The 72089-nt window shown below is 44.8% G+C and overlaps 1 protein-coding gene across 1 annotated transcript; it reads left to right on the forward strand.

Moving 5' to 3' along the window:
* The first annotated feature begins 47176 nt into the window (after positions 1-47176).
* LOC127585656 (uncharacterized) lies at positions 47177-60023 on the forward strand. The gene is made up of 3 exons (XM_052043290.1): positions 47177-47307; positions 55305-55499; positions 59325-60023. The coding sequence occupies exons 1-3, from the start codon at positions 47226-47228 to the stop codon at positions 59648-59650; spliced, it is 603 nt and encodes a 200-aa protein (XP_051899250.1). The 5' UTR covers positions 47177-47225; the 3' UTR covers positions 59651-60023.
* The last annotated feature ends 12066 nt before the right edge of the window (positions 60024-72089 follow it).

Here is a 72089-nt window from a genome sequence, read left to right on the forward strand (position 1 = left end):
AAGGGAAGATAGATTATGAAAGTAAACTAGCACAAAATATAAAAACAGATAGCAACAGTTTTTATAATTACATAAAGCGGAAAAGGGTGGCTCAGGTGAATGTAGGTCACTTGGAAGGTGAGAAGGGGGAATTAATATTGAGTAATATGGAAATGGCCGAGGCTTTGAAAGACTATTTTGTGTTGGTCTTCACGGTGGAGGACGCGTCTAACATGCCAAAGAGAGATTTTATGGATGTGATGGGAGGTGAGGACCTCGATACAATCGCTGTCAGTAAAGAGGTAGTGATGAGCAAACTAGTGGGGCTAAAGGTAGACAAGTCCCCTGGTCCTGATGGGATGCATCCCAGGGAACTGAAAGAAATGGCAGAAGTTATAGTTGAGGCGTTTGTGATAATTTACCAAAATTCTCTGGACTTTGGGCAGGTCCCGGTGGATTGGAAGACAGTGAATGTCACGCCACTGTTTAAAAAAGGATGTAGGCAAAAGGCAGGTAACTATAGGCCAGATAGCTTAACATCTGCATTCGGGAAAATGCTTGAAGCTAGCATTAAGGAAGAAATAGCGAGTCATCTGGATAGAAGTGGTTCCATCAGGCAGACACAGCGTGGATCCAGGAAGGGCAGGTCTTGTTTGACAAACTTGCTGCAGTTCTTTGAGGATATAATGAGCTCAGTGCATAGAGGGGAACAGGTGGATGTTGTATTCTTGGATTTCCAGAAGGCGTTCAATAAGGTGCCACATAAAAGACTTATCCATAAGATAAGGATGCATGGAGTTGAGGGTAATGTATTAGCATGGATAGAGGATTAGTTAACCAATAGAAGGCAGAGAGTTGGGATAAATGGGTGTTTCTTTGGTTGGCAATCAGTGGTGAGCGGGGTGACGCAGGGGTCAGTGCTGGGCCCACAACTGTTCATGATGTACATCATTGATTTGGAAGAGAGGACCGAGTGTAGCATATCTAAGTTTGCTGATGACACTAAATTGAGTAGAAAAGCAAATTGTGCAGAGGATGCGGAGAGTCTGCAGAGAGATATAGATAGGTTAAGTGAGTGGGCAAGGGTCTGGCAGATGGAGTACAATGTTGATAAATACGGGGTCATCCACTTTGGGAGGAAAAATAGAAGATCAGATTATTATTTAAATGGTGAAAGCTTGCAGCATGCTGTTGTGCAGAGGGACTTGGGAGTGCTTGTGCATGAATCACAAAAGATTGGTTTGCGGGTGCAACAGGTTATCAAGAAGATAAATGGAATGTTGGCCTTCATTGCTGGAGGGATTGAATTTAAGAGCAGGGAGGTTATGATGCAACTGTACAGGGTATTGGTGAGGCCGCACCTGGAGTACCGTGTGCAGTTCTGGTCTCCTTACTTGAGTAAAGATATACTGGCTTTGGAGGCTGTGCAGAGATGGTTCACCAGGTTGATTCCGGAGATGAGGGGTTTGGTCTATGAGGAGAGATTGAGTCGCCTGAGACTATACTCACTGGAATGCAGAAGAATGAGGGGATCCTACAGAAACATATAAAATTATGAAAGGGATAGGTAAAATAGAGGCAGAAAAGTTGTATCCACTGGTAGGTGAGATGAAAACTAGGGGACATAGCCTCAAGATTCAGGGGAATAGATTTAGGATGGAGATGAGGAGAAACTGCTTTTCCCGGAGAGTAGTGAATCTGTGCAATTCTCTGCCCAGGGAAGCAGTAGAGGCTACCTCATTAAATATATTTAAGACACAGTTAGATAGATTTTTCCATAGTAGGAGAATTAAAGGTTATGGGAAAAAGGCAGGTAAGTTGAGCTGAGTCCATGGCCAGATCAGCCATGATCTTATTGAATGGCGGAGCAGGTTCGGCCGGCCAGATGGCCTCCTCCTGCTCCTGTTTCTTCTACATAATGTCAGGAAGTCTGGTACAGACAGTTGGAAGGAGATGGCCCACTACATCACACAGGATTTTTGGGCTTCCTCATGCAATATTCTGGTGCCACAGTGCCTCACATTAAGCCTGCCACACTGCCAGGCAGATTAATTTGTGCATTGGTATTGACTCCATCGTGCAGTGACATCTTTACAGAATGCTGTTTTAAAACTGCTAATAAAGAAGGATGGTTTGAACAGTTCTGTACAGATTGGGCTTTGACATTTGAATGATGTCACTGGTGAAAGCCAGCACCCACGCAATAGGAGCAGATCATTTAGCCCTCTTGAGCCTCAAGTACACTGCTCCTTTTTTTACCGCCTTGGTTTTGTAACCCTTGCCTAACAGAAATGTTGCAATCTCCATTTTAAGCTTCATTTAACATCCATTCTCGGCAGGTTTTGGAGAAGAAAGTTCCAGAGATCCACTATCCTTGCGCATGGAGAAATACTTACTGACACCTTCTTCCAACACTCTGATTCCAATTTTAAAGTTGTGCCCCTTCTTCTGGACACCCCTACCAGAGGAAATAAATTCCCTCTAGCTACTGTATCAAGGTCATTTTAACAACTTAAACACCTCAGTTGAAGCAATCCTGAATCTTCTAAACTCCAGGAAATATAAGCATTGTCCATGCAACCTGCTTTCATAATGTAACTCTTTTAGCCTCATCATTCTGGTTAAACTGAGCTACACCAGCTTTAAGGCCAGCATAGACCTTTGGAACAGTGTAATTCCCAAATTGGACGTAAGATTGGGCCGTGATCAGAATTCATTATAATCATACCACCCAATGAAATGGAAGCCCGATGGTTGGATGATGGTTAGACTGTGCTGGAAAACAGACTGCAGATGAACAGACCCACTTCAAGAACAGAAATACTGACGTCCCATGGTAGAGTTTTCGAGTCATGCAGCATGGAAACAAGTCATTCGGACCATTACATCCACGTTAACCAGTGAGCACCCATCCATATTAATCCCACCTTCCAGCACTTGGCCCATAGCCTTCTATCCCTTCTGTGTCTAGACAATTAAAGTGTTCATCTAGACACTTAACTGGTGTCAACAACTCTGCTTCCACCACTCTTTCAGGTAGTGTATTCCAGATACCCACCACTCTCTGGGTAAAAACGGTCCTCCTCAGATCCCCTCTAAATCTCTTACCTTCTAGCCTAAATCTATGTCCTCTGGTTTTACCTGCCTCTGATATGAGGAAAAGTTTCCTGCAGTCTACCCTTTCTATACCCCTTATAATTTTATATACCTCAATCATGTCCACTCTTTACCTCTTCTGCTCCAGGGTAAATGGACCCAGTCTCTTGTCATAACTCAAACGCTCCATCTCTGGCAACATCCCAGGTTATTTGCAAACAAGTTTGAAGATTAACCTACAATCTTTTGTATTGGCCCATTGGGCTTTCTCTTCCTGGATATTGCATCCTTCACACATTCGTATTTCTCTCATTGTCTACCTCTGTGCCTCCACCTACCCACTGAATTCTTCTCTCACACATGATCCTTTATGTCCCCAGCCTGGCCTCGTCTCGTTCAACAACCTGTCAGTATTTCCTCATGGTCTAAAATATTTCTTTTCATTCTCAATTCAATCATGGATTTACCCACTCCTATAAAAGCAACCTGCACCACCACACACCCAGGGACCACTGACACAGTCTGCTGAGGTCCTAAACTCTGAAAGTCACCTCCCTAAGCCTTTCAGTACCTTTCTTCATTAAGCTGCTTCTTAAACCCTATTTCTGTGAACATAGAACATTACAGCACAGTACAGGCCCTTCAGCCCATGATGTTGTGCCGACATTTTATTATCTCTATTATCTATCTAACCCTTCCCTCCCACATAGCCCTCCATTTTTCTATCATTCATGTGTCTATCTCAGAGTCTCTTAAACATCCCTAATGTATCTGCCCCCACAACCTCTGCCAGCAGTGCATTCCACACACCCACCAATCTGTATAAAAAACTTACCCCCGACATCCCCCTTGTACCTTCCTCCAATCACCTTAAAATTATGCCCCCTCGTGTTAGCCATTGTCGCCCTGAGAAAAAGTCTATGTCCACTCAATCTATGCCTCTTATCATCTTGTACACCTCTATCAAGTCACCCCTCTTCCTCCTTGCTCACTCAACCTATCCCCATAAGACATGCTCTCCAATCCAGGCAGCATCCTGGTAAATCTCCTCCGCACTCTCTCTCAAGCTTCCAAATCCTTCCTATGATGAGGCAATCAAAACTGAACACGATACTCCAAGTGTGGTCTAACCAGAGTTTATAGAGCTGCAACATTACCTCACGGCTCTTGAACTCAATCGACTTGCGTGGCAACTTTGAGGGATCTATGGACGTGGACCCCAAGATCCCTCTGTTCGTCCACACCGCCAAGAGTCCTGCCATTAACCTTGTATTCTGCCTTCAAATTCGATCTCCCGAAGTGTATCACTTCACACTTGTCCGGGTTGAACTCCATCTGCCACTTCTCAGCCCAGTTCTGCATCCTATCAAAGTCCTGCTGTAATCTACAGCAACCTTCTACACTATCCACAACACCACCAACTTTTGTATCATCAGCAAACTTACTAACCCACCCTTCCACATCCTCATCCAAGTCATTTATAAAAATCACAAAGAGCAGGGGTCCCAGAACAGATCCCTGTGGAACACCACTGGTCACCGACCTCCAGGCAGAATACGCTCCATCTACCACCACCCTCTCTCTTCTATGGGCGAGCCAAATCTGAATCCACACAGCCAAGTTTGCCTGGATCCCTTGCCTCCTAACTTTCTGAATAAGCCTTCCATGAGGAACCTTATCAAACGCCTTACTAAAATCCATGTACACCACATCCACTGCTCTACCTTCATCAATGTGCTTTGTCACATCCTCAAAAAATTCAATCAGGCTCATGAGGCATGACCTGCCCCTCACAGAGCCATGCTGACTGTCCCTAATCAGCCTATGCTTCTCTAAATGCCCATAAATCCTGTCTCTAAGAATCTTCTCCAGTAATTTGCCCACCACTGAAGTAAAACTTACTGGTCTGTAATTCCCAGGGTCAACCCTACTTCCTTTCTTGAACAAAGGATCAACACTTGCCACTCTCCAATCATCTGGCACTACTCCTGTGGCCAGTGAGGACGCAAAGATCATTGCCAAAGGCGCAGCGATCTCTTCCCTCACTTCCCATAATAACCTTGGATATATCCCGTCCGGCCTCGGTGGCTTATCTGTCCTAATGTTTTTGAAAAATTCCAGCACATCCTCTTTCCTCACGTCGACATGCCCCAGCGTATCAGCCTGTCGTATGCCATCCTCACAAACGTCAAGGTCTCTCACTCTGGTGAATACTGAAGCAAAGTATTCATTAAGGACCTCCCCTACCTCTTCCAACTCCAGGCACGTGTTTCCTCTTTTATCCCTGATCGGTCCTATCCTCACTCTAGTCATCTTCCTATTCTTCAGATATGTGTAGAACGCCTTGGGGTTTTCCTTGATCCTACTCGCCAAGGACTTCTCATGCCCCCTTCTGGTTCTCCAAAGTCCATTCTTAAGCTCCTTCCTGGCTACCTTGTAACTCTCCAGAGCCCTGTCCGAACCATGCTTTCTAAACCTTAGGTAAGTTTCTTTCTTCCTCTTGACATATTCTACGTCTCTTGTCAACCTTCCAGAGAAAGCTTCCAGTCTTAATATCTCCTTGTGTGCCTAAGTGGCAAGTTTCGATCAATAATTCTCCTGTGAACTCTCCTGGGATATCTTACTACATTACTACTGCTGTGTCAGTGCTGCTGTGTCAATGCAAGGTACTGAAGTTGTTTTGACCACATGTCCTATCCATGACAAAGCAAATACAGGCAAAGGGGTAGTCGCGTGCAGAGTGAGGGGACTGCCTCGCTGTGTTGAACCGTGGGAGTCAACTTCACACAGGGCAGTTCGAAACAGGTAGTGAGGGGAGAGTCTCAGTTAGAATGCAGTAACTCTGTGCCAAGTGAAGGTATAGAGTAATAGCCTCTGACATTGGTCGTCACCATCCTAGTCCATGGAACGGAGCCTGTGTTTGTGGCCCCCTCCACACAAACAAACACACACACAGTGCCATTATTTCTGGTTCTTAGATTATTCATAGTGCTTCATGGAGAAAATTTAGATTCAGCACTTGACAGAAATCCTTGTATCTCTCCCATTTACATATCCATAGACTTCGCAGTGTGAGATTGAGCTGAAAATGAGCTCTCATCAGTTGTTGAGAGATGCTGTTTTCACACCAAGTAATGCAATAATCCTGGGCTCTGGTGGCTGTCAGCTCATTTAGAACTGTGGATCTCTACGGTTTAAGTGTTGTTTCTGTTCCAACGTTTCAATAATGAGCTGCCTCTCGTTATTGAAACACATCACTGGATTTACTGGCTCAAGACAAGCAAAAAACAGAGTGTCACAAAGAAACAGAGAGCCCAAAAGAAAAATGTGGTGAGGAGAATCTTGGGACTGTGAGAGAGAGCAACTGATGCAAGAGGGAGAGGCAATAAAAGAAGCACACAGAAGCAGAAGGAAAGTTAGGGGAAACAATAGGGGTTTTGTATAGACAGAATTATTGTACACAGTTAATGCTGAACCACAGATACAGCATCCTTGGAACTCACAATACTGGTGATACTGCACAGTGCAATGGGATTGTTACATTTCCTGTTAATTAATTTTATTACCTCGTTAAGCAGGGAATAAAATCACAAAGCCGAGAGAAGTACGTTTGATTGACCAATGGCAAAGAAGTCCAGTAACACCAAGTGACTTTTTATTCCTGTTCTTGAATGTGTACTGCATGGTCTAACTCCATGCATTTTCGATTCTGCATTCCTTCAATAGGACGTTGGTGGTTATGCCAGGAGCTGACAATTTTCCTCACAAACATCAGTGAGAATATGACAGCAGCAGGAGGACACTTAGAAATTAATAATAGGATTAGACGGAGTCAACATGGATTTTTGAAAGGAAAATCATGTTTGACAAATCTGCTTGATTTTTTTTGAGTTTGTAACTAGTGGAATATGTAAGAGTGAACCATTTGATGTGGTGTATCAGTGCTTCCAGGAGACCTTCAATAAGGTGCCAAACATGAGATTGTTAAACAAAATAAGAGTGCATGATATTGGGGGTAATTGGCATCGATTGAGGATTGGTTAATGGGTAACAGCAGAGACAAGGCTTGTGCTGCAAGCATCAGTGCTGAGGACCCAGCTGTTTACAGTCCGTATTAGTAATTTGAATGAGGATCAAGTTTGATGGATCCATGTTTGCTGATGATACAAAGCTGGGTGCAGTCTGGGCTTTGAGAAGAATGCAGAGAGGCTTTCATGGGGATATGGGCAGATTAAGTGAACGGGCAAGGACATAGCAGGTGGATTATACTGTGAAAAAAACTGAGCTCATCCACGGTAAAAAAATAGACAGGTAGAGTATATTTTAAATGATGAGCAATTGAAAGATGTTCAGGAGGACCCTGGTGTGCATGAATCGCTGACAGTTATTGTGCAGGTAAGTAATCAAGAAGGTAAATGGTATGTTGGCTTTTATTGCAAGGGGATTGAAGTATGAGAGTAAAGACATTTTGCTCCAATTATAGTGTCCCAGTGAAACAGCATCAGGAATATTGCATACAGGTCTCATCTGCCTACCGAAGGATGAACATTCCTGCAGCAGAAGGATGCAGGGAAGGTTCACCAGGTTGATTCCAGTGATGGTGGGTTTGTTGTACGAGGAGAGATAAAGCAGATGAGGCCTATGCCCTTCTGAGTTTAGAAGAATAAGATGTGACCTGAGTAAAATGTACAACGTGGATAGGGTGGATGAGGGGATGATACTTTCCCTGGGCTGGTGTTTCTAGAACCAGGGTCACAGTTTCAAAATAAGGAGTCGGTCATTTGGAACAGACTTGAGGAGAAATTGCTTCATCCAGAGGGTAATGAATCTTTGGAATTTGTGACCCAGGAGGGCTGTGGTGGCTCAGTTGCTGAGTATACTCAGGACAGATATTGATATGATTTTAGAGCCGTCGAGTTGTACAGCACAGAAACAGGCCCTGCAGCCCACCGTGTCCATGTCACCCATTGTACCGACCTACTCTCATCCCATTTACCCTTGTTAGGTGTCGTGTTCTATGCCTTGGCAACTTAAGCACTTGTCTCGACATTTCTTTAATGTTGTAAGAGTATCTGCCTCCACAGCCTCGGGTAATGCATTCCCAACTCACAACCACCCACTGTGTGAACAAATTCATTCTCAGATATTCTCTATAACTCCTACCTCCCACCTTAAACTTATGCCCTCTTGCTTTTGACACCCTTACCATGGGAAAAGGATTTTACTATCTACCCTACTTATCCTGCTCATAATGTATTAGATCAGCCCTCAGCCTCCTTTGTTGCGGGGATAACAAACCTAGCCTATCCAGTCTGTCCCTATAACTGTCATGCTCCAATCCAGGCAACATGCCAGTGAATCTTCTCTGCACTTTCTCTAGTTAAAATACGCCCTTTACAACAGGTGTAGCCTGGCCAATCTTCTATAAAGCTATAACATGACATCTCAGTTCTAATATTAGAGTCATACAGCATGGAAGTGGATCAGTTGACTCACCATGTCCATGATTAATCCCACTTGCTTGGTCCGTAACTTTCTATGCCTGGGCAATTCAAGTGCTTGTCTGTACACTTATTAAATGCTGTCAGCGACTCTGCTCCCGCCACTCTCTCAGGAGTGTATTCCAGGTACTCGCTGCTCTCTGGTTGAAAAAGGTCCCCTCAGATCCACTCTAAGTTGCATACCCCTTATCCTAAATCTATGTCCTCTAGTTTTATTCACCTCTGATAAGGGGAAAAGTTTCCTGCAATCTACTCAAACTATACCCCTCATAATCTTATATCCCTCCTCAGCAATGTCCCTTCTTAACCTCCTCCACTCCAGGGAAAACAGACCTAGCCTCTCCCGTCTCTCCTCATAACAGAAACATTCTGTCCCAAGCAACATCTGCACCCTCTCCAGCACTATCACATCCTCCCCAAAGTACGGTGACCAGAACCGCATGCAGTTCTCCAGCTGAGGTCTGACCTCCTCCCTGCTCTTGTACTCTTGTAGGCTAACGTAGGCAAGTATCCCATATGCCTTCTTAACCATGTTGTCTACCTGCACCGCCACCTTCAAGGATCTCCGGACTTGTACACCAAGGTGTCCTCTTTTCCTCAATACTCACTGGGATCTGACCATTCATGGTGCATGTCTCAGCCTCAATAATACTCCTAAAGTGCATCACCTCACACTTACCAGGAGTAAACTTCTGCTGTTTCTCAGCCCATTTCACCGACACATTGATATCACCTTGTAACCTTGGACGACCATCTACTCCATCAACTGTCTCTTAAACATAGTGATTATATCTTAGTCCATCACCTCCTTGAGCAGCAAGTTCAACCACTCCCTGTGTAAAGAAAACTTCCCCCTCAAATCTACTTTAATACTTCTTCCTCACATTTAAACCGAAGCCCTCTTGTTTTTCATACCACCGTCATAGGAAAAAGGTTCTGACTATCTTCCCTATCAATGCCTCTTATGATTTTATTTATCTCTATCAGGTTATTTCTCAGCCTTCTTCACTCCAGGGAAAACAAACTCAGCCTATCCAATCTCTCCCCATTACTGAAGTCCTCCAATCCAGAGCAATCACATCCATCCTTATAGTGTGGCAACCAGAACTGCAAAATTCTACACATAGTCGAACCAATGTTTGGTAAAGTTACAATATAACAACCCAACTTTTATATTCTGTGTCCCAGTCTGTGAAAGCAAGCATGCCGTATGCCTTCTTCACCGCCCTATCAACCTGGATTGCCACTTTTGGGGAACTGTGGGCATGAACCACAAGGCCCCTACGTTCATTAACATCCCTTAGCCCTCTGCCGTTTACTGTATATGACTGACTCCTGTTTGACTTCCCAGAGTGCATCACCTCGCATGTTGGGGTTAAATTCCATCTGCCAACACTGCAACTAACTTTCCACCTGATCTAAATCCTGCTGTGGACTGAGACGACCTTCCCTGCTATCCACAACACCACCAACTTTTGAGTCATCTGTAAACTTTCTAATCATACCTCTAATCATATCTCTAAACTTACTAATCACCCTAAATGAATACCCCTTATCCCTAAGGGGATCCATTTTTTCTCTGGCTACCCTCTTGCTCCTGGTATACTTTAGAATGTCTCGAGATTCTCCTTAATTGTATTTGTCAAGGATATGTCACGGCCCCTTCTCGCCCTTCTAATTTCTTTCTTAAGTTCTCTCTCACACAGTCTGGTTTCTTCAAGAGACTCCGTCAATCCCAGTTGCCAATACCTATCATATGTTTTATTTTCCCTGATCATCTTTGCCTTTCACTCTCACTGGAACATCTTTGCCTTTCCCCCTTACCTGAACTCTTACTGACTCTCTTTTAAAAGACTCCCACTTGCTAGCTATCATCTTACCTGCAAGCATCTGGTCTCAGTCTACGTTGTGAGGTCCCCTCTGAAGCTATTGAAATGAGCCTTCCTGCAATTCAACACCTTAACTTGAGGACCAACCTTGTCCCTTTCCATAACTACCTTGAAACTTACAGAATTGTGGTCACCGTCCCAAAGTGTTCGCTCATCGATACTTCCACCATTTGCCCAGTTTCATTTCCTAAGATAAGGTGGATCTGGGGGTTCATATTCACAGTTCATTGAAAGTTGCCTCACAGGTGGAAAGAGCAGTTAAGTAGGCCAATGGGGTGTTGGCTTTCATAAATCGCGGGACTGAGTTTAAGAGCCGCGAGGTTATGATGCAGCTTTACAAAACTCTAGTTAGGCCACATTTAGAGTACTGTGTTCAGTTCTGGTCGCCTCATTATAGGAAGGATGTGGAGGCATTGGAGAGGGTGCAGAGGAGATTTACCGGGATGCTGCCTGGATTGGAGGGTATTGAATATGAGGAGAGGCTTAAGGTGCTAGGGCTTTATTCACTGGAAAGGAGGAGGATGAGAGGAGACATGATAGAGGTATATAAGATATTGAGAGGAATAGACAGAGTAGACAGTCAGCACCTCCTTCCCAGGGCACCAATGCTCAAGACGAGAGGTCATGGCTTTAAGGTTATGGGTGGGAGGTTCAGGGGAGATGTCAGAGGGAGGTTTCTCACCCAAAGAGTGGTTGGTGCATGGAATGCACTGCCTGGGGTGGTGGTGGAGGCAGATACATTGAACAGGTTCAAGAGCTTGTTGGATAGGCATATGGAGGAACGTGAGATAGAGGGATATGCAGGAGGAAGGGGTTAGGTAGTGTGAGGGTGGTCTGATGGACGGCACAACATGGTGGGCTGAAGGGCCTGTTTTGTGCTGTATGGTTCTATGGTTCTATGGTTCTATGGTACTGCCCCGTCTCTCGTAGGACTCTCTACATATTGTCTCAAAATACTTTCTTGGACACATGTAACAAATTCTACCCCATCTAACCCCCTTGCACTATTAACACCCTTGAAGCTGAAAACACCTCAAAAATTTTAGTTGTACTTGGCTCCTTACAAAGGAATGAAAGGGCAACACCCGAATACAACCTTAAAAAACTTTTCTCCTCAGAATATAGTACAGTCATCTTCCTTCATCTGAACATTCATCACATCTTTATCCCTTCTCGTTACCTCAAGAGCACGAAGAGCAAAAGACAAATACAGAACAACCAAAATCTTTTTCTAATACTGGTATCAGAACAGAGAAGTTATATTGAACAAGCTGGGGTAGTGGCCCAGATAGAGGACTTTGTAAATGGATTTGTTGGAATAGAGAGATCATTTCTTCTCCATTCAGGAAGACCAAGATTAGAGGCTATCATCGGAAGACAGTCAGTAATAAATCCAGCAGGGAATTCAAGAGAATTGTCTTCACTCAGAGAGTGGAACTCACTACCACATGGAATGGTTGAATCAAATATTACAGACGGATGTGAAGGGAAGATGCATTTCATTCTTTGAGTTTAAGGCTGACTCAGGATATCACTGTTGGTTTACTTTCTCTGAGAATGGGAGTGGCTGATCAGGCTGATTTGCACATTGAACTTCACGGCATCCTGTGCAGGAGCAGGTGCTTTAGGCTGTGTACTTCACAATGGACATACGGCTGGTGCATGAATTATTGTTCTGCCTCAACAGTGTTCTATCACCCGGAGACAGTACACCAGAGTGGATAAGCTTTCTGCATTTAGCAAGTTCCTTCCTAAACTCCTGTCGATGCTGGAATGTTTCAAGAATGATTTGAAGAAGTCCTTGAACCGTTCTCTCCTGACTTTCCAAGAACACATTCCCTCCTTCAACAAGCTGAAGAAGATCTTTGTATGACATCATGGAGTGTGGTCTGCCACTATCCTATCAGCAGAATGAGAGTGCTAGATAAGTACACGACAAAGGAACAGAAGGATAATCCGATAGGACAGGATTAAAAGCAATGGCAGAAAGCTCATGTACGGCTCATTTTCTAGCTCTGACTCATTTTGTTACCCTCAGCTTCTATTGGGACATCATACAACCCTGTTTTGAATAGTTCTATACAGAATTTCACCATTTTTCCTCTGATCACCACGACAGTGTGACAATAGAATAAAAAAACTGAACCCTGTAACCTTTCAGGTTTTTGTAATTGTTTTATTACTGTGTTTTTTTGCTGTTTTAAATTCTCAGTGACATGTTCAATTCTTCCAATGGTTTTACTGCCTTGGTTATATTTCCCTGCTAAATACTTCCTATCATTTTATCACTTCCCTAATCGTGTGGCCGATCCTCTACCTCAAGTCAAACTTCCTGTTTGATTCCTATATCCCTTGATTGCATCGGCATCCAAAAATCTCACTAATCTCATCTCTGAATATGCTCAATAATCGAATATCCAGAGACTGAATGAAAAAAAAATTCTCCAGAGAAATTAAATCCTTTGTTAGGGAAGGAGAACAAAGCTGCAGACAGGAATCCAGCAGTGGTTCTATCCAGGTCTTATATAATTGCAGCAATCCTTTCTTACTCTTACACTCTCAACCACCTTGCAATATAGGCAAGTTGCCACCCAAAATGGTTGTACCATCAAGTCTGATTTATTTTCCAAGACATTCTAACCCATCATCAAACCAAAGGGATGAGTTGATCTTTTGCCTACATTATGGGGGTGGAAGGCTGGGTCGAGGGGATGGAAGGCTGGGTTAGCAAGTTTGCAGATGACACAAAGATCGGTGGTGTTGTGGATAGTGTGGAGGGCTGTCGAAGCTTGCAGAGGGATATTGATAGGATGCAGAGCTGGGCTGACAATTGGCAGATGGAGTTCAATCCAGAGAAGTGTGAGGTGGTACACTTTGGAAGGACAAACTCCAAGACAGAGTACAAGGTAAATGGCAGGATTCTGGGCAGTGTAGAGGAGCAGAGGGATCTGGGGCTTCATATCCACAGATCACTGAAAGTCGCCTCACAGGTGGTTAGGGTATTTAAGAAAGCTTATGGGATGTTAGCTTTCATAAGTCGGGGGATCGAGTTTAAGAGCCGCGAAGTGATGATGCAGCTTTACAAAACTCTGGTTAGGCCACACTTAGAGTACTGTGTCCATTTCTGGTCGCCTCATGATAGGAAGGACGTGGAGGTGTTGGAGAGGGTGCGGAGGAGATTTACCAGGATGCTGCCTGGATTAGAGAGTATGGACTATGAGGAGAGACTAAAGGAGCTAGGGCTGTTCTCATTGGAGAGAAGGAGGATGAGGGGAGACATGATAGAGGTATACAAGATATTGAGAGGAATAGATAGAGTAGACAGCCAGCGCTTCTTTCCTAGGGCACCAATGCTCAAAACAAGAGGACATGGCTTTAAGGTAATGGGTGGGAAGTTCAAGGGTGATGTCAGAGGGAGGGTTTTCACCCAGAGAGTGGTTGGTGTATGGAATGTGCTGCCTGGGGTGGTGGTGGAGGCTGATACGTTGGACAAGTTCAAGAGATTGTTAGATAAGCATATGGAGGAATTTAAGATAGAGGGATATGTAGGAGGAAGGGGTTAGATAGTCTTAGGTGTGGTTTGAAGGCCAGCACAACATGGTGGGCCGAAGGGCCTGTATTTTGCCGTATTGTTCTATGGTTCTATGGTTATACTCTGCCACATGAAGGGAGAAAATTCACAGGAGTGGGACTAATTGGAGAGTGTTTTCAGAGTTGACATTAACATGATGGGTTAAATGGCCTTGTTATCTGCTGTAAGGCTCTATACCATAACAGGTAAATGCTCCGGTGAATTAAGACTGAACCTCTGTAATTAAGATCGAATATTTTCACTGCATACTCAATACCGTGAACCACTTTGTGTACAGGATTAGAAAAGCCATCGGGAAGCTGACACCACTCTTTGATCTCATAATTGACTGCAGTAACAAAAAATGCTCCAAGTCCAAAAAGATTAAAGGATGTATTGCCATCTCCATGGCAACTGTTGGAGAGGCGTTTTGTGATTGGGCTGTACTAACTACTGAAGAGTTAACAAAATACTGGTTTTGGAAAGAAATGCTAAGTTATTTAACTGAACTCAGAGTTTAATAATCTGATTACACCAACAGTACATGTTTTAGAACTCCATTCATTTGTGGAGTAATCCATAAATGTATCTGTCAGGACATTCCTTCTTAAACAGGTCCCCAGGTGTGACACTGAATTCCCATTGGGACTCCGCATTATTCTGGCCCTCCACAACCTCACTGTCATCTCTCAGCCTAAGACTGATGGCCTAATGAATCGCTGGGGCTCAGCCCAGGGTAGAGTGGTTAATGATGGATGGGAGTTGCGGGAGGTATCAGCATCCCAGATCTCAAGAAGGATAAACCTCATCACAATACAGTGAAGAGAGTGGATGAGGAGCAGACCTAGATATAGAGTCTATTCTCAGTGGAATAGCTTGCTGAATCTCGACCCTTGCATCCCCCATTGCCTATTGACAAGAATAGGGTTAAAACTCGAATAACAATTTGTCATGTTCCTATTTTGCAAATCGAGCCATAAGCAAGACTCCTGCTAAAGATCTATTCAATGTTCGAAATCCATGTCCACTGATGCATTGAAATAATATCAGTTTCACATTAGACAATGGTCCAGCAGCAAATCCCCAGCTGGACTGGCTGGAAGAGGCCTGAGTAACATTCACAAAGTACAAAGGCTTCCAATTTGATGTTTCATTGAAACTCTACTCTTAAAAAACTTTGATCATGTGGAGAGACAAGAGAATCTGCTGTTGTTACCCTACAGCTGGGAAGGTTAAAGTGAGATTTAAAAGAGGCTTTGATAAAAATATTTCCATTGTCAAGAGACTGGAGGACACTAAGCCAAGATAGGTGAGGCCTGACATCAAGACTATATGTTGACCAAGTATGTCTTGGTAAAACTGAAGTCAATGGACATAAGGGAGGAAATACTGAAACAGCTGGAGCCATATCTCACATAAAGGAAAATGGTTGTAGTGGTTTGAGGTCAATTATCCCAGCTCCAGGATATCACTGCAGGCATTCTCAGGTCTAACCATTTTCCATTTACCAGTGCCCAGGTCTAACCATTTTCATTGCTTCATCGGTGACCTTCTTTCCATGGAATATCAATGTTATTTATTGTCAGATGCACAAGTACACGTATGCACAGATGCATTGAAAAACTTACTTGCAGCAGCATCACAGGCACAAAGCATTAGAGACACAACGTTCACAAGGAAAACATAAATTATACAAGAAAGAAAACAATTAGATCAAAAGAAAAACAAAGTCAAAGTCCATTGTAATGGTGAAGACACAAGAGACTCAGATGCTGGAATGTGGACCAACAACCAATCTGCTGGAGGAACTCAGGGGGTTGAGCAGCGTCTGTGGGAGGAAAGGAATTGTTCACATTTCAGGTTGAAACCCTGTTTCAGGACTGTCACAGGGTCCTGATGTTGGGTTTTGACCTGAAACGTCGGCAATTCCTTTCCTCCCACTGACGCTGCTCAACCCCCTGAGTTCCTCCAGCAGATTGGTTGTTGCTCCTTTGTGATGATGGTGGTGTATGATTGCACAATAATCAATTCTATTTGCTATGCCTCAGCAAATGAAGCAATCTACACCTCCATGTAGCAAGACCTAGCAACATTCAGACATAGGCTGATAAATAGCAAATAACATTCACACCACAAGAGTCCGAGACAGTTGTCCTCTCCAACAAGAGAGATTCTAACCTCCTACCTTTAACATTCGACAGCATTACCATCACTAAGCCGCTAACCATTGGCAACACGGGGTCACGATTGATGAAAGAACTAGAGGAACCACTAAATACCGTGGCTGCAAGAGCAGGTCAGAGTTTGGGTGCTCACCTCTTAACACTCCAAAAACCATTTCACTATTTTCAAAGTACAAGTCAGGAACATGAACTTTCCATCCACCTGGATCAATACATGTCCAACAGCACTCAGAGAACTTTACACCATCATGGAAAAAGCAGCGAATTTGATTCATACCCTACTCACAATCCTAAACATTCATTGCTCCACCACCAGCACACAGTGGGTGTGGTGTGTGCCTCGCCTCAAAAACTTTGATTGCACCTCCCCATATTCATGATTTCTGCCACCAAAAAACAAAGGGCTTCAAGTGTATGAAGACATCTCCGGCTAAAAGTCTAATCAATATTCAAAATCCATGCCCAATGATCCTGCTCTTATATCACTGGAGCATTAAGATAATAATTTCTCTTTAAATAGAACCAACAGCAAAGCGCCAGCTGGAAGACACCTGAGTAAGATTCACGAAAGACAAAGGCTTCAGCCTTATGCTTCATTGGAGATATCTGCTTATAAGAAACTTTGATCATGTGGAGAGATGTCTGTTGTTACCTCTACAGCTGGGGAGGTTAAACGTTAGATTTAATGGAGGTTTTGGTGAAGGGATTTGATGGAAATGTCATTATCTGGACTCAGTGTCCTCCTAATAATGGAAACATTTCCCCCCTATTTGTTTTTACCACATCTCTGTATCCTTGCTGGCTCAGACATAAAGCAGGACCCTGAAGCTGGGGGAACTGAGGACATTGTCAGAAGCCAGACCTTAACAAGTGCCTCGGGGAGATACATGGTATCCCATTGGGAAACCACATCCAACTGTTTTTCTGTTCTCCATTGATCACCCCTCCCCCACATTCTCAATGCAAGGCCCATTTACTTCCCTCCACCTACAATCTCCCATCGAATACCCACTCTCCCATCTGTTCCCTGTAATCTCCCCGTGGGAACTCACTCTTTCTATATTCCGCTGCATTCTCCCTATCTGAGATACCTGCCCCACCTTCTTCCCATCCTCTCCTATTTTAAGAAACCCCAGCCAACCTGTCCTAACATCATGGTTCATTGTCAGATTTGTTTTGATTACACACTGTGAATCACTGTGGGTCATTTTATTACATTAGGGGATTAGCATTTAAACCAAGGTTATTGTAATATGAGTTGAAATGTTTTCCTGAAGCCGGGAGTTCAAACTTTCTAATGACTCTTTCAGCAGAACAGACAATTCCAAAGGCTGTACCAAGTGACTTATTATTTTAGGATTTCAGAAAGACATTTTGAGGATAACAACAATACAGGGATCACAAATATGCAAATGACTTCACATCCTGGTGCAGACTGTGTCTGTAGTCACACATTATATGCTTTCTAATTCCGCTGGCACATCTTCCTGCCTGCTACATATTTCCTATTAATTGTATTAGTAGATTCACAATGGACAATAATGAACCCTCAGAGATTATGTCAACTTTGGCTATTTACAACATATTTGCAATTTATAGAACATAGAACAGTACAGCACAGAACAGCCCCTTCGGCCCACAATGTTGTGCCAACGTAACTAATCCCTCCTACCTACAGAATGCCCATTTCCCTCCATTTTCCATCCAAGCTCCTCTTAAAAGCCCCCAATGAATTTGCCTCCACCACCCTATCAGGCAACGCATTCCAGGGATCCGCCGCTCTCTGAGTAAAAAACGTCTGTTCTGAACCTACACCCTCTCACCTTAAATGCACACCCTCTGGGATTGTCTTCAATAAGTTGCCCTCCAGTATTCATCTTCCCCTCCTTCCCACCGCTCTGCCATCATTTGTCCCTTTCTCTCCCACATTCGTCACTTCCACCCTCCCTCCCTTTCTGCTGAGAGTTCAGCTGGTATCTGCCTGCACATCAGCCTGGAACAATCCAGATATCATGACTCTCTGTGATACTCTCTTACCATCTTATATTCTGTCAGTATTGACCACTGTCCTTGTCTGGTTAGAAGCAGTTCTTGTTTGTCTTGACCTCTTGTATTTATGGTAAAGGAAGGCTGATCTCTGTAACACTTCAATCTCCTATACTCCCAGCTAGGCAGCTGATGGGTTTTGACAGGGGTTGGATAAAGTAGCCAGGCATCTCTCAGTATCAAGCAGGCACTTGCCATGTTGATATCATAATACACTTTGAAGAAGCCCTGATATAACCTTGTCCCCAAGCAGGCTAAGCACAATGACTTTCACTGGGACTCTAGTACGTGACTCGAGTGTAGCCAATGTAGAAAGAGCTTCTCTCTGACTGGCACTTTTTATCACACCCATCCTTAAAGATAATACAAGGCACAGTGGCACAGCCAGTGGAGCTGCTACCTCACAGCTCCAGCAGTCCAGGTTCAATCCTGACCTCCGGCGCTGTCTGTGTGGAGCTTGCATGTTCTCCCTGTGACCGCGCAGGTTTCCTACGAGTGCTCCGGTTTCCTCCCGCATTCCAAGTCTGTGCAGGTTGATTGGCCGCTGTGTGTAGATGAGTGGTAGAAGCTGAGGGGAGCTGACGGTATTGTGGGAGGAATAAAATGGAATGGGTGTAAATGTGTGCTTGATGGTTGGCATGGACTCGGACCAATGTGAGGTGTTGTGCTTTGGTAAGTTCGAGAACCAGCTCACCCTGCTCACTACCTTTTTAAACTACTCCCCTCTGGTAGGCGATACAGGGCAATACATGCACACACTACAAGACTGAAACGCAGCTTTTTTCCCAAAGCTGTTAAAGTGTTGAATGTGGACTGACACCTCCTATACATACATACACACACATACTATGTCTCCCCCCCTTTACCGGCTGGACTCATCATGGTGATATTTAATATATTGATATGCTGCTGATTATCATTATTCTCATGGTTCATTTGCACACTGCCTTTTATATTTTCTTTATATTTTATATTTGTGTAAGTACGTTTGTTTTATTTTCTAGTTATAATTGCTCTTATCAATTTACTGTTTTGGTTTTTATTAGGCAAGGGAGTGCCATCGTAATCTCGTTGTGTTGTTGTTGCAACAGTACAATGACAAATAAAGAGATAATGAAATAATGAATAATGAAGTTAAACCAGGACAGGACTTGCAGAGTAAATGGTAGGGCCCTGGAAAGTGTTGTAGAACAGAGGGTCCTCAGGGTCCAAGTACATAGTTCCCTGAAAGTGGAGACATGGGTAGACAGGGTGCTGAAGAAGGAATTAGGAACGCCTGCCTTTGTCGGTCAGGGTAATGAGCACAAGGGTTGGTGAGACTGCACTTAGCTTACTGTGTGCAGTTCTGGTCGCCTGGGGTACAGGAAGGATTCAATATGCTGAAAAGTGTGCAGAAAGGATTCACAAGGATGTTACCGGGACTGGAGGGTTTGAGTTATAAGGAGAGGCTGGATAGACTGGGACTGTTTTCCCTGGAGTGTAGGAGGCTGAGGGGTGACCTTATTAAGTTATATAAAATCATGAGGGGCATAGATAAGGTGGATGGTCACAGCCTTTATCCCAGGGTAGGGGAGTCTAAAACTAGAGGGCATCAGTTTAAGGTGAGGGAGGAAATATTTAAAAGGGACCTGAGGGGCAAGTTTTTCCATACAGAGAGAGTGGTGGGTGCATGGAACAAGCTGCTAAAGGAAGAGCTAGAGGTGAGTACAGTTACAATGTTTACGTGACATTTGGACAGGTATGTGGATAGGAAAGGTTTGGAGGGATATGGGCCAAACACAGGGAAATAGGACTGGCTCAGGTAGGCACCTTGGTCAGCATGGACGAGTTTCTGTGCTGTATGTCTCTATGACAGTGGGCTGAAGGGTCTGTTTCCATGCTGTATGACTCTAAAAAAGCAATGCAAATATTGTATTGCTATTCAAATGGGTGACTATGGGAAATGGTAGTGTGGCAGTTAAGTTACTGAACTATCTTCTAGAGTTCTGGAGCATCGATCCAGAAACATGAGTTCAAATACCACCATGGCAGATGAGGAATTTAAATCCAACTGATTATATGAATCTGGATTTTTTTAAAACAAAGGTAGTCCCAGTGTCCGCGTATGAAAGTGATGGATCGTCAAAACCCATCTGGTTTACTTACGTCCTTCAGGGAAGGAAATAAGCTGTCCTGACCCTGTTTGACCCATATATGACTCCAGAACACCCCACCCCTCCACACACACACACACACACACACACACACACACACACACACACACACACACACGCAGACAGAGCACATATTTAACTGTTAAAACCATCTATTTTGAGGAGTGTTGCTTGGTTGGTTTGAATGACGTTCACCTGGAGCATGGTGATACCTTTCTTCAATAATGGCTTGAGACCTTTTGAGTACATCTGACAGTCAGGAAATGCTTGAGTTTAACCCCTTATCTAAAGAACAATACCTCTGACAGGGCAGCACTCGCTCAGCACTGCACCGCACTAGAATACCAGCTCAGATTTTCTGTCCAGTGTACGAGAGGGACTTGAACCTAGAATTTTCTGACTCACAAGTGAGGGTGGCATCCACTATTTCACGGTCAGGGTTTGCAGGAGCAGCAGAGTATTGCAGTTCTCCCCTCAGTAGTTTTCTGTCTGGTCCATCTCTAACTGGTAATTGCAAATAGAAAGAAGGTCCCTCCAGAACTTGTCTCACATCACCTTCAGTTTTGAGATGTGGTATAATTTTTTTTTCCACAACTATTATCTGTGTCCATCTTCTTTGAACATTTGTTATGTTCTAATTATTTCCACAATTAGAGCACATAGTGTTGCAGGGTAATATATAACCATAACAGAGGCTTGGATCCCAACAGAAAATAGAGTCAGGATGATTAGAATCATAGAGACATACAGCACGGAAACAGGCCCTTTGCCCCAACCCGTCCACGCTGACCAAGTCGCCTACCTGAGCTAGTCCCATTTCCCTGCATTTGCCCCATATCCCACTAAACCCTTATCCATGTACCAGTCCAAATGTCATCTTCACGTTGGCAAGTTCCAACAGAGGAATGCCACAGGGATCAGTGCTGGAGCCTGAACTGTTTCTAATCTCCATTAACACTTAGATGAAGAAACTCAAGTATACTGTTGCCAAGTTTGCTGATGCTACAAAATACAGAGTCCAAAAAGGTTTTAGATAGGTTAAGTTAGCAGATGGGGATTAATGTGGGGAATTGTGAGGTTGTGCACTTTGGTAGGAAGACGAGAGGAGCAGAACATTGTTTAAATAGAGACAACAAAATGTTGCTGTGCAGAGAGATCTGGGGATCCTCAAGCATTAAAAACACAGAAATGTAGCATGTAATGCAGCATGTAGTAAAGGAAAGAAATGGAATGTTGGCATTTGTTACCAGGGGGGATGGAGTAAAGTGGAAACCACACTTCAGGTGCAGTTTTGGTCTCCTTGTTTAAGGAGGGATAAACTTACTTTGCGAGGTGGCTCAAAAAAGTTCACTAGGCTGATTTCAAGGGTGAAGGGATTATCTTATGATGAAAGGTTAAGCAAGCTGGGCTCGTGGAGATTAGAAAAATTATACATATATATACTCATAAGAGTTTAGAAAAATGAAATGTGATCTGTGCAGGGAACTCTATCTCATTAAAACATGATTCTGAGGGAGCTTGATGGGATAATTGCTGAGAGGATGTTTCCCCTCATGGGGGAATCTAGTTCATGGATGGAGATGAGGAGAAATTTCCTCCTCAGAGGGTTGTGAATCATTGAATTTCTCCAGCCAGTAGTGGAGACTGAGTCATTGAATATATTTGAGGCTGAGATAGACAGAGTTTGGGATTATAGGGGAGACAAGGGCTATGGGGAGCAGGCAGCAAATGGAACTGAGGCGAGGAGTGGATCATCCAGGGTCTTATTAATAGATGAACAGGCTCAGGGGACTTATAGCCTACTCCAATTCTATTCTTTATATTCCTAAGAATTACGTCTCCACTGGGTATATGGCTCCTTCAATCTCATTGCTGTTATGCTCCTAAGATATTTTTAAAATAATTTCAGAAAGAAATTCAGGAGAAATTTCTTCAGAGAGAAAAAGAATGTGGAACACCACCGTGGGGAATGGTTGAGACACAAAATACTTTAGGAAAACCGGACATGTGAGGAAGGAATGGAAGGAACATTTTTATGGGAGTTGTGAAAAAGACTGGAAGGAGGCTCCTGTGGAGCATAAACATTGGCACTGACCCGTTTTAGGGCTAGAAGTTCCATGTAGTTTCTTTGCCAAACTATATAAACCAACCAGTTGTCACAGGGACAATAATCAGGTCACAGAAGCATTGTTTTCTAGAATCAAGGATGACTCATGGCAATGTCAGGGCTGCACAGTTTTATAAAGCTCAAGAAATTATAAATTTCAACCACATGAATGCCCTTGTTTATATCTGGTGACCTGCTAGACAAATCTAAAAGTAAAAGGAAAACCTGGCAAGGCCTGACTTACTCCTCTCTCACTCAAGTCTCCAGATCAATCAGCTCCCAGCTTTTCACATCACATCCCCCCTCCCCCACCCACCTACCTTGCCCCCCTCACCTGGACTCACCTGTCACCTGCCAGCCTGTGCTCCTCCCCCTCCCCCCACCTTCTTATTCTGGCTTCTGCCCTCTTCCTTTCAGTCCTGATGAAGGGTCTCGGCCCGAAATGTCGACTGTTTATTTCCCTCTGTAGATGCTGCCTGATCTGCTGAGTTCCCCCAGCATTTTGTATGTATTACTACCCGTGTGAATCTCTTTTGGTCTCCCGCCAGTGCTCCTACATCCTTTCTAAGGTAAGGTGATAAGAATCGTGCACAATACTCCAGGTGTGGCCTCACTAGTAACAAAACTTCCCCATTTCTGAAACCTTTGCTATAAAGGCCAATATGCCATTTGCCCTCTGCCTTATAAAGCCTCAGCATTATACCCTTGTTTTTATGTTTGAGTCCTCTCGACATTAATGCTAACATTGCATTCGCCTTCATTACTACCGACTCAACCTGCAAGTTAACCTTTAGGGAATCTTGCACTAGGACACCCAAGTCCCTTTGCACAACTGATTTCTGAATTCTTTCCCCATTTAGAAAATAGTCTATACTTTTATTCTTCCTACCAAAGTGCATAACCCCACAATTCCCTACGCTGTATTCCATCTACCACTTCTTTGCCCACTCTCCCAACCTGTCCAAGTCTTCCTGCAGACTCCCTGCCTCCGCAACACTACCTGTCTCGTCTGCAAACTTGGCCACAATGCCGTCAGTTCCTTCATCCGGATCATTAATGTTTAAAGTGACGAGTTTCAGTCCCAACACTGACCCCTGTGGAACACCACTAGTCACCGGCAGCCATCCTGAAAAGGACCTCTTTATCCCCACTCTCTGCGTTTGGCCAATCAGCCAATCTTCTATCCATGCTAGTACCTTACCTCTAACACCATGGGCTCTTATCTTGTTCAGCAGCCTCGTGTGTGGCATCTGAAAATCCAGGTAAACCACATCCACCAACTCCCCTTTGTCTAACCTGCTTGTTACCTCCTCAAGGAATTCTAACAGATGTGTCAGGCGAGATCTCCCCTTAATGAAACCGTGCTGACTTCATCCTATTTTATCACATACTTCCAAGTATTCTGAAATTTCATCTTTAATAATGGACTCAAAAACCTTACCAACTACTGACGTCAGTCTAAACGGCCTACGATTTCCTGTCTTTTGTCAAGTCCTCTGGGATCCTTTCTGACTCCAGTGATTCTTGAAAGATCACGACTAAAGCCGCCACAATCTTTTCAGCTCCTTCTTTCAGAACCCTAGGGTGTAGTCCATCTGGTCCAGGTGATTTATCTACCTTCAGGCCTATCAACTTCCCCAGCACCTTTTCCTGGTAATGGCCACTACACTCACCTCTGCCTCCTGGACTCTCTTGAATTTCTGGCATGTTACTGGTGGCTTCCACTGTGAAGACTGACACAAAGTATTTACTTAGCTCCTCCGCCATTCCTCTGTTCTCCAATATTACTTCTCCAGCATCATTTCCAAGCGGTCTGGTGTCCACTCTTGCCTCTCTTCTCCCCTTTATATATCTAAAAAAACTTTTGGAATCTTCTTTTATATTATTGGCTCAGTTACCCTCATATTTCATCTTCTCCCTTATGGCTTTTTTTAGTTGACCTGCGTTGGCTTTTAAAGGCTTCCCAATCCTCTGGCTTCCCACTAACCTTTGCCACATTGTAACGTCTTCTCTTCTGCTTTTACGCAGTCCCTAACTCTCCTTGTCAGCCGTGGTTGCCTTGTCCTCCCCTTAGGGTGCTTCTTCTTCCTTGGGGCGAAATTCTGCTGGGTCTCCTGAATTACTCCCAGAAACTCCAGCCATTGCTGCTCCACTGTCTTCCCTGCTAGGATCCCCTTCCAATCAACTCTGGCCAGCAACTCCCTCATGCCTCTGTAGTTACCTTTACTCAACTGTAATACCATTACATTAGATTTCATCTCCTCTCTCTCAAACTGCTGGATAAATTTTATCATATTGTGGTCACTGCCTCCTAAGGGTTCCTTCACCTTTGTCAAGTCTGCCTCATAACACAACTCCAAATCCAGAATAGCCTGTTCCCTAGCGGGCTCTACCACAAGCTGCTCTAAAAAGCCATCTCATAGACATTCCACAAATTCCTTCTCTTGCGGTCCACTGCCAACCTGTTTGTCCCAGTCGCCCTGCATATTGAAGTCCCCCATGATCACTGTAATGTTGCCTTTCTCACGCACCTCTTCTGTCTCCTGGTTATCTTGTACCCCACATGCTGACTACTACTCGGAGGCCTGGACGTAACTCCCAGCAGGGTCTTTTTACCTTTGCGGTTCCTCAACTCTACCCACAAAGTTTCTACGTCTTCTGATCCTATATCGCTCCTTGCTATTAATTTAATTTCATTTTTTTACCAACAGGGCCATCCCTCCACCTCTGCCCATCATAGAGAATAATCTGCCTTTTGATTTCTCTTCCCTCACACTTTCCCACCTTCACCAGGTTTTCACCTGCTCACTCAATCTATCTATATTCTGTCACAACATTCTCATCTCAGCTTACCCTTCCACCTGTTTTTGTGTCTCAGCAAACTTGGATGTCTTACGTCCTTCCCTCCAGGACCAGGGTACTCCATTAATTGTATCCATCCAACCCAGAAAAGACCCATTTTTTCCAACTCTCTGTTTTCCAAATAATAGCCAATTTTCAATCTGCTGCACAATGCTGCCCCTGACAGCAATGATCTATGACAAGACCCTGGAAATTGTGGCAATTTCCATATCCTGGGAACCATCTTGGGAGACCTGGACTATCCACAGCAGTCAGCTGAAACCACTGGAGAGGTGTCACCATTGCTGTTTATGCACGTTTTGAAAGGGGGAATAACACTGTACCTGTGCGAATCCCCACAGTGTCTGATGACCCTGTGATCTCTGTCTCGGAGGCTGACGTCAGAACATCCTTCAAGAGGGTGAACCCTCACAAGGCATCAGGTCCCGACGGTGTACCCGGCAGCGTACTGAAAATCTGTGCCGACCTCTGGTGGGAGCTGTTGATAGGCCACCAAACAATGACATTACAGTGGCACAGGCAATAAACCAAGGAATATCTGATGCATGTAAGAATGGAACGGCAGTTGTCTTGGAGGACTTTAATTTGTGCATAGATTGGGGGAATCAAGTTGGTGGAGCGAGTCTTGAGGACGACTTCATAGAATGCATCCATGATAGCTTTCTTGAACAGCAAATAAGTGAACCTACAATTGAAAATGCTATCTTAGATCTGGTCCTGTGCAATGAGACAGGTAAAGTTAAGGACCTTGTAGTTAGGGATCCTCTTGGAAAGAGTGATCACAGTGTGACTGAATTTTTCATACAAATGGAGGGCGCAATAGTTTGATCTAAAACCAGTGTTTTATGCCTAAACAAGTGAGACTACAACGGGATGAGGGAGGAGATGGCTAGTGTAGACTGGGAATACAAACTATATAGTGGGACAGTTGAGGAACAATGGGAGACTTTCAAAGAGATTTTTCACGGTGCTCAACAAAACTACATTCCAGTTAGAAGCAAAACCAGTAAGGGTGGGGAGAGTCAGCCTTGGATAACTAAGGAAATAAAGGAAGGCATCAAACTCAAAGCTCATGCATACAAAGTTGCCAAGAGTAATGGGAAACTGGAAAATTGGGGAAACTTTGAAAAGCAATAAAGAACCACTAAGCAAGCAATAAGGAAAGGGAAGATAGATTATGAAAGTAAACTAGCACAAAATATAAAAACAGATAGCAACAGTTTTTATAATTACATAAAGCGGAAAAGGGTGGCTCAGGTGAATGTAGGTCACTTGGAAGGTGAGAAGGGGGAATTAATATTGAGTAATGTGGAAATGGCCGAGGCTTTGGACCACTATTTTGTGTTGGACTTCACGGTGGAGGACGCATCTAACATACCAAAGAGAGATTTTATGGATGCGATGGGGGGTGAGGACCTCGATACAATCACTGCCACTAAAGAAGTAGTGATGAGCAAACTAGTGGGGCTAAAGGTAGACAAGTCCCCTGGTCCTGATGGGATGCATCCCAGGGAACTGAAAGAAATGGCGGAAGTTATAGTTGAGGCATTTGTGATCATTTACCAAAATTCTCTGGACTCTGGGCAGGTCCCGGTGGATTAGAAGACAGCGAATGTCACGCCATTGTTTAATAAAGGATGTAGGCAAAAGGCAGGTAACTACAGGCCAGTTAGCTTAACGTCTGTAGTCAGGAAAATGCTTGAAGCTAGCATTAAGGAAGAAATAGCGAGACATCTGGATAGAAGTAGTTCCATCAGGCAGACACAGCGTGGATCCAGGAAGGGCAGGTCCTATTACACAAACTTACTGGAGTTCTTTGAGGATATAATGAGCTCACTGCATAGAGGGGAACAGATGGATGTTGTATACTTGGATTTCCAGAAGTGCCACATAAAAGACTTATCCATAAGGTAAGGATGCATGGAGTTGAGGGTAATGTATTAGCATGGATAGAGGATTGGTTAACCAATAGAAGGCAGAGTTGGGATAAATGGGTGTTTCTCTGGTTGGCAATCAGTGGTGAGCGGGGTGCCGCAGGGGTCGGTGCTGGGCCCATAACTGTTCACGATATACATTAATGATTTGGAAGAGAGGACTGAGTGTAGCGTATCTAAGTTTGCTGATGACACTAAATTGAGTGGGAAAGCAAATTGTGCGGAGGACACGGAGAGTCTGCAGAGAGATATAGATAGGTTAAGTGAGTGGGCAAGGGTCTGGCAGATGGAGCACAATGTTGGTAAATGGGAGGTCATCCACTTTGGAAGGAAAAAAATTGAAGATCAGATTATTATTCAAATGGTGAAAGCTTGCAGCATGCTGTTGTGCAGAGGGACTTGGGAGTGCTTGTGTATGAATCGCAAAAAGTTGGTTTGCAGGTACAACAGGTTATCAAGAAGATAAATGGAATATTGGCCTTCATTGCTGGAGGGATTGAATTTAAGAGCAGGGAGATTATGCTGCAACTGTATAGGGTACTGGTGAGGCTGTACCTGGAGTACTGCGTGCAGTTCTGGTCTCCTTACTTGAGGAAAGACATACTGGCTTTGGAGGCTGTGCAGAGGAGGTTCACCAGGTTGATTCCAGAGATGAGGGGGTTAACCTATGAGGAGAGATTGTGTTACCCAGGACTATACTCGCTGGAATTCAGAAGTATGAGAGGGGATCTTATAGAACCATATAAGATTATGAAAGGGATAGATAAGATAGAGGCAGGAAGGTTGTTTCCACTGGTAGGTGAGACTAGAACCAGGGAACATAGCCTCAAGATTTGGGAGAATAGATTTAGGACGGAGATGAGGAGGAACTGCTTTTCCCAGAGAGAAGTGAATCCGTGGAATTCTCTGCCCAGGGAAGCAATGGAGGCTACCTCATTAAATATATATAAGACACAGTTAGGTTTTTGCATAATAGGGGAATTAAGGGTTACGGGGAAAAGGCAGGTAGGTGGATCTGAGTCCACGGCCAGATCAGCCATGATCTTATTGAATGGCGGAGCAGGCTCGGTGGGCCAGATGGCCGACTCCTGCTCCTGTTTCTTATATTCTCATGTTCTCATGACCAACTGACTGGAATGTTCAAGGACATCTTCAACCTCTCACTGCTGCAGTTGGAGGTTCCCACTTGCTTCAAAAGGGCATCAATCATACCGGTGGCGAAGAAGAGCAGGGTGAGCTGCCTCAATGACTATCGCCCGGTAGCACTCACATCTACTGTGATGAAGTGCTTTCAGAGGTGGGACATAGCTGGAATTAACTCCTCCCTGAGCAAGGACCTGGACCCGCTGCAATTTGCCTATTGTCACAAGAGGTCTATAGCAGGCGCAACCTCACTGGCTCTCCACTCGGCTTTGCAACCATAGAACCATAGAAAAATACAGCACAATACAGGCCCTTCGGCCCACCATGTTGTGCCGACCTTCAAACCACACCTAAAACTATCTAACCCCTTCCTCCTACATATCCCTCCATCTTAAATTCCTCCATATGCTTATCTAACGATCTCTTGAACTTGACCAACGTATCAGCCTCCACCACCACCCCAGGCAGCGCATTCCATGCACCAACCACTCTCTGGGTGAAAAACTTCCCTCTGACATCTCCCTTGAACTTCCTTAAAGCCATGCCCTCTTGTAATGAGCATTGGTGCCCTGAGAAAGAGGCGCTGGCTGTCCACTCTATCTATTCCTCTCAATATTTTGTATACCTCTATCATGTCTCCTCTCATCCTCCTTCTCTTCAATGAGTAAACCCTGGCTCCTTTATTCTCTCCTCATAATCCATACTCTCTAATCCAGGCAGCATCCTGGTAAATCTCCTCTGCACCCTTTCCAATGCCTCCACATCCTTCCTATAATGAGGCGACCAGAACTGGACACAGTACTCCAAGTGTGGCCTAACCAGAGTTTTGGAAAGCTGCATCATTACCTCGCAGCTCTTAAACTCGATCCTACGACTTATGAAAGCGAACAACCCATAAGCTTTCTTAACTATCCTATCCACCTGTGAGGCAACTTTCAGTGATCTGTGGATATGAAACCTCCAGATCCCTCTGCTCCTCTACACTGCCCAAAACCTCCTACCATTAACCTGTACTCCGGCTTGAGTTAGTCCTTCCAAAGTGTACACCTCACACTTCTCTGGATTGAACTCCATCTGCCACTTGTCAGCCCAGCTCTGCATCCTATCATATCCCTCTGTAAGCTTCGACAGCCCTCCACACTATCCACAACACCACCGGATCTTTGTGTCATCTGTAAACTTGCTAACCCAGCCTTCCACCCCCTCAACTGTCATTAATAAATATCACAAAAAGTAGAGGTCCCAGAACAGATCCCTGTGGGAACACCACTAGTCCACAGACCTCCAATCCAAATGCAGTCCCTTCACCACAATCCTCTGCTTTCTACAGGCAAGCCAATTATGAATACACACAGCCAAGCCTCCCTGGATCCCTTGACCTTCTGAAGAAGCCTACCATGTGGAACCTTTTCCAAACGCCTTACTAAAATCCATGTAGACCACATCTACTGCAGTACCCTCATCAATCTTCCTGGTTACCTCCTCAAAGAACCTATCAGGCTTATGAGGCAAGACTCTTCACAAAGTCCATGCTGGCTGTCCCTAATTAGTCCATGTTTCTCTAATGCTCATAGATCTTATCTCTTAGAATCCTTTTAACAACTTGCCCACCACAGCTTGTAAGAGCTCACTGGTCTGTAATTCCCTGGACTATCCCTACTAGCTTTTTGAATAAGGGGACAACGTTCACCACCCTCCAATCCTCCAGTACCATCCCTGTGGACAACGAGGACTCAAAGATCCTAGCCAACGGTTCAGCAATCCCCTCCCTCCCTCACGAAGCAGCCTGGGGAATATTCCTTCAGGCCCTGGGGACTTACCTGTCCTAATATTTCTAACAGCTCCAACACATCCTCTCTCTTGATATCTACATACTCTAGAACATTAACCTTACCAACACTGTCCTCAGCATCAGACCCCTCTCCTTGGTGAATACTGAAGAGAAGTATTCATTGAGAACCTCACCCACTTTCACAGCTTCCAGGCAACATCCTCCACCTTTGTCTTTAATCGGACCTACCTTTACCCTAGCCATCCTTCTGCTCTTTACGTACGAGAAAAAAGCCTTGCAATTCTCCTTAACCCTACTCGCCAAGGCCTTTTCATGTCCCCTTCTTGCTCTCCTCAGCCCTTTCTTAAGTTCCTTCCTTGCTACTCTATATTCCTCACGAGCCCTGTCCGATCCTTGCCGCTTACACCTTATGTATGCTGCCTTCTTCTTCCTAACTAGTTGTTCCACCTCTCTCGTCACCCACGGTTCCTTCACCCTGCCATTCCTTCTCTGCCTCACCGGGACAAATTTATCCCTAACATCCTGCAAGAGATCCTGAACATCAAACCACATCTCCATAGTACATTTCCCTTCAAAAATGTCATCCCAATTTACACTCCCAAGTTCTCACCTTATAGCCTCATACTTCACCTTTCCCCAATTAAATATCTTCCTGTCCTCTTTGCTCCTATCCCTGTCCATGACAATGCTAAAGGTTATGGAGCAGTGGTCACTGTCCCCCAAATGCTCACCCACCGAGAGATCTGTCACCTGACCCGGTTCATTACCTAAAACTAGATCTAATATGGCATTCCCTCTATAGTCAGCCTGTCAACATACTGTGACAGGAGTCCGTCCTGGACACACTTAACAAACTCTGCCCTGTCTAAACCTTTGGCATTAAGCAGGTGCCAATCAATATTTGGGAAGTTGAAGTCTCCCATGATAACAACCTTGTTATTTTTGCATCTTTCCAAAATCTGCCTCCAAATCTGCTCCTCACTATCGCTGCTGCTACCGGGGGGCCTATAGAATACTCCCAGTAGAGTAACTGCTCCTTTCTTGTTCCTAACTTCCACCCATATTGACTCTAGAGAGGATCCTTCTACATTATCTACCCTTTCTGCAGCTGTAATATTGTCTCTGACCAGTATCGCCACCCCTCCTCCTCTTCTCCACCCCTCCCTATCCCTTTTAAAACACTGGAAACCAGGAATATTCAATATCCATTCCTGCCCTGATGTCAGCCAATGTCTCTGCAAGAGCACAATATCATAGTCCCATGTACTTATCCAAGCTCTCAGTTCATCTCCCTTATTCCCTGATGCTTCTTGCATTTAAGGAAATGCACTTTAGCCCATCCACCTCACTACTTTTGTCGTCTGTACTCTGCTTCTCCTTCCTCATAGCCTCTCTACCTGTTAGCTCTGACTTTTCCCCATCCCCTTCTTCCTCTGACCTACCCCTCTGGTTCCCATCCCCCTCGGAACACCTAGACAACAGCAAAACATACATCAGGCTGCTGTTCATTGATTACAGCTCAGCGTTCAACACCATCATCCCCTCAGTACTAATCAACAAGCTTCAAAATCTGGGCCTCTGTACCTACCACTGCAACTGAATCCCTGACTTTCTTATCGGGAGACCACAGTCAGTGCGGATCGGTAGTAATATCTCCTCCTCGCTGACAATCAACACAGGTGCACCTCAAGGATGGTGCTTAGCCCACTGCTCTACTCTCTCTACACTCATGACTGTGTGGCTAGGCACAGCTCAAACACCATCTACAAATTCGCCGATGACACCACTGTTGTTGGCAGAATCTCAGATGAAGAAGCGTAAGGGAGTGAGATAGATCGGCTGGTTAAGTGGCGTCACAACAACAACCTCGCACTCAGTGTCAGCAAGACCAAGGAACTGATTGTGGACATCAGGGAGGGGAAGTCAGGGATTCCTGGCTGTCAGCATCTCAGAGGATCTATCCTGGGCCCAGCACATAGATGCAATCACAAGAAGGCATGCCAGCTGCTCTACTTTGTTAAGAGTTTGAGGAGATTTGGTACGTCACCAAAGACTATTGCAAATCTCTACAGATGTACGGTGGAGAGCATTCTGACTGGTTTGCATCACCGCCTGGTACAGAGGCTCCAATGCAGCAGGAGCGAAAGAGGCTGCAGAGAGTTGTAGAACTCAGCCAGCTCCATCACGGGTGCAACCCTCCCTGCCATCGAGGACATCTTCGAGAGGCGGTGCCTCAAGAAGGCGGCATCCATCATAAGGACCCTCACCATCCAGGACATGCCCTCTTCATGTTTCCTAACCATCAGGGAGGAGGTACAGGAGCCTGAATGATTCAGGAACAGCTTCTTCCCTCCACCATCTGATTTCTGAACGGTCCCATGAACCCATGAACACTACTTTGTTATTCCTCTTTTGTGCTATTTATTATTTTTGTAACTTATAGCAATTTTGACGTCTTCATATCTTGCACTATACTGCTGCGCAGAAACAACACATTTCATGATATATGTCAGTGATAATAAACCTGATTCTGATTCTGTTTCCTCCAAATCCACTGGCAAGACAAGTGAACCAATGAGAGTTGTACAGCATGGAAACGGGCCATTTGGCCCATCACATCCATGCCAACCAGTGGGCACCCATCCTGTACTTGGCCTGTAGCCTTCAATGCCTAGGTTATTCAAGGACTTATCTGGACACCTCTTAAATGTTGTCGGTGACTCTGCTTCCCACCACTCTCTCCGCAATATGTTCCAGGTACTCACCGCTCTCTGGGTGAAAAGCTCCCCTCAGATCCTCTCAAAATCCTTTACCCCCTACCCTAAATCTATGTCCTCTAGCTTTATTCATCATTTATGGGGAAAAAGATTCCTACAATCTACCCTGCCTATACCCCTCAATTTTATATACCTCAATAATGTCTCCTCATACCTTCTCCACACCAGGGAAAACAGACCCTCAAACCCAGTCTCTCCTCATAACTAAACCTCAACCCTGTCCAACATCCCAGTTGAATCTCCTCTGCAACCTCTCCAGCACTATCACATCCTTCCTATAGTGTGGTGAGCAGGACCGCATGCAGTTCTCTAGCTGAGGTCTGACCAATGTTTGATAAAGTTGGAGCATAACCTCCTTGCTCTTGTATTTAGTGCCCCGACTAATGAGGGCCAGTATCCCATATACTTTCTTAACCATGCTATCTACCTGTGCTGTGACATTCAATGATCTTTGGATTCGCACACCAAGGTCCCTCTGTTCTTCCATATTTCCTTGGGCATTACCATTCATGGTGTATGTCCTAGACTCATTGGTTCTCCCAAAATCTATCACCCAATAATTATCAGGATTCTGCCCGTCCTTAGCCCACTTCACCAACACTTTGATATCACCCTGTAGCCTAAGGCTACCCTCCACACTGCCCACAGCTCCACCAGTCCTTCATGACATCTGCAAACCTATTGATCATGTTTCCTATATCCACATCCAAATCATTCACGTATGTTATGCACAGCAAGGATCCCAGCACAGATCCTTAAACTTTTGGATCCGTCTCCCATGTGGGACCTAGTCAAAGGCTTTACTGAAGTCCATGTAACCCACATCTGCTGCACGACCCTCATCAATAAATTTTGTTATCTCCTCATTCACTCATATAGCCATGCCGGCTATCTCTGATCAGTCCTTCCGTTTCAAATAACCATTATCCTGTCGCTCATTTGTTCCCCAGTATCTTCCCTACCACTGAATATTGCCAGGCTTTTCCCTGCTGCCCTTATTGAAAAGGCGTCCACACTTGCCATCCTCCAGTAACCCGGTACCTCACTTGTGGCCCCAAGTTTTGTCAAAATCTCAGCCAGAGCTGTAGGAATCTCTTGGCTTGCCTCCTGTAGCAGCCTGGGATAAATCTCACCCGGCCATGGCAAACTATCCACCTTTAAGCTCACTAAGGCATCAAGTGCCTCCTCTTTATTTATTGAGAGTGTTCTCTTCCAGTCCATTTACACTCATGTAGCTCTAATGGGCAAGCCACTTTGTTTGCACAGCCATATCAGATTCACGGAATAGGTGCACTACTCCGAATCCCTTGCAGCAAGAGATCACAGATTCATAGGAAAACTTTGGGCCGCTGACTGATCAAATGAAGAAGCATCTGGATATCATGGAGAACCTTGAGTGTCTTCCCTGGGAACATACAGAAGCTCAGTGAAGACAACAGAAGGAGCACCCCATCCTCCACTCTACCTGCCCCACAGACCCTTCTAGGGGCAGGTAGTAGGGAAGGTTAGGGACATTAGTGAACCAAATGAATTTTTATGACAATCCAGTAGTTTTGTAGGTTACATTACTCAGATTATTTTGTTTAAATTCCAGGTTATTTAACTGTTTAAATGCCCCCATGCTCCCCTGGGGCCATTTGAACTCAGGTTTCTGGTTCATTGGTCTCAAACTCGAACTCAAACTGATAAGCCTGTGACTCACTGCAAGGATGAGGACGGAGTAGGTAGAGGGAACCGGCAGTGGGGTTAGAAACAGGAAGACACAAATTTAAAACAATTTGCAAAAGAATCACAAGAGAGACGAGGAGATTATTTTATGCAGTGAGTAGCTTTGATAGAGCGGTGAAAGAAAAATCAATAAGAACATTAAATAGGCATTTGGATAACCATTTGAGAAATAAAATGTGAGAGTGAGAAAACGGCAAGGGATTGGGAAATATTGGAAGGCTCTGTTATAGAGTTGATGCAGGCACAGTGAGCCAAATGACCTTCTATCTGCTGTATCTCAAAGCCATTCATTTTCTCATGATAGATGTATACTAGCTCATTGAACAGTGGAAATAGCTATCGCTAATTTACCTTAACAAAGACTATTTGTAGCTTAGAGCAACTCCATTAACATTTATTTTAGTCTCATCTAGTTCACAGTGATTAAATTCTCATCACTTTTGTGTTACCACCAGTTGCAACAAGTGTGGAGTGATTATATCAGATGAACACTTCATAAACAGGTAGCTCCCCTACTCAAAATGTGCCTGGAAGTTTGTCGTTCAAACCTGTTAAAGCTTCGTCACTGACATCGCCAGCCTGAGTGCCTGAGCTGTAATTGTCTGAGCTCAACAATATAAAACCAATATCATATTTTGATTCTTTTTTTTCTGTAGTTCATTATAAAAATCCCAAGGGCCTCAAGGAACATCATGTGCAGACAGTTCTGAAGCTCCCTCTTTCTTGGTAATTATATGTGGTTTCGATCTCAGTTGATGACATGCTGCAAACTGTGCTAAACCGCTCTTCTCACTTGGTGTTACCTTATGCAAACACAAGTGCTGAATTAATTGGTCCAAACATTTGTTGAATGCCTCTTCTAACTTGAGTAAATTGTCACCCTGCTGTTCTTTTGCATTCTGATTGTCTGATAGCAAACATAGAGTCATAGATTTGTACAGCTCAGAAACAGGCCCTTCGGCCCACCATATCCATGCCGACCCTTTTGTCCATCTATACTAACCCCATTTGCCGTATCCTTCTATGCCTTGCCGATTTATGTGCCTGTCGAAATATTTCTTAAATGTAGTAAATATACCAGATTCCACCAGTCCCTCTGGCAGAGCTTTCCCAACATCTACCGTTCTCTGTGTAAGAAAAAATGTACTCTTTAAAGCTCTTTCTTCTCTAAGATGAGAAGACATGCCCTCTTGTTTTTGACCCCCCTACCATAGGAAAAAAGACTTTAAACATAACATTGTTAAACCCATGCAACATGTCAGGAGGCCACCAATGCAAGCTCAAAGCAGAATTGTTCGGGTCCAGTCAGATTTATGCTGCAAAGCTGGAACTCATTCAAAGTCAAAGTCGAGTTTATTGTCATGTGCCCAGGTGCAATGAAAAACTTACTTGCAGCAGCATCACAGGCACAGAGCATCAGATAAACAGCATCCACAAGAAAAAATAAATTAATCATAAATTATACACAGTTTTGCAAGAAAGAACACAATTAGAATAAAAAAACAAAGTCCATTTTAGCGCAAAGTGATCAAAGTGCTCATAGTGTTGTTAAACTGCAGTGATTAGGGCTGTGCTGGTTGGTTCAAGAACTGAATGGTTGAAGGGAAGTAACTGTTCTTGAACTTGGTGGTGTGGGACTTCAGGCTTCTGTACCTCCTGCCCGATGGTCGCATTCTCAGAGCCAGAGTTAGTGCCACATTACCACTGCATTCCTAAGGCCAGTGTTCTGCTTTGGACTGGAAACCAATCATCCCATTCCCAGGGCCAGAGTTAATACCAAAAAAACAATGACATATTCAAACCCCTTTCCTGGAATCAGGGTGAATGCTACAAATCTGGAACCCAATCCTAACCCATTCCCAGGGTCAGACTTAACACTACAGCAATGGTCCAGAATCAGTGAAACAGTGCTGGAAACCCATCCCTTTCCCATCTAAAGTTTGTGGGTTGGTTATTATATCTTGATGCGTTAGCCGTGGTGGAGAATGTGTTAACTGTAGCTGAGAGTGTGTTATGTTTGGTGAAACATAGCTGAAGAGAGGGTTACCTCTGGTGGATAATGGCTTAACTGTGGTGCAAAGTGGATTAGCTGCGATGGAATGTAGGTTAACTTTCACGGAGAGTGAATTACCTGTGGCGAAGAGAGTATTACCTCTGGCAGATAATGGTTAACTGCCGCGGAGAGACAGTTATCAATGGTGACTGTTCAATACTGACCTTTCTGCTGTAAATCATACATCAATATTGGCTGAGTTTTTTTCCTCCATTAGAACAGCCTGACCTACTGGGTGTGTCCTGTAGCCCTGCATTTCACAACGTTTTACATTCTGGTGTTTGTATCCTCTCTCTCTCTCTGTCTCTCTCTGTCTCTGTCTCTCTCTCTCTGTCTGTCTCTCTCTGTCTCTCTCTCTGTCTCTCTCTCCCTCTTTCTCTCTCTGTCTCTCTCTCTGTCTCTCTCTCTTTCTCTCTCCCTGTCTCTGTCTCTCTATCTCTCTCTCTCTCTCTATCTCTCTCTCTCTCTCTATCTCTCTCTCTGTCTCTCTATCTCTGTCTCCCTCTCTCTCTCTCTTCTCTCTAACTGACCTCATTTTATTGCCTTTGTTTACTTCCTTTCTTTGCTAACTGCTCTCATTAACCCATTGTCCAGCTGACATACAACTTATTCCCATGGCAGTCCTGGTCTCACTCTGTCACTGATATTTCCTATCCCCTACCCCCCCGCCACCTTCCCGCCTTCTTTACAACTTTAACATTTCCTCTCTTTCCCAGTTCTGACAAAAGTCTTCAGCCTGAAACATTAATTCTGCTTCTCCTTCCACAGATGCTACCTGACGCTTCCAGTGTTTTCTGTTTGCATTCCCTATGTTGGCGAGTGGGTTAACTGGTGGAGAATGGATGGACAATAGTGGAGAGTGGGTTACCTATGTTGGAGGATGTGTTAACTATGGAGGAGAGTAGATTAGCTGTGACAGGTGGTGAGTTAACTCTGGGGAAATGTGTGTTTAACCTACAGCATGTGCAGTGCATGTTGGATCAAGGAAAGTAAACAGCACTTAGTAGACTATCCACCTCACCTGCAGGGAGGCACAATGGAAGGTTTGGAACCACTGCCACACCTCTCAAAAGCTTTCTCCTACATAATGTGGAGACCACTGGGACTGTAGCCTTGGTGTGTGTTCTCTCACATTGTTGGTGGCTGAGCTCCCTCTAATGGCTCAGTCAGTAAGGGCTGAGGCATTCGCTGTGTCACACAGGCATGAAGTGACAGCTCGTGCCCCTGTTGTAGTATAGGCAGGGAATAGAGCACAATCTGAGGTATACACAAATGGAGTCTTGGACTTCAAATAATTTGTCCTTTATCCACAGATACTGCCTGAATCTGAGTATTTCCAGCACTCGCCATTTGTGAATTATCCTCAGCCTGAGTTCAAGAGATTACAGTTACCCTTTGCACTCCTTGGGTTGGGAAGATAGCTTCTCAATATCTCTGCTAGGTGTGTGTGTGTGTGTGTGTGTGTGTGCGCGTGCGTGCGTGCGTGCGTGCGTGCGTGTGCGTGTGCGCGTGTGCGTGTGCGCGTGTGCGCGTGTGTGTGTGTGTGTGTGTGTGCGCACGCGCGTGCCTGTGTGTGTGTGTTGTCTGCATTCGCGGTGACCACTTGGATAAGGCTGACTGCTGGGCACTACCATCCACAAAACGAAACCCTCCACTCCTTCAGCAAGGACACCAGAAGACTAGAAAATTAAACCATTACATAATGTTTGAAAATGATGCCCAACTCCCTCGCTGGCACCACACGCTGCTCCTAATCCGACATCCAACAGAGGATCCTAACGGGAGCTCAGCCAGCCAACCTTATGTCCAGGATGTGTTATCTCATGGCTCAAGGAAAGGAGCACAGTTGCTCTCCAATAACACAGCTTCCACACTGGATTTATACCCAGTGATCTCTTGGATCACTACACTTTGTCAAGACTGACCAGAGATCTGTGGCAGACAGCTTGGTGCCAACAATGTTGTATCCTCTGCACCCTTGCAACAACATCAGAACCACTAAATCTCAGAGAGAAACTTGGCCATTAAAACTGACAGCCCCAAGATATATCAGTCATCATCAATGACGTCTGAAAGCTCAGCATCTATTTAGGAATTATTCTGATGTACTTGAGAATGTTGTCAGTCACACACAACATGTTTTGTAGGAAAACATCACCTTGCATTTACCTTAAACAATTACATGTTGCAAAAGTACCAGAGCAACAGGAGGATCCTTAAACGTTTACTTACAACCACGTGAAGATACAAGGGTAGATGAACTAAAAGATTAGTCAGAAATGCAGTGTTTAAGGAGGATCTTGAAGAGAGGCAGATAGGTGTAAGGAGAGAATTTCAGAGCTGAAGGCTCAGCCTTCAGAGGCAGAGTTTGGAGATGATCAGAACCGGAGGAACACAGAGATGTGTTGCGGTGCTGGAAAAAGTTACAGAGGTGGAGAAGGATGACACCAGGGAATGATCTGAACACAGAGTGGGAATTTTAAAATGGCAGTATAGATGGGCTGGAGGTTAATGTAGTTCACAAGTGGGAGGGTGATAGTGAACAGGAATTTGGAAGACGTGCCGGTCTGCATTGTGTTGTTCATGCACAAGAATACGGCAGCAACAATAGGCCACCTGACCCTCATGCCTGACCTGCATTCAATATGATCATGCCCTCAATTCCCCGATCTTTCAAAATGTATTTGCTTCCACCTTAAATAATGAGCCTCTACAACCCTCTGGCAGAGAATTCCAGAGATTTGCCACCCTCTGAGAAAAGAAATTTCAACACATTTTGTTTTTAATGACCAGCCCCTTGTCTTGTAACTACGTTCTCTCACTCAACACCTTCCCACGTTTTATTATCTATGTCTGGGAGTTTCATGAATGTAACACACTGAGTTATAAAGCTGTCGGAAAACATGATGTATGTACAAGTGTGTCACAGTCAGCGTGTCGTGTATGTGTAGGTATGTCTGATATTAGTCGTACTTGCATGTTACATTCAACTAAGCATTTTGTATTACTGTCCTGAACCATATGTTGTATTCAGACAGTGGCTTGCCTGCTCAGCCTACCTTGACCTGAGGTGAACTTCATCTGCCAACAGGTGTTCACCAAAGGCATTGCCCAGACTGCTGGGTTATGGCACTTAGAAATAACTCAATGCAACCTCACAGAAGGAAGCCGTTTGGTCCAACCCTACCTTCTAGCAATTGACCTGTAGCCCTGTGGCTCTCAGCTCTTAAAGTATACATCCAAGTACTTTTTAAATGCAGTAGGGTTTCTGCCTTTACTGTGCTTTCTGGCACTGATTCCAGAGGTTTACATCCTCTCCTCAGCTTCTTCTAACCCTTCTACCAATTACTTTAAACCTGGATCTTTGATCCCTCTACTCAGGGAAATTAGATCCTTCCTATTGGCAAATGAGGACGGTGTAGTATGAGAGCACATGGCTGTCACATGACCGTAACAACACTGACCCCGCTGGTCAGAGGACAGCATTGGTCTTTGGATCGGAAGTGACATCACTGTCAATCAAGATGTGGCTCCACCCCACCCATCAGGTGTGGACATAGGGATTGGCTTTGGAGAGGCACCTTTGTCCTTGAACCTGCCTGACCATTGGCCTTGGTAAACACCTTTGTCCTTGACCCCCAAACCATTGGCCTGTCTAAATCACCTGGCTAGGCTCCACCCAGCCTCTTAGCACTATAACGAGTGTTGCAACCCCTTGGTCTCTCTCTTTCGACTGCCCCAGGAGTAGTGAGGCAACGCTGCAGAGACCACTGGTAAGAATGGGCATCACCACGTGGTTTGGGAGCATCTTAGTCAGATTCCAGGGAGTGTTAGAGCCAATGCTTGTTTGGGTCAAGGTGTTTAGGCATTGAAGTGTTTATCCCTTAATAAGCTGTACCTTGTTTATTGTGTGTTTGTGTGTGTGAGTGTGTGTGTGTATCTCATCCTCATTGCAATCCCCCTTCACATCCGTGGTCTCCTCTGTGTGTGTGTGTGTGTGTGTGTGTGTGTGTGTGTGTGTGTGTGTGTGTGTGTGTGTGTGTGAGTGAGTGTGCATCTGTTCCCATTCATTCTGTCCCCGCGTTTGTCTTTGTTAATAAACCATTTTTAAAAAACAAAGACTGTGTCCAGAGTTCCTCTATCTTTAAGATTCCAAAAGAACCTTCTCACACAACAGGTGGCAAATGTTGTTCATTTGTATAAGGAAAGGAGTGGGGATAACCCTGGGAACTACAGACCAGTGAGTCCTACTTCAGTGGTGGGCAAGTTACGAGAGAAGATTCTTCGAGACAGGATTTATGGGCATCTGTTCAATTGACCAGACCATCTATCTCTTCCTGCTGTCTAAAGCTTTCCTCCTGACTGTCAACAACATGTGCAGCCTTTGTACATTTAGGTCTAAAATAGGGGAGGCATGGTGATACAGACTGTAGAGCCACTGCCTCTCAGTGCCAGTGACCTGGGTTCAATCCTGATCATCTGGAGTTCATAAGTTCTCTCTGTGACTGTGTGGGCTTCCTCTGGGTATTCCAGTTTACTCCCATGTCCCATGCTGGTAGGTTAATTGGCCACAGTAAATTGTCTCCAGAGTGTGTTTGAGTGGTAGAATATAGGCAGGGTTGACGGGAATGTGGAGAGAACATGATGGGATTTATATAGGATTGGTATACATGGGTGGTTGATGGTTGGCACAGATGTGGTGGGCTGAATGGCCTGTTCCAGTGCTATGTGACCCTATTACTATTAAAAAAATGCCCCAAAAAGCAAGAGATTTTGTGAGCCTTGTGGACCCCCACTGGTAACAGCCTTTTAGTCACAAAAACACTCGATAAACATGACCCTTTGCTTCCAGCTACTGAGCCAATATTGGATCCAACTTGCCATTCTCCCTCGGATCCCATGGCCTTTTACATATTTGATCAAACTGTCACATTGGACCTTGACAAAAGCCTTGCTAAGATTCATGTAGACTACATCCAATGCACTGTCCTCATCCATCCTTCTCAGAAGACTTAACCAAGTTAATCAGGCTTTACTTTCCTTTAATAAGTCCATGCTCACTGACTTTGGATGATCAAAGCCAATCTAAATGATCAATTCTACTGTCCCTTAGAATGGGGTCCAATGATTTACCCATCACCAAAGTTAAAATAACTGTCCCCCAGTTATTTAACTTAACCCTTCTTTCCTTTGTCCGGATGCTATTTAATGCAATCAATGGGCTGTTTATAGGAACTGGTGTTGGGGAGGTTTAGGAACTATCGTGCTCAGTGTGACAGAAAATGCTTTGTCAACCAGTATACGTCCTGCCCAGCTGACGAACACCCTACTTATGTACAGCCCGTATACATGAACAAGCGTTTGGGAGACTGGCGGGGTGGATTTGCCGGCTGCTGTGGGGCTGCAGGCATCTGCCGCTGTGGGGGGACTCGGTTCACAGCCGCATTTCTGACATGAGGACTGTCCAAGTTAGGAACAGTTCACAGGAACAGAACCTTGTCATAACCTGGGGACAACCAGTGTGTAGATAGTCAGGCATGGTAGTGTAGTGGCTAGCGTAATGTTATTACAGTGATAGTGACCCCGGTTCAATTCCGGCCACTGTCTGGAAGGAATTTGTACGTTCTCTCTGTGTCTGTGTGGGTTTCCTCCGGGTGCTCTGGTTTCCTTCCACATTCCAAAGACGTGGAGGTTAGGAAGTTGTGGGCGTGCTATGTTGGCGCCGGAAGTGTGGCGACACTTGCGGGCTGCCCCTAGAACACTCTACACAAAAGATGCATTTTACTGTGTGTTTTGATGTACGTGTGTCTAATAAAGATATCTCATCATCTCATAGTCCCAGAGAAATGGGGAGTACTGGAGTTATGTTTAAGGAATGAAACCAGTCAGGTAGTTGTGGTGTCAGTGCGTGAGCATTTTGGGAATAGTGACCAGAACTCTGTTAGTATCAAGATGGTTACAGAAAGGAATAAGGGTGGTCCAGAAATTAAGGTCCTAAATTGGTGCAAGGCTGCTTCCAATATCATAAGACAGGACCTAGAAATTACCAGGAGTAACTGCTGGTAACTCTACATTCGATAAGCTGGAGTCTTTTAAAAGTGACATTCTGAGTGTTCCGGGTCAATGTGTTCCTGTAAAGATGAAAGATAAAGACAAGTTCAGGGATACTTGCATTTCATGGGCTATGAAGAGTTTGATAAAGAGTAGGAAGCAAATGGCAGGTTTAGAGAATTGAAAACAAGGGTATAGAATGTGGAAGGGGAAGGATTCATCAAAGAAATTATATGAGGGCAAGGAGGGGCCAGAAATATAACTGGCAGAGAAAATTAAGGCAAATCCCAAGGCACTTTGTGTATTTTAGGAGCAAGAGGGTAGCCAGAGAAAGAGTAGAACCCATTAGTGACCAAAGCTGTGCATGCAACCAGAGAAAGTGGGTCAGGTGTTAAAGTGAATACCTCCCATCGGTATTCCCGAAAGAGAAAGGCATTGTAGTTGCAGATTTCAGGGCAAGGCTCAGGGATGTTCTAGAACATGTTATTAAAAAGGAAGAGGTGTTAGATGTTCTAGCAGGCATAAAAATGGTTAAATCTCCAGGGCCTGGTGAGATATATCCCAGCTTGTTACGGAATCAAGAAAGGAGATTGCGCAGGCTCTGACAGAGATTTTTAAAAAGAAAATAGAAATGCTGGAAGAACTCAGCCAGTCAACCAGCATCTGTGGAAGGAGAAACCCGTCAACACTTCAGGTTGAAGACCTTTCATCAGAGCAAGTTAGTGTAAGTAACGGAGAAAGTGGAACGAAGGGACTGTCAGTAACAGGGTGAAGTGACGGAGGACACTCAGTGGGCAGTTGAGCTCCTTTGTCAGTGTAACGTGTTGCTAGTGTTATGAAGTCTGGGTGACGTTGGATAGTCGACGTACTGAACACGGCAGAATATACACATGAAAGAAAAGGGAAGAGGACTGCAGCGCAAGTGGCCAGTACAGGAACAAACAGAAAGACAGAGCAAGTTATCTGCAGTGGGAGATTTCAGTATTGAGTCCTGAGGCTACAAGGTGCCCAAACAAAAAAAAAATGAGGAGTTGTTCCTCAAGTTTACATTGGTCTTTGTTGTAACAGTGCAGGAGACCACAGACAGAGAGGTCAGGGTGGGATGTTAAATTAAAATGACAGGCAACCAGGAGCTCAGGGTCACTCCTGCGGACTGAATGCTAAGGGATCAGCCAATCTGCGTTTGGTTTCTCCAGTGGGGAGGAGGCCAAATTGCGAACACCAAATGCAGTAGGCTGGATTGGAAGAAGTGCAAAGGAATCACTTCTTCACCTGGGATGAAGGTGGGAAGGGAAGAAGTGAGATGCAGCATCTCCGGTTGCATGGGAGGGGGAATGGAAGAGCAAACCAAGGAGTCACAAAGTGAGTGGTCCCTGCAAAATGTAGAGAGGGGAAGATGTAACTGGTGGATCATGTTGAAGCTGATAGAAGTTGGGAAGGATAATACGTGGAATGAGAAGGTTGGTATTGGTTTATTATTGTCACTACTGAGGTACAGTGAAAAACTTGTCTTGCATACCGAGCAATTCATTACACAGTGCAGTTACACTGACTCAGTACAGAGTGCATTGATGTACTACAGGTAAAAACAATAACAGTACAGAGTAAAGTGTCACAGCTACAGAGAAAGTGCAGTTCAGGTGGACAATAAGGTGCAAGGTCACATCAAGGTAGATCGTTAGGTCAGAGTCCATCTCATTGTATAAGGGAACCATTCAATAGTCTTATCACAGTGGGGTAGAAGCTGTCCTTAAGTCTGGTGGTACGTGCCCTCAGGCTCCTGTATCTTCTACCCAATGGAAGAGGAGAGAAGAGAGGATGTCCCGGGTGGGTGGGGTCTTTGATTATGCTGGCTGCTTCACCAAGGCAGCGAGAGGTAAAGACAGAGTCCAAGGAGGGCAGGCTGGTGTCCGTGATGCGCTGTGTCCACAACACTCTGCAGTTTCTTGCGGTCCTGGGCAGTTCATGGAGTTTGCATGGCCTCACTGAGACTCCTTGAGTTTCTTCCAGATCCTCCTGTTTCCTCCCACATCTCAAGAACATGCTAGTAGGTTAATTGGCTACTGTAACTTACCTCTTAATGCAGGGAAGTACCAAAATGAATCAAAAAGGAGTAGATAGGTGTGTGAGAGAGAATAAGTTGCAGGGGTACAGGGAAATAAGAAGGGGGAATGAGACTGTTCGGAGTGTTTCCCCGGAGCAGATATCGACCTGATGGGACGAATGGCTTCCTTCTGATAAGAGGAAAACGTTCCAGGAAATCACTGGTTTCCCATGGTTTGAACATCAGACTACATTGGCCAACACATATCACCTTGATATGTGCTACTGCCCCCACCCAAAATTCTGGGCTGGGGCTGTGAGGTAAGTGGAATGGATGAACCATGTCACACTCTGAGATTTCCACCACTTGTAGGAGATCGATTGGTCTGGGGCTGTGCTGCTCGGTGGGGACTGTGGGCGGGAAGTTACACTGAATCTGGGAACACAACTGCTTATAAAATCCATCCAAAATTTGGAACATACTATTGATCCAAGGAGAGAGAGTGAGTGGAGGACAGTGAAAGAGAAAAGGAAGAGATGAGGAATTTCAAGTTATTCAATAAATCTGGAATTTTGAAGATATCTGTAGCAGTAATAGTGACTATTGCAAAACTCACCTAGTTCCTTATTGTCCTTCGAAAGAGCAAGTCCACCCTTTCCCAGTCTGGCTTATCTTGTGGTTCCACACTATCCTCTGAAATGCCCAAGCAAGCTATTGCAGTCAAGGGGCAATAAATGCTGGGACTGGCTACGATCTTCTTACCCTGTTTATTAATAAAAAATATCATTGAAAGTGAATGAGCAGCAGGTAAAAGACCAGATTGGCTACTCTTTAACAAAGTCATCCCAGAGATAAGTATTGTCTGCTGGACACCGGGAAGGACTCAGTGACTTTCTCATCTGTGAGGTCAGATAGGTTTAACATCGCATCCCAGAGACGGCACAGTGCGGTACAGAAGTGCCACCTTAGGCCTGGCACTCATTTTTCTGAATGAGATCTTGAACCCACCTGATTCTGAACCAAGAGTTTTACCCATCAAACATCTACACAGAAAAATGGACCAGAATTTAAGGGGGCTACTTAGTCAAAACTCTGGGGATCAATTTTTGTCTCAACCACACCAGGGAAGGAAAGAGACTCAGTCCTTCAGCACATCTCAGTATGGTTCACCGTCAATGTGATCAGAAATTCATTGATTAAGACAACTCTTACCAATTCTTTGCTGGTGAAGGTCTCAGATCTCAGCAGATTCAGACCAAGATGTTTCTATCATCAGCCCTCTGACCTGCACCCTCCCTTCCCACCATGGTTCCTGTAGTTCTTCCACAAACCAACAGGTGGACCTGTTGACCAATTAAAACAATAGTTACACTCTACGCCAACAGCTGGGACTTAATAATTTACCCAGCTCACCCTAACTTGCTCCTCACATTTGTGAACTATGCATCCATTACTGGAACACTCAGGCCTTGACACAGACTTCTTTCTAATTTATGAAAAACAGTGGGAGTCCAGGGACATCCCTGTGAATTCCAGGTCATCCAGAAGCAGACTGGGGCTGCCTGTGCTGACCTGAGCCTGCAATCTGCAGGGTTTCGAGGCAAGGGGCATTTGGTGTGCTTGGCCCAGGGCAGCCTGCTCCAGGATACACAGCCATGGTGATAAATGGCATAGAGTTACACTGCTCCACATTGATCCATGTAACTTTGCACCACTTCATCTGACCCCTTGTGTATCCTTTAGTCGACAGTTCTCATTTCATACATTACTAGTTCTGCCAACAAGCCCTTTTGTCTCTGCCTTTCATAATTTTGTCAATAATAAAGATAGATGCTGAAAGTAATTGAAAGAAATAACATCTGGTATTTAATGTTGCTCTGATATTTTTTTCCCTGGGCCCCTTGCATTCATTTCCGGAGATTCCCTGCCAATCCAGATCCCATCAATAACTCGGCCCTCCACCCTTCCGTGTCCAGAAAGTACCCTGTGAAATGTAGCTGATTATCCACGCTTCGTCACCTGCCCCAGCTCCCTCCGTGTATGGCTCATTCTGAGATTTTATATGATGACATTTTGTATGGGGACATTTTGCAAGGTTAAAGATGTGGTGTAAACATACGCTGTTGTAGAAATTTTTTTTAACATTTCAAAGTGATTCCACTTCCTCAACGTTACTGCAAAGTGTTCACCAATCACCGCCTCAGCACACACTGTGGGGAAGGAAGGGTGAATCACTGTCGCAACAGCTCCAGCAAGAGACTGTCAGCTCAGAGAGGGTTAAAGCCCAGCACGTCAGCTTCCCTCAGTACCCAGCGAATGGCACTTCACCGAACAGAAATGTGTCCCACGGGTTATGAGATGGACGTGCTGTCCTGGGATTGTATTCCAGTTGACACAGGTAAGAATGCAAGAAACAATGACTTCTGTAGGAGCAGGTCTACCTCAGAGCAGTCTGTGTAACTGTTAAGTTCATCAGCTGAGGGGATATCCGAAGATTGAGGTATTCTGGAAAGGAAATTTCTCTGTGCCCAATGGTCAGTCTCAGACTGATCCTATCCTATGGTCAGGGTCAATTGGTCACAGTATTCTTACAGTATTCAGCTCAGCGATCTAGCTTCTGATCACTTCTGCATGACCTCTGCTCTATGACTACACGTGCACGGATGTGTGTATCTGAGCGTGTGTTCGTAAAGCTATGTGTATCTGTGTAGGTACAAATATGTGTAAGTATGAGTGAGCTCATATTTATTTGCAGGTTACGTTTGTGTGTGAATGCAAGTTCGTTTGCCTGAGTATATGTAAATATCTGTGTGTGCTTGAGTTTATGTGGGTATTTGTGTAAATATGTGTATGTGTGAGTTTAATTTTTATCTATGAACTTAAGTTTGTGTGTGAGCACATGAAAGTGCGTGTGTATCTGAGAGGGTGTGTAAGGGGAGTGCATGTGTGTGTGCTTGAGTACGTATGTGTGTGTATGAGTGTGTGCATGACATTATGTTCGTGAGAGAGAACTGCACGGGATCATGTGTCTGTGAGAGACTATAAGTGAAGGAGTTTATGCTTGAAATTTTGAGTTGTGTAGTCATGTGAGATCGTGTGTGCCTGTGCATGAGATTGTTTGTGATAGTGCCTGGATGTATGCGCATGAGAGTGTGAGATTATATGTGAATGCATGTGAGAGTTTTTCTGTCTGTGTGAGAGACTGCATGTTTGGGAGTGTGTGGGTTTAACAATGGTAGTCACAATGTACACTATTCAGGGAGCATCAGTGATACTGTTGAACTCTCAAGAGGATGACTCTGTGTGAGTTCCCTGTTGTGCTGTCTGCACCACTGCGGAGAGGTCGCATAACCAGCCAATCCCAAAAAGTACCGTCAAATCACCTTCTCCCGGGAAATCCAGACTGTCCCTGTTCACAATGCGATCTCCTCGACATCCAAGGTGAGATAACAAATTGGATACACAATTGACTTGGTGGTAGGAGACTGGAAACCTGTAACCCATGGTATGCAGCAGGGATCGGTGTTGGATTCATTATTTGTTCTTCATGATCCTCTTGAATACAGGTGGCATGATTAATGCTTGCAGATGACACAAAAATTGGGGAAGTGGGCAAGGGAATGGCTGATGGAATTTAGCTCAGGCAAGTGTGTAGTCATGCATTTTGTGAAGTTAAACTAGATCAGGATGTACACAGTGAATGCTAGGGCCCTGGGGAGTGTTACTGAACAGTGAAACACTGGGGTACAAGTTCATAGCTCCCTGAAAGTGGTGATACAGCTGGACAGAGTGTGAAGAAGGCATATGGAATGTTTGCCTTCATCGGCCAAGGCATTGAGTGTAACAGTTGGAACGTCATGGTACAGTTGTACAAATCATTGGTTAGGCTGCACTTGGGAGTATTGTGCACAGTTCTGATTGATTTGGTTAAGCTAGAGATGATGCAGAAAGGATTCATAGGAACTGGAGGGCTTGAGTTATAATGAGATTGAATAGGCTGGGACTGTTTTCCCTGGCGCGAAGGAGGCTGAGGGGTGACCTTATAGAGGTTGATAAAATTGTGAGGGGCAAAGAAAGGGCAGATGGTCACAGTCTTTCCTCCAGGGTAGGGGAGTCTAAAACTAGAGGGCGCAAGTTTAAGGTGAGAGGGGAAAGATTGAAAGCGGATCTGAGGGGCAAGTTCTTCACACAGAACGTGCTGGGTATATGGAACGAGCTGCCAGAGGAAGTGGTAGAGGCAGGTACAGTTACATCATTTAAAAGACATTTGGACAGTTACATGGATAGGAAAGGTTTAAAAGGTCAAAAGCAGGCAAATAGAATAGATATCTTGATCAGCGGGAACAAGTTGGACAAAGGGCCTTTTTCCGTGCTGTATAGCTCTATGAACCTATAAAAATTTCTTTAGAAGGAAGCTGTTTGGTCCATCAAGCCTATGTTTTTTCTCAGAGCCATCCCATTCTCCCCCATATTTCACCATAATCTTTTCTCTCCCATATATCCATCAACTATTCCTGATTTTCCTACCAGCCAGTAGGCAATTAACCTACCAACCAGCATTTATTGTGAAGTGGGGGGAAACTGGATCCCCCGGATGACCCAGACACTCGGAAGAGAATGTGCAAAGTGACATGGCCTGCACCAGATGTCAGGATTGAACCTGGGTTGCAGGAGGTGTGAGGAAGCAGCCACCCTTTGGGCCTCCATTTGCTTCTTTGACTTGCTTTGGGATCTGGGAGAATAGACGGGGGCTCATCGCCTCATCCAAATGGTGATAGTAGAGTGCTTCTTTCAGAAAAATGAAAGGTGACCCAAGTGAAAAATATAAGGCTCTGAGGGGTGGATGCTGATAGGATGTTTCTCCTAGTCAGGAGTATCTAAAACTAGGGACTATGGGTTCAGAATAAGGGTTCATCCATTTAAGGCAGAGATAAGGAGGAATTTTGACTCCCAGAGGACCATGAATCTTTGGAATTCTGTACCCCAGAAGCAGAAGACAGATCATTAAATATATTTCTGCGCGTGTGGAGTTTACATGTTCTCTCCGTGACTGTATTAGTTTATAGATATAGATATTTATTTATTAGTCACATGTACATTGAAATGCACAGTGAAATATGTCTTTTTGCATTGCTAAGAATGTGCTGGGGGCAGCCCGCAAGTGTCGCCACTCTTCCAGCACCAACATAGCATGCCCACAGCTCCTAACCCGTACGTCTTTGGAATGTGGGAGGAAACCAGAGCACGCGGAGGAAACCCACGCGGACACGAGGAGAACGTACAAACTCCTTACAATATTCCAGTTTCCTATCGCAACCCAAAGACTTACAGTTAGGGTAATGGGCTACTGTAAATGATCCCGTAGTGTGGGTTAATGGCAAATAGATTCCAAAGAGAGTTGATGTGCACGCGTGTGTGAGAATAAGTTGCAGGGGTACACAGATATCAGGAGAGGAGAAATGTGACACGCAAGATCCCTTCACTGGGAGTCAGTGGGCTGAATGGTCTCCTGTGTTGCTATAAGATTAAGACATATTTAAGGCTGAAATGAACAGAATTTTGGTAAGTAGGGAAGTGAAGTGAAGGAAGATGGAACCCAGGTCAAGATCAGATCAGCGATGGCGGAACAGTTTCAGGAGGCACATGACCAACTCCCTTTCTTCTTATGTTCTTATAAGTAGAGCTGGAACCCTGTGAGTGTCTGACTCAGAGTTGAGAATGTTACCCACTGATAGTGTCAATTTGAGAAAGGACAAGAACACACAAGCATCCTGTGTAATCCTGGGGGCTGTGAGATCTAGAATGAATGCATCAATTGGTTTCCTTTACAGTAAATCCCACCAAACCACAGCCCCCCCCCCCCAACACAGACGCAAACCCATCTCCTCATGAATCATTTCCCCTTTTTGGCCCACACGGGTGGGTACCATTGACGAGCATCTCAACAGTGTAATGGGAAAATCCCAGAGCCCGAAAGAGCAGGAGGAGCTGTGCCTTGGCAGTGCAGAAGCTGAGATAATGAGCCCACAGCAGGGTGGAGTGTGGGGCAGAAGTACAGTGAAAGGAACAGAGAGGTCCCCAGAGCCCAGGTGTACTTTGCAGAGGTGAATAAAAATCTGAAGAGCAGTTGTTTATTTGTGGTTCAGAGGTGCAACGTCAGACAAGGAAGTGGTGAGGGGTGAGATGTGGAGGAAGTGGTAATGAAAGCTGTACCATCATTTTAGAATCACTTGTTTGTGAGAAGCGCAAAGTCACAGCTGGGTTCTGATATATTGCAGCATAGTTTGTTCCACTTGTGTATAATAGCTGGATCTCTTCCCTCATTCGTTCCTTTGGTATTCCAAACTTAACCATTCCAACACACTGCTGGGTGACCTCCCCCTTTCTACTCTCTGTAACCTGGATCTCACCCAGGACTGCTGCCTGCGACCTAACTCTCACCAGGTCCCATTCAGTACCTTCCTTGGCCTCGCCCCTCGGCACTCTCCTCCACTCCTACCAACATCCAAGATATTGGATCTCTACCAATGCTGATCTCATGCCCTTTCAGCTGCCTCTGGAATTCCCTATCTCTCTCCTTCTCCTCCTGCACGGCTCTCTTTAAAACTCTTTTGCTGGACTTCAGTTACTGTCCCATTCCTCAGATAGTTCAACGTCAAGTTTCCCTGGATAACTCTCCTCTAAAGCACAACAGGAAATCTCGTTGTCAAGGGGCTATATGAACACAGGTTATTGAAGTTGATGTTTGATGCAGAGCACGGTGGGGGCACAACATTCAGATAACGTGGTCCTATGAATGGACCCAGAGTGCGTCAGGGTGCCAGGATGTACCTCTGGTTCTGCACCCCATTTTAACCAGACAACAATTATTGCCCATTTGCCGGGCAGCATTTAATCGTTAGGTGATGATGCAAAACAAGTGATATCAAATGGCCCGCCTCTTATACTTGGCACCCTAATGTCCCTTCAGTGTGGGCGAGATGTTTACCATTCAAAACTAAGAACGATTCCACTGAATAGTGTCGGATCCGGTTATTTTCGAATCCGCAGCTTCTTTCTGGAGTCCAAGAATGAGTTGAAAACAACTTGGTGCTTCACAAAGTTTTATTGGAAATGTTTAAAACAAAGAAACAGTCACAGAGCACATGGCACTAGCTTCACTACTGGGAGATGAGCCGAGACAAAGGAACTAAAAATGAGCTGGGGGGGAGGGGGAAGAGAGCAAAAGACTGAGATAAGCAAGAGAAAGATTAACAAAAAACGACGCCTTTTATACCTGAGATAAGAGGTACTCCTTAGATAACATTGGTCCAACCAGGAAACCTATTAGATACCTGTGGCAAAACCAACCAGTGAGAAAACATGATGGACGAACCAATAATCTAAGAAGCGGCCATTCCTCGTACAGTCACTAGAGGTGTATTAAACACGATACATGTTTAAAAAAACTACTTAAAACATTCGAATCCAACAATAGTGATTTTTGATGCTTAGACATGTGAGCTGATAAAGCAAAAATCGACCTTTGTTTTCTTGATAAAATAGTTTGAAGTGATTATAGTGCATGTAGAAATTCTTTCATGACTCTACGACCATAGTCATATTCACTCCCATGACAAGCAGATTTCAGTGTACAGCAAGATCCCACATCACACAGGCAGACCTTAAGGTGTTTCATGCTCTGCCTTTCTGTGTAGTCACCAGAGTCAGATTGGCCGAGCATGCAGTCAACAGGAAGGCAACCAAAGTTGTCGGTGTGGATGATAAAGTGGAAGAGGAGGATTTTACGATAATGGAGCTACCAGCCAGCTGGAGAGAGGGTTAAACAGCAGAGAGCATGGGAAAAGGGGATTTTTTTTGATCTGTAATGTTATAGTTCAGGGTGCAAATATCATTATCAATTATAATTTGGGCCATTTTGAAGTTTATTGAGGATAACGTTTAGTAGCCTTGGCAATCCGAGAAAAAATCCAGGGTGATTGCCAAGAATAGACATTCTTGGAGAATCTGGGCTGACAGATGGTGAATGTCTAATGCAGGAAGATAAGTATCAATACATACGGCGGAGAAGCAAGGACAAGAATAAGACCAAGGAGGAGGACGTGAAGAGTCACAGAACTCTGAGGTATATATAAAACAAGGAAGCCGTTTAAAATTTGTTAAGAACAGTCAGTGGGAAAGGTGCATTTCTAGGAGTTTCATTCTTGGAAGGAAAAATAAGCCCTTGAAAAGTTTACATAGAACACTATGGCACAGGAACAGGCCCTTCAGCCCACCATGTCTGTGCCGACCACAATGCCAGTCTAACTAATCCCATCTGCCTGCATGTGATCCGTATTCCTCCATTCCCTGCCTGCTCGTGTGCTTTTGTTACAACAAGAATATTAAAGGAATCACAGAATGAGAGAAAATTAATGACGCTGGAAGAGGCCATTGTGTTTGTGCCGATTTATTGCCCTTGAGAAGGTAATGTATCTGCCCTGTTGAAGCGAGCGGCCCTTCAGTTGGGGAGGGACGATGGGGTTTAGACCCAGCAACAATGAAAGATCCTAAGCAGGGTGGTGCACAGCTGGGAGTGGAACCTGCGGGTGTGGTGTTCCCATGCATATCTTTGTCCTTCTTGCCGAGAACGTTGGCAGGTCTGGGAAGGATGAAAATACTTGAAAATCGAATAAACAAGGCAATGGAGAATGTGGAATAATTGGATGGTGCTCTGAAAGAACTGGCACAGTCGCGGTGGTTTGTAGACCTCCTCCCGCACCTAATGATCCTATAGTTCCAGAAATTTTCTTCACACCACTCCAAGGTTCATTCTGTGGTGCTTGGCCTTTGAAAGCCTTCTGAACTCAGTTTCATATTTGTTCTTTTTTATTTATTAGAACCCTGCACATCCTTGCAGAGAAAGAAAGGCTTGGATTTATTCAGGGATTTCCACAATCATACATTGCCCCAGAAGCACTTTACGTGGAGAACTTCAAGCTGTTGTTGTAGTGTAGGAAAGGCAGCAGTCAGGGAATTCAGAGCAAGCTACCACCGGCAAGCAACAAAGATTGAACAGCAAAAAAACTGCAGATGCAGTAAATCTGAAGTAGAAAGTGCCAGTAATAGTGAGCTGGTCAGCATCCGTGATGAAAAACACACAGTTCAACTTTTCTGGTTGATGACATTTCACTTCTCCACTCCTGATGAAAGGTCATTGACCTGAAAAATTGACTGTGTGCAGACTCTTGGGATCTAACAAACGCGTGAGCCTTTTTAAGTTGCATTTAAAATTCAAGAAGCACTTTATTGCCTGTCAAGCACTTTGGGACTCCCTGAGGTGGTGGAAGACTTTGAGCAAGAAATGACCCGTCCTTCCAGTCCATCCCACACAACCCTTAGACCCTACGTAGCAGCACGCACTCCACATCCCACTCAAAAGCAGATCAGCTGGTCTTTAAATAACCTCCAATGACAGATGTGGATTTGCCCAATAACAGCAGTTCCCAATTAATTCCTCCTAACTCCTGTCTAATAATGTCGTAATTTGCCCTCCCCCAATTTAGTACTCCCCTGCAAGGTTCAGACTTATCCTTTTTCATAACTAGCTTAAAACATACATTGTGATCACTGTTCCCAAAATGCTCTCCCACTGAAAGACCAGTCACCAGGCCAGGCTCATTTCCCAAAACAAGGTCCAGTATGGCCCCCCCCCTCATTGGACGATCCATGTACTGTTTCAAGAAACCCTCTTGGATGCACCTATGAAATTCTGCCCCATCGAAGCCTCTTGCACTAAAGAGGCCCCAGTCAATATTGGGGAAATTAAAGTCCTACCCTCTGACAACCGTGTTGCTTTTACATCTTTCTCTAATCTGCCTACAAATCTGTTCCTCTCTCTCCCAGTGGCTACTCCCATCTGAGTGATTGCACCTTTCTTATTCCTGAACTCTACCCATATTGTCTCAGGGGATGAGCCCTGCAGTAGGTCTTCTGAGTGCAGCGGTGACATTCTCCCTGATCAGTAATACAACTCCTCCGCCTCTTGTACCCCTCTCTATTATGTCTGAAACATCAAAACCCAGGAATGTTGATCTGCCAGCCCTGTCCCTCATAACCAAGTCTCCGTAATGGCCACAGCATCGTAGCTCCAGGTCAAGTTCATCTGTCTTACCCATAATACTCCTTGCATCCCGTCAATCCCTCCACATGCTGAGCTGCAACTCTGCTTCCCACCCCACCACCTTGTTTAAACCCTCCCGAGTAGCACCAGTGAACCTCCCTGCAAGGATATTGGTTCCCCTCCAATTCTTCTCTCAGACCGCCATTCACCGCCATTTTAGGGGAGCTAAGCTGTCCTGAAGATGCAATTGCAAGTTCTTCTTTCATTGGCTAATACTTACCTTCGTGTTGCAGTTCCAGTCCATGAAGAAGCCAGCACAATCAGTTTGACTACGACTGTTGTGTCATCAGAGTCGATTGCACGTGTGACAGAGGATTATACCTGGATTACATATATCGCTGGAATATCAATTGCATTCACCGCCGTGGTGACGATCATTGTCTTCGTCTCTGTACACATTCAGCGGCGGAAGACAGCAGCCAGAAGAGGTGAGAACAGTGAGCTCAATGATCAACAGACGGGTCAGGTTTGATCCTCTATTTACTTAGGGTTGGAACTGGGGAATAGGATTGACAGGATTATTCTTTGAGGTGACATTGCGGTTCTGTGCTTCAATGATATAGGCCCATTTGGTAGATGACTGGCCTGAGTAACCCTCTACTAAAGAGTGAGGTAAGGAATGAGCAGTCGTTCCAAACAGTATTCAGGTAAAACACCATCACAGAGAGATTGAATAGACAAAAATCTAGCCCAACAAAGGTGGAATAATGACACTTAGACAGAATTAAATAAGATACCATAAGATATTCATTTATTAGTCACAGGTACATCAAAACACACAATGAAATGCGTCTTTTTGCATTACTGAGCATGTGCTGGGGGCAGCCCGCAAGTGTCGCCACTCTTCTGGCACCGACATAGCACGCCCACAGCTCCTAACCCGTCCGTCTTCGGAATGTGGGAGGAAACCGGAGCACCGGGAGGAAACACACACGCAGACACGGGGAGAACGTACAAACTTCTTGCAGACAGTGGCGGGAATTGAACCCCGGTCACTGGCGCTGTAATAGCATCAGGCTAACCACTACACCACCTGTTCACAGAAAGAAAAGACTTGCATTTCCTTGAGATCTTTCAAAACTCCAAACTCTTTTAAAGACTTTTAAATTCCCAGACTCCTTTGTAATGGTGTTCTCCATAGACTGAAATGTATTATGGTCTTCTCTCATTTTGCAGATATGCAATATTCTTTTCTGTCAGCTCTTTGCTCTGCTTTCCTCTTCTTCCTGTGTTGTTGCAGAAAGAATGTTGAAGATAGAATTATTCCTTTGTTGCTCTCTCTGCCTTGCTGCAGCAGTGGTCTATATTTTGTGCTCAGGTCCCCAGAGTGGGTGATTAAAGATGTTTAGAAGTTTGTCGTCACCTACAGTTCTGTCACCATTAGTTTGTGGCTGATCTTTTTTTATATATTTGAGAGAGAATCTTTGCTCAATGATGTCTAAAATTACAAAATGTTGTCACTGGTTCATCACCAAGAACATAGCAACATGTCTGACACAGCATTCAACACATTTTCATTCAGTGCCTCACTATATCAAAACATCTTCAAGTACTTTGAAAACAAAATTGCTTTTGGAGGGTAGTGGTTGTTTTTACATAGATAACATTTCAACCGTAATAGCTGTGGTTGGTAATCTCAGTGGGCTGTTCTGATAAATCCAGCCTCTCAGTGCCAGAAGACCAGCTGGTGGACCTCCAACCCTGACGTTCGTTCGCAAAATTTCACCAAGCAGGTGACCTTCCCGCGCACCCCTCCCCATTTTCATCAGAAATGACGAAGAGCCTCAGATCCAGATCCACTCTGCACTTGCCCACCCCACCCAATGAAGAAGTTCCAACAGTGACATTCAGATCCTGTCCAAGAGTCAGAAGTTGGTCACAAATTCAAATCCCCAAGAAGCGACTGGAAATAATTAGTTGTCAGCACTAGTAGCTCTTGTTTTCAATTCTTTTTGAAGCAAGGTTTGTTACAGAGGAGTTTGTGATATAGAGATATAGGGTATAAAGAGTTTCAGAAGACACTCAAAATTGCCCCATTTTACAGACTTGCAGTGACCCAGTACTTTGAAGCAAGACCTTTCATAACCAGCTTGCATCCTTTAACAGCATGACTGCCCAGTTATCTATGGCCAAGAAAGCATACTAGTCCCTCTACTTCCTTAAGAGGCTAAGGAAATTTGGTGTGTCCCCAATGACCCTCACCCATTTTTACAGACGCACCATCACAGCTTGGTAGGGCAACTGCTCTGCCCAGGACCGCAAGAAATTGCAGAGGGTTGTGGACACAGCCCAGACTATCACGAAAACCAGCTTCCCTTCCACTGACTCTTCCCACACTTCCCGCTGCCTCGGGAAAGGAGCCAGCATAATCAAAGACCCCTCCCACCCTGGTCATTCTCTCTTCTCCCGTCCTCCACCCCAATCAGGTAGAAGATATAAAAGGTTGAGAACACATATCACCAGGAACAAGGGCAGCTTCTATCCTGCTGTTATAAGACTCTTGAACATATCTCTTATACCTTAAAGATGAACTCTTGACCTCTCAGTTTACCTCATCATGGCCCTTGGACCTTTATTGTCTACCCACACTGCATAGTCTCTGTAACTGTGGCACTATATTTTGCATTGTTATGGTTTCTCCTTTTGTACTCGATGCACTTTTGTAAGGGATGGCTGGTACACAAACAAAGCTTTTCACTGTACCTCGGAACACATGACAATAATGAACCAATTACCAAAACTTGGTTTCTGTGGTTGAACCCTGCAAAACTTCTGGCACCCAGGAAGTAAATGGTGGATTATTGAGGGAAAGTTTCAAGATTTCATGTGGGAAGTCACTCTGGATCAAGTCAGTTACATCTAACCAGAATGAGGTGTAATGTGAGGTTTAACATAATGTCTGAGACTTAGAGGGGATTTGAGGAAGAACCTTTTCATCCAAGGAGTGATTGAAATCTGGAACACACGACTTGGAAGGAGTGATGGAGGCAGAGACTCTCGCAGCAGACGTGCACTCGAAGTGCTGCAACATAGAAGGCATGTAGTACAGGATTAGTATGGCTGGGCACCTAATGCCCGTCATGAACGTGGTAGCCAAAGGGCCCGTTTCCATGCTGTGTGACTCTCTCTGTGATAATATGTCTAATTAAACAATCCAACTACAAAGAACATAGATTGGGTGCTAGAAACAGGAAGGGGCTGGATGGCAGACACCAGTTCATGTAGGGGAGCAGACCTTTCTGGTGCCTTGGCCAATGATTTATCCTTAATTGACATCATTTAAACGAATTACCTGTTTGTTATCACATGCTCATGGGAGTTGCCTGTGTGCATATCTACTGTTGTGTTGCCCACATTACAATGGTCACTACGGTTCAAGAGGCACTTTATTGCCTGTGAAGCCCCTTGGGACTCCCTGGTGTGGTGAAAGACTGTGGACAAGAAACGACCCATCCATCCAGTCCATCCCACACAGCTCTGAGACCCCGTGTAACAACCTGTGCACTCCACATCCCACTCAAAGACAGACGATGTAAGGGAGTGATGTGAGGAGCTGAGAGGTGATTGGTGGAAGAGGCAGAGGGCTAGAGAAGAAGGAATCCAAATGGAGAGACCATGGAATAAAGGGAAGGAGGTGAGGAACCAGAGGGAGGCGATGGGCAGGTCATGAAGGTGGGGAAGGGGGGAGGGGGTGAGGGGGCCACGGGAGTGAGGGAAGAGAAAGCGGGTAGGAGAAGGGGAAGAAAAGCAGATGTTTTTCACTGTCAGTGTGTGGTTTGCACCTTCTCCCTGTGACCACATGGATTTACCCCGGGTGCTCCAGTTTCCTCCCACATCTCAAAGCTGTCAGTTTTGCCGAGTGTAAGAGAATGGTGGGAGACTTGATGGGGGGAGGGGTGAAGTGTTAGTGAAGTTTGAGGGAGAATAAGTTATAGGTAAGTAAGTGGGGAATGAGATTGGAGGAATTGCTCTAAGAACTAGCATTGTCTCAGTGGGCTGAATGGCCTCTTTCTATGTTGTCAGGAAATATGAAAAGTTTGTATAAGCTTTACTAAACTTGAAGCAATGAAACTGTCCAAAAGAGCACACTATTGATAGAATAAGTAGAGTTTCAAAACTCGATTTGTTTTTCATTATTGACCAAAAACCAATTGAGGAAAATTAAATGCATTTCAAAGACAAGAACAAAGCTGAAGCGGGGTGTGCAAGTAATGCATGGATTTTCACAGGTAAAAATCTTTTACTTTTTCCAGCGAACATTTACGTGGAAGCACCGGAAGAGTTTGATAAACTGAATGGGAGCACCTCAAGGAAAAAGAGCTTCTGCTTGCAAGAAAACAACAGCAATTCTCAAGTGGTGAACAAGATTTCTAAAGACTTAGTGGTAAAGACTGAGGTCAGGAACACAGGATATTCTGAGGTCCACAACGGCAATGCTAAAAATTGCACGCCAGAAAATAATCTTGGACCTGAGCAAACCGAGGATCACAGTTTCCCATTGCCCGCCACTGAGCTGGGAGCAACCGTCCTTGTCACCACCAAAACAATCCAGGTAGCTGGTGAAACTTCCCAATGCTGAACCCTCTTTGCAGATCAAATCAAGAAGCTCTCAGGGAGGGAGCCAGGATGTCTGTGGCAGATCAGTCATGTTTAGGACTTTATAATCGCACTGAGCAAAATTTTCTCCAGGGCTTTCCCGTTTGTCCGCCTGGACTTTGTGAAGGATCTGCAGAGATCCCAGCAACACAGTGAAAGCCCGGTTGCACTGGGGTTTCATCAGATCTTCAGCCACAGTTAGGGCACGTTTCGGAGAATCTCCATGGATATTCACCCTCCAAAGTAACTTTACAAGAACAAAATACTGTAAATGCAGGCAACAAGAAATTGAAGCTTGAAATGTTCAGCAGGTCAGGTGGGATGTGTGGAACGAGAAACAGAGTTCATATTTCAGAACGGAGACAGAAGAGACTGCAGATGTTGGAATCTGGAGCAACACACAAAATGCTGGAGGAACTCCACGGGTCAGGCAGCATCTATGGAGGGAAATAAACAGTCAATGTTTCTGGGTCCTGATTCGAAATGAGGACTGTCCATCACCCTCCACAGCTGCACCCTCCAGCATTTTATTCATTGCTAATATTTCAGACTGATGGTTCCAATGAAAAGTCACTGACCTGAATCATTAACTCTGTTTCTCTCCCCACACACACCTCCTCTGTTGAGCATTTCCAGTATTTTTCGCTTTTAATCCCAAATGTACATACTTTCTAAAGATTGATATAGTCCAGAAAATTTCATGTATTAAGTCACCTGTGGCTAGGAATCTGGGTCGACGCTTGGGGCAGGATGTGGGTGGGGGGAGGGGTTGCAATATAAATTTAATTCTTCCATGGTATTCAATTCCATAGCTCTGTGGAGCTAGGAAATACCAGAGGGGGCTGCAGCATTTAGGAGGGCAGATTGGATTAGGGGGCAAGTCATTACAAGGGAGTAGTGACCTAGATTTTAGCTCTCTGCCTGGCTTGTTTGCAGTGAAGATGCCAGACCTAGCAGTTGACAGAATAAATAGAGGCCTTCAGTGGTCGCAGAGTGAGGACACTTCAACAAACAGCAGATATTTACAACGCAGGCAAGATCTAATAGCTGTACTTATAATCATGAAGGGTATAGACAGAGCTGATAGAGAGAAAGTGTTCCCATTTGCGTGAAGGTCAGGAACCAGGAGACGTTGGTGATCAACAGAAGAGACAAGTGACAGGGAAGAACATGGTTACACAGTGAGTGAATGTGGTCTGGAGTGCACCGCTAGGCAGTTGTGGAGACAGATTGAGTTGTTATGTTCAAAAGGGAACTAGATGAGTATCTGTAAGGAAAGAGGTTGATTATGGGGCAAGGGGGAATGGGACTAGCTAGGTTGCTGTAACACAGACCAGCTACAGACGTGACAGGACAGACGGCCTTTTCTCCATCTTGTAACCATTCTGTGACTGACAATATCTGCAGATTTTTGCAAATATATTTAATATCTGCAATTTCTCAGTCAAATAGAGTTCTCACCTACTAAATTGAATCTTAAATCTAGGCAGAAAATTGAGGAACAGGACCTCAAGGGTAGCAATCTCGGGATTGCTGCCAGTGCCACGTGATAGTGAAGGTAGGAATAGGAGGAGGTGGCAGATAAACGCGTGGCTGAGAAGCTGGTGCAGGAGGGAGGGTTTTAGATTTCTGGATCATTGGGATCTCTTCTCGGGAAGGTGGGACCGGTACAGAGAGGACAGGTTACACCCGAACCAGAAGGGGGCCAATATCCTTGCGGCGAGATTTGCTAGGGTGGTTCGGGAGGGTTTAAACTAGTTTGTGAAGGGGAAGGGAACCGGAGGAGTAGGTCAGAGGAAGAAGGGAATGGGGAAAAGTTAGATCAAACAGGTAGAGAGGCTTTGGGGAAGGAGAAGCAGAATACAGGCTATAAAAGTAGTAAGGTAGATGGACTGAAGTGTGTTTACTTAAATGCAAGAAGTGTCAGGAATAAGGGGGATGAACTGAGGGCTTGGATAAGTATGGAGGACTATGATATCGTGGCTATTACTGAGACGTGGCTGACGTCAGGAGAGGAGTGGATATTGAATATTCCTGGTTTTCGGTGTTTTAAGAGGGATAGGGAAGGGGGGAGAAGAGGGGGAGGGGTGGCGATACTGGTCAGGGACACTGTTACGGCTGTGGAAAAGATGGATGTTGTAGAAGGATCATCTCTAGAGTCCGTATGGGTGGAGTTAAGGAACAGGAAAGGAGCAGTTACTCTACTAGGAGTATTCTATAGGCCCCCCGGTAGCAGTAGAGATATAGAGGAGCAGATTGGCAGGCAGTGTTTGGAGAGAAGCAGAAATAACAGGGTTGTTATAATGGGAGACTTCAACTTCCCAAATATAGACTGGAACCTGCTTAGTGCCAAAGGTTTAGATGGGACGAAATTTGTTAAATGTGTCCAGGAGGGATTCCTGACGCAGTATGTTGACAGGCCGACTAGAGGGAATGCCATGTTAGATCTAGTTTTAGGAAATGAACCGGGACAGGTGAAGGATCTATTGGTGGGTGAGCATTTGGGGGACAGTGACCATTGCTCCATAACCTTTAAAATTGTCATGGACAGGGACAGGTGCAGAGAGGACTAAAGGTTTTTCAATTGGGGAAGGGTGAACTACGAGGCTATAAGGAGAGAACTTGGGAGTGTAAATTGGGATGTCCTTTTTGAAGGAAAATGTACCATGAGGATGTGGTCGATATTCAGGGATCTTATGCAGGATGTTAGGGATAAATATGTCCCGGTGAGGCAGAGAAGGAATGGCAGGGTGAAGGAACCGTGGGTGACGAGAGAGGTGGAACGACTTGTTAGGGAGAAGAAGGTAACATACGTGAGGTATAAGCAGCAAGGTTCAGACAGGGCCCGTGAGGAATATAGGGTAGCGAGGAAGGAACTTAAGAAAGGGCTGAGGAGAGCTAGAAGGGGACATGAAAAGGCTTTGGCTAGTAGGGTTAAGGAAAATCCCAAGGCCTTTTTCAAGTACGTGAAGGGTAGGAGGATGGCTAGGGTGAAGGTAGGTCCGATTAAGGACAAAGGTGGGAGAATTTGCCTGGAGGCGGCGAAAGTGGGAGAAGTTCTCAATGAGTACTTCTCTTCGGTATTCACCAGGGAGAGGGGTCTAGATGATGCGGAAGGGAGTGCTGGTAGGGGTAATGTTCTCGAGGTTGTTGATATCAAGAGAGAGGATGTGTTGAAGTTGTTAAATAATATTAAGACAGATAAATCTCCGGGGCCTGACGGGATTTTCCCCAGGCTGCTTCGAGAGGCTAGGGAGGAGATTGCTGAACCGCTGGTAAGGATCTTTGAGTCCTCGTTGTCTACGGGGGTGGTGCCGGAGGATTGGAGGGTGGCGAATGTTGTCCCCTTGTTCAAAAAAGGTAATAGGGATAGGCCAGGGAATTATAGACCGGTGAGTCTCACGTGTGTGGTGGGTAAGCTGTTAGAAAGGATTCTAAGGGATAGGATTTATGAACACCTTGAGAATCATGGACTGATTAGGGACAGCCAGCATGGCTTTGTGAAGGGAAGATCTTGCCTCACAAGCCTGATAGAGTTCTTTGAGGAGGTGACCAGGAAGATTGATGAGGACAGTGCGGTGGATGTGGTTTACATGGATTTTAGTAAGGCATTTGATAAGGTTCCTCATGGTCGGCTTCTTCAGAAGGTCAGAGGCCAAGGGATCCAGGGAAGCTTGGCTGTGTGGATTAGGAATTGGCTTGCATGTAGAAAGCAGAGGGTTGTGGTGGAAGGAGTGCCCTCGGATTGGAGGGCAGTGACTAGTGGTGTCCCGCAGGGATCGGTTCTGGGACCTCTACTTTTTGTGATATTTATAGATGACTTAGATGAGGGGGTGGAGGGCTGGGTTAGTAAGTTTGCGGACGACACTAAGATAGGCGGTGTTGTGGACAGTGTGGAGGGCTGTCGGAGCTTACAGAGGGATATTGATAGGATGCAGAGCTGGGCTGACAAGTGGCAGATGGAGTTCAATCCGGAGAAGTGTGAGGTGGTACACTTTGAAAGGACAAACTCCAGGGCAGAGTACTGGGTGAATGGTAAGCTACTTGGCAGTGTGGAGAAGCAGAGGGATCTGGGGGTTCATATTCACAGTTCACTGAAAGTTGCCTCACAGGTGGAAAGAGCAGTTAAGAAGGCCAATGGGATGTTGGCTTTCATAAGTTGCGGGATTGAGTTTAAGAGCCGCGAGGTTATGATGCAGCTTTACAAAACTCTAGTTAGGCCACACTTAGAGTACTGTGTTCAGTTCTGGTCACCTCATTATAGGAAGGATGTGGAGGCATTGGAGAGGGTGCAGAGGAGATTTACCAGGATGCTGCCTGGATTGGAGAGTATTGAATATGAGGAGAGGCTTAAGGTGCTAGGGCTTTATTCACTGGAAAGGAGGAGGATGAGAGGAGACATGATAGAGGTATATAAAATATTGAGAGGAATAGATAGAGTAGACAGTCAGCGCCTCCTTCCCAGGGCACCAATGCTCAAGACGAGAGGTCATGGCTTTAAGGTTATGGATGGGAGGTTCAGAGGAGATGTCAGAGGGAGGTTTTTCACCCAGAGAGTGGTTGGTGCATGGAATGCACTGCCTGGGGTGGTGGTGGAGGCAGATATATTGAACAGGTTCAAGAGCTTGTTGGATAGGCATATGGAGGAATGTGAGATAGAGGGATATGCGGGAGGAAGGGGTTAGGTAGTGTGAGGGTGGTCTGATGGACGGCACAACATGGTGGGCTGAAGGGCCTGTTTTGTGCTCTATGGTTCTATGGTTCTATGGTTTTAAATATTTTTTCCTATGGCTTTAGTGATGTAAGTACTTGAAATGTCCTTGAAATGATCACATTATCAATGTGATTAATGGTGATTAAGTCTGAAATATTGTAGAAAGCTGACAGTAGTTCAAAAAGCAAAACACTACAGGTACCATAAGTATTAAATAAAACAGAAAGTTGCGGAAATACTCAGCAACACACACAAAGTGCTGGAGGAACTCAGCAGGCTGGGCAGCATCTACGGAGGGGAATAAACAGTCGACAGATCTCCCTCCACAGATGCTGCTGGACCTGCTGAGTGCCTCCCGCATTGTGTGTGTGTGTGTGTGTGTGTGTGTGTGTGTGTGTGGTGTTCCAGATTTCCAGCATCTGCAGAATCACTTGTGTCCCCGAAATACTCAGCAGGTCAGGGAGCATCTGTGAGGAAAGAGAGGTGATTAACATTTCAGATTGATAACCTTTCAACTTCACCCTGCTTACTTCTCTAGACTTGCTGGACAAAGAACAGTAATAAAGTTGCAGAGAAGAGAAGGGGAGGGCTGGAGTGACAAGAGCAATATCTGATTGGGTGGAAACCAGGAGGGACTGATTGACACAAGTGATGGTGCTGTTGGCTGAGAGCTGGTGGCTGGTGATGACTGGTCAGGGTAAAATGTAAACAGGGCATGAATGAAGCCCAAAGGAGGGAGTAAGAAGTAAAGAAATAGGCTGGAACCGTGTCATGGAGAACATTGCAGATACTGCAAACTTGAGTCAGCAAATTAATGACCACTGACAGACTGGGGAACCCTGTCGTTGTCAAACATAGGAAGGGTCTTGAGAAGGCAGTGAGCTATAGATTCAGAGTCCCAACATAGAAAAGCAGAGGAATCCATGAACTAAAAACAACTTAATGGACATGTGGGAGGATGACACTGTGGCCTTCAGAGAAACCTGGCTTACTATTAGCAGGAGTAACAGCCAAATTCAAATGTGAAGGACAGGTGCAAAATAGAATAAGTACAGATTACTGCAAAGAGCCCATAAGGATTAAATTCAGGAGCAAACAAAAGGGGCAATCCTACTGCCGGGTGTGCTGTAGGCTCTAAACAGTAGGAGGGAGCAATATATGCAGGCAAACTTTCGACAAATGCAAAATTAATAAGACAACAGTTGGGATTTTCAACCAACGTTATCAGGTGCAATAACACAGTACAAGATATAGAAGGAGCAGGGGTCTGAATCCGTAAGCAGCGAGCACACCAAGGGAGGAGAGCGGGACTGATCTCAGGTTTGGGGAGGGTGGAAGACAATGACCATAAATTAGATCTAGCATTGTTACAGAAGAGGACAAAAACTCTAAATTGGCGCAAGACCAATTTTATTTGGATTGAGCAAAAGTGAACTGGATGCAGTTATTGGAAGATAAATTAGCATCAGAACAGCGGGAGGCACTGAGGGAGGAGACAGAGGATACACAATACAAATGTATTGGTCACCACTTGCAGGAAGCACTACAGAGGGCAAAGAGGATTTGAGAGGATGCTGCCATGTTTGGAGAATTATAGTCATGGGGAAAAGTCAGCTAAACTTGGATTGTTTTCCATGGAACAAAGGAGGGCAGACTTAACTGAAGTCAATAAAATAAAGGGGTCCAGACAATGTGAACAGGAAAGACTTAATTCCCTCAGCAGAAAGGACAGTCATAAACATTTGGTTCAAGGATTAGAGAGGAACTGAGGTAACATTTTTTCAACCAACAAATGATGCAGCTCTGGAACTCGCTGTCTGACTGGCAAGTGGAGGCAGAAAGCCTCCCCACACTTAGAAGTTCCTGGGTGATGGCTTGAAGGTGTGAGAACGAAGAAGTGGGATAAACGCAGCTTGTCTTTTTTTTATTTTACAGCGTGGTAACAGGCCCTTCCGGCCCAACGAGTCCACGCCGCCCATTTTTTTTAAAACCCAAATTAGCCTACCCGTATGTGTTTGGAATGTGGGAGGAAACTGGAGCACCCGGAGGAAACCCACGCAGACATGGGAGAACGTACAAACTCCTTACAGACAGCGACGGGAATCGAACCCCGATCGCTGGCACTGTAATAGCGTCCCGCTAACCGCTACACTACCGTGCCGCCCATCTCTGAATGGACCAAGTAACCTTTCCTGCGCCATAAATATCTATGATGCTATACTCTAGAGTAAGACTTGATAATAAAAATATTTTTTCCATAATTATATCTAATCTTATATAATCTGATCACAAGAACAAAGTTTACTTGACAAAGATGAAGGAGATGACATTGAGTATTGAGGATGATCAGGTAACAAAACCATTCAGGTGTTGCTGAAGTCCAGCTCCTCATTGAAAGAGTGTGTTAAGGAGTGTTGGAAATAACTTCAGAAGATCTGCCCCAAATAAATATTTTCTTTTCTACTTCATGTGGTGATTGGAGGAAATCTTCCCCCAGATGGGTGATGGGGGGGGAAGGGGGTGTTGGTTTATCCTGTTCCAAGAAACAAAACTGCAATCTATTTATCAGCAGCCTCCCTGTGCATTCAAAGCAACCAACATCTGGAACATGGTAGAGTGAGTGGGTGGCTGAGTGGGGTTAACACAGCATTCAACGTCGTCACATGCAGTCTGCCATCTCATTCATCTCAATGTCAGCCACCCACACATGGCTTCTGGTACACCAGACACTGACGTTATTCTTAACAGCAAGAGCTTGTTTTAAACAAGGGAAAGACATTCAGGATCCTTAAAGGAGACCAGGAGGTGAGAAATTGCCATGCAGGGTTTTTAATCATCGCAAGGAAAGACGAGCTCCTTTAAGCGACGGGTTGTGTTGGGATGTGGCGATATCTCCAGACAACTGGAGACGTTGCAGACTGCTCAAATACAAATGTGCACTCAATCCTGTCTGTGAGGCATGAGTTATAGGATGCTTATTTGTTTAGACAGTAGGTCCAGAGATCTGGAAAAATAAACTGGATTAGTTTCATTTATTTTGAAACAATATTGTAGATTTTGAATCTGTTTTACACGAGGGATATAGCACAGAAAGAGACCCTTTCTGTGCTATCCACCAAGCTCCCATCTTGTGTCCCCATGTCTACACATCTGCCCTAACTCACCTTATTCGCCCCACATTCCCATCAACTCCCTCTCCCCAGACTGCACCACTCACTTACGCACAAGGGGCAATTTACAGTGGCTAATTAACCTTCCAACCCGCATGTCTTTGGGATGTGGGAGGAATCTGGAGCACCCAGAGGAAATCCATGGGGTTACAGAGAGAACATGCAAACCCTACACAGACAGTGCCGGAGGTCGGGATTGAACCTGGTCCACTGGAGTGGTGAGGCAGTGGCTTTACTAGCTGTGTCACTATGTCACACAACTTCCAGCAAACTCTTATCTGAGTCCATAAGATCCACACACACAATAGACATATAAGTCTTTCATTTACTTTCTCCATGGGCTCTGGCTGTGGGCAGACTTGCCTTTCCAAGTCGGAGCCTCATCCAATTCACCGTCATTGTCAGACTTCCCGGATTGCTGGGGATCTGATTCTCACTTACTTGTCCTGAGTGCCAGTTAATCAATGCAGCTCATGGATCACAACTCTTTATCTCCACCGTCACAATGCCTCCTTTATTTCTCCGCCTTTGACACCAGCCTATCGTGTATCTTGCCTTCGTCTCACCACTGGCTGCCATGCTTTTAATGCTGTTCTATGGAGTTTCTTCTTTAAACCTGCTCCTCGCCTCGCTGAAGACCCCATTTAGATCCCATCCTCCACACTAAGCTCACCATTTCTCACACCTAGAGGCAGGATTTTCTGGGATTGTGATTTGGAATGTTGCACATACACACTGAGTCATTTCAAAGTTATTCTAATGCATATGACACTCTCTCTCTCTCTCTCTCTCTCTCTCTCTCTCTCTCTCTCTCTCTCTCTCTCTCTCTCTCTCTCTCTCTCTCTCTCTCTCTCTCTCTCTCTCTCTCTCTCTCTCTCTCTCTCTCTCTCTCTCTCTCTCTCTCTCTCTCTCTCTCTCTCTCTCTCTCTCTCTCTCTCTCTCTCTCTCTCTCTCTCTCTCTCTCTCTCTCTCTCTCTCTCTCTCTCTCTCTCTCTCTCTCTCTCCAATTTTGACAGAGTTTAATATCCTTTTGGCTCGGAGTCAAACTTAGTTTGATAATGGCTCCTGTGAAGCGACTTAGTAAAACTTCTACTATGCAAGAGATGATAAGGACAAGTTGTCATAAGTAATGTGTGCTGGCTTGATTGATTTAAGTATATTTTACAAGTGATTTTTTTGCATCGTTATTGTATTAGGAAGTGAAAAATCATAAAACTTACAAATTAACAAATGATATTCTGTATTTTTGCGATTATCTGGTTCACTTTACAATGCCATTCTGAATTGTTGGGACGGCTATATTTTAATCAAACTATTTCTATGGTTTTTGAGGAGGTAAATGCTTTAAAGCTATATCATGAGCTAATTTTTCGAGAGGAGAGCTCTGAATAAAGGCAACCGGTTTAAACTGAACCCTTTTGCTAACACTAAGAACTATTGCAGAGATAGTTGCAAAAGACAAGTGAATTTGTTTGATTCCTTTATGCGTGTGTAAATATTGTTCGTTAGCCTAAGAACCCTGCTGAATCTCTGTAAAACACCCACCTTGTTCTATATCGTAACATTCGCTAGTGCAGGCACTACAACATTGCACATTTAGTGGACTCCACAACAGGTGAATTTCCACAAATCATATTTTATACCTCTGTCTGTGAAGGAGACATAAAAGGGACCGTACTGCTGAAAAATGTTTAAAATTATAATGAAACTGTTTTAGATTCTAAAGATTAAAAGGAAATGTTTAATAGAGAGTATAACTGTGCTTTGTAATATGTGAAGTTCAATTTTTGTATTATAACATTTGTAACCTTTGGTTTATTGAGAAAACAATGAATTTCCAAACAGATTGATTATTGTTGGAACTGGTGTTTTTTGTTGAGCTTAACCTGCATATCTGAATAAGACATTAATCTGCCAACAGACTGCGGACTGATTATTGCAAAGTGATTAGCTGGTTAGGAGATTGGTTCGGCCACAGGGAATGGATGTGTTGCAGGGGTGAAGGGCTTTCACGGCAAGATCAGACTGGAGTAGCTGGGATTGTTCTCCTTGGAGCAAAGAAGAGTGAGGGGAGACTTGAAAGAAGTGGACAGGACCATGACTGGTTTCGAGGAGTGGATAGAAGGACGCTGTTCTCATTAGTAGGATGTTCAAGAGCCCAAGGGGCACAGATTAAAATTACAAGCAAAAGATATGAGTGGTGTGAAGAAAAATGTTTTCTTATCAGAGAACAGCTATGATCTGGAATTTGCTCTATCAAATAGGATAGGCACTTGAGAGAGAATAATTTAGAAGGCAATGGGAAAAGAGTCAGGGAATGGGATTGGCAGGATTGCTGTACTTGGAGCTAGCACTGACTCGATGGGTTGCATGGTCTTCTGTACCGTAACTAGTGATCACTCATCATTTCTCACACCTTTGTATGGTGCCTGGGGACTCTATGATGCTATGGTTCCAGGCTACCTTTGATAAAACGTATTCAAAACAGAAGGAAGTGGTCAGTAATGTCTCACCAGGATATGTACTGGAGCCTTAACTATATAACCACAACCAGCAGCCTCTTGAATAACTCAATGGAAAGCCAAAGATATAAGATGTAATGAGATAAGATTTCTTTAGTAGTCACATGTATGTCGGAACAGACAGTGAAATGCTGGCATAGTAAGTAGTGTGGGCAGGAGTATGAAATTACATCTCTGGATTGTGAGATAAATGTGAAGTCATCTGTTCTGAATCAACATAGGTGGGTTTGACTAAATGTCAGGTAGCAAATAGGATCAGTGGATGATAATTAGGAAGAGTGGAGATCCAAAGATATTGTGTATCCATGTAAGCAGATCACTGAAGTGTGGTAGGCTCAGGAAGTAGTCGTAGAGTCCAGTGGAGCGTTGGTCCTTACAACGGGAAGGCTGGAATTGAAAGGCAAATCTCGAAACAGCTATGTGCAGCCATAGTTATACCACACCAGGGTGCTGTGAGGGATTTGAACCCCAAGAGTTAAATTATGAAGAGTAGTGACATAAGCCTGACTTGTATTCCTTGTAATATAGAGGGGGAGTTGATTGAGGTTTACAGGATTTGGGAAGGAATGGATGGGTGGAGAGAGAGAAGCATTTTCAGCTGGTTGGGGAGTCCAGATCAATGGGGTGGCAGGGCATGGAGAAATTAGGAAAGATTTCATCACACAAGGGTAGAGCAGCCTCCTTGTAAATAGCAACAGATGTTAACTCAATATGTCATTTGAAACAAGATCAGTAGGTTCTGGCCTTGGGGGGTAGTGAACTGAAGGTGTGTGGTTGCACAGAATTCAGATCAGCCATGATTTCTAATTGGTTTATTATTCTCACAGGTACCGAGATACAGTGAAAACTTCTGCATGCCATTCATACAGATCATTCCATAAATGAGTACACTGAGGCAGTATAGAAGGAAAAACAGCAACAGAATGCAGGATATAGTGTTACAGCTACAGAGAAAGTGCAGTGCAGGTAGACAATAAGGTGCAAGGGCCATGGCAAGGAGATTGAGAGATCAAGAGTTCATTTCTATCGTACAAACAGTTTGTTCAAGTCTTCTAACAGTGGGATAGAAGCTGTTCTTGAGCCTGATGGTGCACATATCTTCTGCCTAATTGGGGGGGCGGGGGGGAGAAAAGAGAATGTCTGGGGTGGGAGGGGTCTTTGATTACGTTGGCTGCTTTTCTGAGGCAGCAGGAAGTGTAGAAAGAATCAGTGGTTTGCCTGATGGACTGGGCTGTGTCCACAACTCTGCAATTTCTTGCGGTCTTGGGTAAAGCAGTGGCCATACCCAGCTGTGCTGCATCTGGATAGGATGCTCCCTATGGTGCATCTGTAAAAATTACTGAGGGTCATCAAGGACATGCCGAATTGCCTTAGCCTTCTGAGGAAGTAGAGACATTGGTGTGCTTTCTTGACCAGGGCGACTTGGGGTTGGACAAGCTATTGGTGATGTTTACACCTAGGAAACTGAAACTCTCAACCATCTCCACCTCAGCACTATTGGTACATACAGGGTGTGCCCTGCTTGCTGAAGTCAATGCTTTGCTGATGTTGAGAGAAAGGTTGTTGTCTTGACACCATGCTACTAGGCTCTCTATCTCCTTCCTGTACTTCATCTCATTGATGTTTGAGATACAGCCCACTATGGTGGTGTCATCTGCAAACTTGTAGATGGATTTAGAGCAGAATCTGTCTATGCGGTCATGAGTGTATAGGGAGTAGAGTAGGGGGCTGAGGACGCAGCCTTGTGGGGCACCAGTGTTGAGAATAATCGTGCTGGAGGTGTTGCTGCCTATCCTCACTGATCGTGGTCTGTTGGTCAGGAAGTCAAGGATCCAGTTGCAGAGGGAGCTAGCACATCCTAAGTCTAGGAGTTTGGAAAAGAGTTTTTTGGAATTATGGTATCCTCAATAAATAGGAATCTGATGTAGGGGTCTTTGTTACCCAGATGTTTCAGAATGAGTGTAGGGCCAGGGAGATGATGTCCCCCATGGACCTGTTTCAGCGGTAGGTGAATTG

This window comes from Pristis pectinata, chromosome 33 (genome assembly GCF_009764475.1).
Source record: "Pristis pectinata isolate sPriPec2 chromosome 33, sPriPec2.1.pri, whole genome shotgun sequence".
NCBI classification, from domain to species: Eukaryota; Metazoa; Chordata; class Chondrichthyes; order Rhinopristiformes; family Pristidae; genus Pristis; species Pristis pectinata.

Bases quoted from the DNA above. Each gene is read 5' to 3' on its own strand.
- LOC127585656 (XM_052043290.1), top strand. From the start codon at position 47,226: ATGGCACTTCACCGAACAGAAATGTGTCCCACGGGTTATGAGATGGAC. The intron at 47,308-55,304 runs GTAAGAATGCAA...TTCGTGTTGCAG, and splicing joins TTGTATTCCAGTTGACACAG to TTCCAGTCCATGAAGAAGCC. The intron at 55,500-59,324 runs GTGAGAACAGTG...TACTTTTTCCAG, and splicing joins GAAGACAGCAGCCAGAAGAG to CGAACATTTACGTGGAAGCA.